This window comes from Plectropomus leopardus, chromosome 17 (assembly GCF_008729295.1).
Source record: "Plectropomus leopardus isolate mb chromosome 17, YSFRI_Pleo_2.0, whole genome shotgun sequence".
Taxonomy (NCBI): Eukaryota; Metazoa; Chordata; class Actinopteri; order Perciformes; family Serranidae; genus Plectropomus; species Plectropomus leopardus.
In genome coordinates this window covers 59,924-132,012 of record NC_056479.1, presented here as the reverse complement: position 1 = coordinate 132,012, position 72,089 = coordinate 59,924, and the positions used below count along the sequence as shown (strand labels likewise).

Here is a 72,089-nt window from a genome sequence, read left to right as displayed (position 1 = left end):
TGGAGGGGGTAAATTGAAATCGGCTGAGAAAAAGGGACCAAAGGCCTGACAGGAATTGACTCGTTTGGCTGAACGCAGGTAGGAGAATCAGAGGCATCCACTTCAACAATGCACTGGCTGGAGGAGTCTGGGTGCATTAACACTGGTACACTAATAAACTTATCCTTTAACTTGAGGAATGCAGCATCAGCTTCAGTTGACCACTGAAAAGGTGAGCTAGTAGAGGTGAGGCGAGTTAAAGGGGCAGTAATCTTGCTAGTCCGGAATAATTCTTCTGTAAAAGTTGGCAAAACCTGAGGAAGGGAGTCGGCCACTCAGCCAAAATGCCCTAACTGGGTGTTAAAAGCTGTCTTCCATTCATCTACTTCTCGAATGCTGATCAGGTGGTATGCATTGTCCCTATATTCCACACCACCTAATCAAGAAAAATCTTAAATTTGTGCACATCATGATACAAAAACAGAGCAGGTCCAATCTATTAATATTCACTGAATAGATTGCAATTATAACCAGATCACTTCTTCATTGCCCTGAATATTTTTCTGGCTGGACTCAGTGATATGATCTTTCAGTTGGCTAAAACAGGACTTGGCTATGCTGCAGTTAGCCAATGATTAACATTTGTACTAATGTTGTCTAATGTTAATTAGCTTGCACACATAGAAGTCATCACAAAGATTCAGCTTGAGAGGCTATAACATTTGCTATCACTGACTGTCACCACAGCTGTTTCTTTTATACCTTCACTAGGATAATGTTTACTTTAATGGTCTAGATTAATGCAGGTGGCTTAACACTGTTACTGCTGGCTTGTTGACATCACACTGCTTTTTGAAGATATTTACCAGTAACATTGATTGACCTAACGCAGGCTGTAACTGTATGGCCAATTATCGTGACTGAACTCCACCTCAGTAGCTATCTGAAATATACCCTTGACATTCAAACCACTAGAGTATGCTGCAAAGGCAAAAAAATGGGTGTGCTATAACACAAATCTGGCAATGTTTTGTCCAGTCATTACAAAAGTTGCAGCATACTTTTCATAACAATATTGAACCATGTGTGTTATTTTTACATTGCTCAAAGGGGGCACCATCTAACATTTGGTTATTTTTATTTTTTTGTTGTTGTTGAAAAAACAAAATAAAAGATGATAAAGTAAAACCTTTTTTATTTTAACCTCAGGTTTTCTGTGGATGATTATTGGATCAAGCTTATTAGAAGTCATCAAAACCTATATTTCATTGCATTTTGAAGATAATTACCCATGAGAAGTGTGAACCAACATAGAAACAGACCTTACTTCATAACCGTTGAGTCAGTCATCATGAAACATAGTACCTGAAACATATCTTGAAAGTTTAATTCAGAATGACCACTATGGCTTTGCAAATGCAAAAGGTGCATATGGCATAACACAAATCTGACTATTCATTTAGAAACTGTTTGTCCAATCATTACTGAACTTACAGGATATGTTAAATAATAATGTTCAACTATTGAACCATATATGTAAAATTATTTTGATATTGGTTAATAGGGGTTCCACCAGTTCCAAACAAGTGCAAGAGCCTTGTGCAAAATTTGACCATAAATCCATGAGTTTGTCCAAACACCACCAGACTCAATGGTTATTTGTAATTAAGCCACTGATGCATCCAATATGCTTCTGCAACTGACCAAAAGGGGCATCAGTGTTGCCAAAGAAGTCTTTGGCAGAGATTTGGACATAAATGAATAAGCACCTGTCTGATCGTCTTAACATCTGTTGGTTTTCTTTAATCCAGGTGTAAAAATAAAAAGCATGCATTTTGTATAAATCAGACAGAAATATATTATTATTTTTTTAGTTTTTCCCCTAAAGCCCTGCTGCTGCTCTCCAGCAAAAGTTTAAACCTGAGTGGATAAGATCTAAAGAGATGAAAGAATCACAGTTTAGCCTAGAAATAGTAGACTGTTTAGGTTATTATAAACCTAAAACATACACACAACACTGTACACTTGACATCTTTTTGTATTTGTTTAAAATGAGCAGTGTTTCTTGAACTTATCATGTGATCAACTGAGTATTTAGTTCAAGACTTCAGAAAGACAATCATCCCTGGTTGTAGGTTACACAGAAGATCATTTATTTAATAGAGATTTTTCTGTAACCAGTTTTCTCTGTCCATTAATTACATTTCTGCAGACTTAAGGAAATATATCAGGAACTCAATTCGTAATCCAAAAGGGTTCATTTAGTCTCCACAGAAATGTATTTATTATTTTCTTATCAGAAAATATGATGATAAGTAAAATAATTTGGAAACTTTAGACCTTCAAAACACATCATGAACCCTGACCTCAGTCGGCTGACATGTTCAGGTAAAATGAGACAGTCATGTTTGTTTGTTTTTAAATAGTTAAATCAATTTAGCAGCTCAGTCATTAATTAATTAAACAATAATGTAAGCTGTTGCTGTTCATCAAAAAAGATTCACCAATTTTTGCCACTCTTTTCCCAATCTCTTACTGCATGTATCCTTGGTGCCATATTGCCTATAGTGAACATGCCTGTATGGCTTATTCTTGTCTTTTTTAGCTGACATGGACTCACAGCATTGTATTAAATTTATTTTAAGTGACAGAAATACTAAAAATGTCTGAAATGTGACAGACAGGCACACAATAGCAAAAGCCATAATTTTATGCACCTGTTCAGCTGCTTCAAACATGCTGGTTGTACTTGAGAAAACTGTCCCAGTCTATGTTGTTTTTTTTTTTAATTAAATAAAAGTTAAACAGTTAAACAATTAATGTCATGCAATGCCATGCAATCACTTCTGCTTTCTACCCTTATTATTTTAACTGAAAGACTTTCATGACCAATATGAGATAATCAACATGCCACATGGTTCTCCTTGTAAGTTCTGTAACCAGCTGATTTTCTGGCCGAACTGTTGACAGTTTTTTGAGTAGACTAAATGGAAGAGATATTTCAAGGGGAGGGGCTGTTTGTTTTTATTTTGAAAGTTTTGACCGGAAGACGTGTTTTATGAGCTCTAGTGACTACTGGTCCGTTTCGCTGCCACTTGGACCGAATCATGCCGAACAACAGCGCCGCCAACAGCAGTTTACTCCTCGCCCAGAAGGCAGTGAGGCAGCTTCGGCTCGAGGCCAGTGTCCGTCGGATAAAGGTAAACTCTCAGCTCATCACTTCAATTCTCTATCCGTCAAACGTCTCCTGTGCGCGTGACTGAAGCGCATGAGCTTTAATGTGCTATCCATCATAGTTAATTAACAAACTTTTACTCCAAATAACTACCTAACTAAGTATATATAAAGTTAGTATATATATATATTTATATATATATATATATATATATATATATATATATATATATATATATATATATATAGTTAGTATATACGTATATATATGTAGTTAGTTAGTTGGTGTAAAGTTGAACTGCATGGTTCTGTTAAATGAAGTGCCTTGTGTGATTGCTGCAAACTACTCTTATTAGCCATCCTCTCTGTGAATACATTTTTACATTCCTGTTCATGTTAGAATAGATGTGGAAGCCAGTGTGTAACTTTCTGGTGTGCAGTGTAGCTCGTGAAGTGAAACGGCAGCACAGAGACTTTTCTCTGCAAGTGCAGCGCAGTGTCAGCTTTGTTGATTGTGCTGCTTTGTGACTGGTGGGATTGTGTGACTATTTTTTTCAGAACAGAAATCATACTGCTTTTAAGTGTATGTCTAATCACCCAGCAGGAAGCATAATATATAAAGCACAGAAGAATGTCACTCTGTCTTACAAAGTCTTGTAATTAGTTAGGTCCAAACAGTAGTGCTTTTACACCACAACCAAATGTCAGACTTGAATTTGTGAAATTGTTAAAATGGTGGGCTTGTATAGCCCACACTAAAGTTTCAGTTGATTACACTGATGATAGGCTATGGCCAAAATACATGGAGCATGGATGTGGAGCTTGTCGTGGGTGGTGAGAGCTGGAGTTTTGTTTGTTTGTTTGTTTGTTTTGTTTTGTTTTGTTTTTTTAAAACCTCTACACAGTCTCCATCTTGTACCATGTGGTTGTGCCAGTTTCACTACCTGATAATCATTTAGCAGATTGTACTCATTTTTTATACAGATAATTTTTACCTGTTGGAGGGCTGCGGAGCCGCATGTAGAGAAAAAAGTTGACCAGCTGTGTAAAACTAGAGAAAAGAAAAAAAAAAACTTGTTTTGTCATAAATATAGTCTATTTATTTTTAATAATGGGGGGAAAAGCACTAAAATCTCTTATGAGGAGTTGTCCTGTGTGGTGATCCAGTTTGATATCATCAATTTTATACAAAAATATAAACAGAAAATAGATGAAGCACTAAAATCCTGTATGAAGAGGTGTGTCCTTTGTGTCCAATATAGTAATACATTTTGGTAGGAAATCTGAGTCACTGAAAGAAATCACATCAAAGTTACTGGAAACTTGGTTGGGAAAACAGAGCACACACACTAGACTACTCCCCCTCCTAAATATTTAAAAGAATTAGTAGTGAAGTGAGGGAACAAGCTACACACACTTTATATCTCACTATAGGCAAGGACTAACTATGGAGTTAACTATGGGGTACCAATTGTAAAGTTGTGCACTCTGAAAGAAACAGCAACATTTCTCTGCATTTAGCTCTAAAAGATATTTAAAAAGAGGTGTGATTTTGAAGGTGTGAAGTCACCTTTTAATCACATTTAGAGAAATATTTGTAAACTTCATCAGATTTATTCTTTTCTTTTCTTAAAAAAATATTTTTAAGATAATGTCACTGTTAAATAAAAATGTTCAAAATTAAATCTAAATGTTTAATGTTATATCTAAATGTTAAGTTAAATAAAAATCTGCAATATTAATCCGAAATGTTAAATATTAAATCTAAATATTAAATATTAAATCTCAATCTTATATCTTAAATCTAAATGTTATATGTTAAATCTGAGTCTTAAATCTTCATGTAATGATTCTAAATATTTAGCTAATATGCAAATTCACAATGCCACTTGGCAGAAGTATTAAAATAAGCGCTTGATGTATTGATGTTCTGTTTACATGGTGGATTTACGTTTTGAGATGAAAAATCCTAAGTGGGAAACAAGTTTTTTTCACCACAGTTCATCTCTGCCTCACTCCCAACTTATGTGAGAAACTTTTGCCGTAAGGAGGGCAGCCTGCACGCCGAGGTACTCAGCTTACGTCTGCTGCCCTCCCAGCTGAAAGCACTCACAGTATGGGCTGCAGGAGACATAGCAGAGCAAAGCCTGGCTCGCTGTGGCTCGCAGAGAGAACAGTAGGTCTGCTCGATTATGGCAAAAATAATAATCCTGATTATTTTGATTGATATTGAAATCACAATTATTTAACGATTATTTAAAATGATTATTCACTGGCGTTTAGAACATCTTGCAGTTATTTTTAACACTGGATGTCCTTTAACTTTAAATATAGTGAGTATTGTTAAATTAGGACACTTTGAAATTGAAAATTTTCATTCTGGAACAATTTACAGAATTTTCCACTTGTCTGAGCTCCAAACATGACGATCGCTTTATAAATATGAACCCCTTTACCACAATATGCAAAACAAAAAAATAATCAGAATAAAACACAGAATCAGTTATCCCATCTCAAACACAGTATGTCCTGAGACATAGGTCCTGACTTTTTTTTTACAGGCATTACAGGCAAAATGGGAAACCTTCATTGCTAAAATGGGACAACTTATATTATGATATAAAAGCCAGAGATATTGAAGACAAGAAGTAATTAAAAATGTATTGTGTTCAAATAACACATATAATAACCCTTTACAACAGCTTTCACCCTTCTTTGCAATGTACTTTTAGGTAAATTCCATGCTTGAGCCAGCACTTGTAGCTTTGGTACTCGCCCTGCCTCTGATTGTTCCAGATACTCCAAAACTGTCCCTTTCATCCTGTCTTTAGTCCACTGGTTGTACGTCTTCTCTTGCCTTATCCTTGCTGTTGCTTCTCATTTCCTGTCTTTACTTGTCCCCTTTCCTTTGTCTGCCATTGCCTATGAAATGTAAATACATTTTGGTGTTTTTAAACAATTTATATTCGTATTTGTTTACTTATTTAGCTAGTTATTTAAAACATTTCTATATGTAATATTTATTAATAATGCTATACATTACAGTTCTGCACTCTAAGAAATACTGCCTTTCTCCTTTGTGGGGTAGAATAGCTAACTAGAGCTTTTTGAATTAGGCTTGCTAAAACATGACTGTGCTAGCCCTTCTTCGCTTAGTTCCAGCAAGCTAGCTGACATATTTAGAAAAAATATATTTGATAAAATTTATGAAAATAATGATCTGTATATAGGGTGTTTTAAGTGTTTTATGATACTCAAAAAACAGTTTTGCATCTTGGCAATAAAATCGTGTCCCATTTTAACAGTAGACAACTGGCAAAATGGGACACTATCAAAATAAGCATTTTACAAAAAGGGGAAAAGATTTTGGAATTGATTCATTGTAATTTTGATACAGAATTATATACCATTGCAAAACACTGTATATTGGAATGAAAAAGTCAATTGCCATTGTGTTTCTTGTATCAGGTTTCACTGCATGCGAAGCCATGCCTACAAATATGATGCAGTGTTTCCTCTACACTCATTCAGGAGTGGCGGTCCGCCACTCCTAAATCCTACCTGCCGCTCCTTCAAATGTCGTTTTTTTTTTTTTTAAATTGCAAATACACCACCGCCGCATCACAGCACAGTCCTGCACTGCGTTGGGTGTCGCGAGTGCTGAGGCAGATAACTATCTTGCTCTGTATCTACTCTTTGGGGTAGATACCACCGCCCCCTCCCACCCCCAACAGAACTAACTGGTGCCTACGTTAATTAGCTACTGGCATCCAGGCATCAGGTCGGAGTGTCGGCTTGAAAATAGCGTGCAATTTACCGGAGAAAAGGTAGACTTATTAGCTTAAGAAAACTTATAATAGATTTTATTAGTTAAATAAACATTCACAAAATATTGATGGCCAGCTAAGGTTACGTAGCTTAAGTTAATTGGGCCGGTGCCAACTCAACTCAGTGTCGCTAACGTGAGTAAACTAATTAATAGCATTAAGCGATATACACGCTATGATGTAACTGCTGACTGCATTTTCAGATGAGCTTGTTCAAATATTTTTCAAAGAAGAGAAAGACACCTGATGAGGATGGCGCTAGTCAGGTATCATTAGCCTTTTTACTGACTCAAATTATGATGGTTAGGTAAAAAATTATGTTCACACTTGTAATCAAATGTGACGTGAGTGTAAATTATCTAACGTTAATGTTTTATGTAATCGTATAAGACAAGTAACAGACAGGGAGGAGCAGTGCAACAAAGTGAAGGAGAGCAGAGTACAGGAGGGGGAGTGCTGAGTGAAGGAGCAGGAGAGCAAAGTGATGGTGCAGGAGAGAGAGGAGAAAAAAAAACATAAAGGGAAACACAGGCTATCAGGCTGGGACCCTAAATGGGTTGAAAAAAAATAAATAAAAAAATAAAAATTATTGTTTCTATTTGTAGGTGAAGACTGACTTGAGAAACAGGCTGCAGGGGATCACCTTGCAGCATGTATGCTGCTGAGCATCAACGGGAATTTCCGTACAACAGAGCCTTAGAGCTGTTCTACAAAAAACCAAGAAAAATCCATTGTTCTGAGCCCGGGTGCAAACTTTGCCACTGATTACAGCCCCATCAAGAAATTATTATTTATTGTTTTTATTATTTTATTGTTGAATTTTTGTTATTATTTTTTATTTTTACATTCAGCCTTTAAAAAGCGTCATTTGTTTACGCCGCCACGGCTCCCCCGGAGAGCCTGCCCCCGCTGCTGAAAAAAATCTTAGAGGAAACACTGTGATGTGATATCCGGGTGACCTTTTTTTTCTGATCATATACCTGTCAAGCAATGCATAGATACTGGTATTTGGTTATTTTGTGTTTTCCTTGAAAATATAAATCATTGCAAAGCTTAACTTGTCCATTTTGCCAGTGTCCCTTTCTGACAATACTCGCCCCTACAAGTGAACTGAAAAACAATGAAAGCTCTGTGGTTCAGCCATGACTGTGTAACACATCTCACACATTACTGTTGTTTGATCATTCACATAATAATAAAACCTAACCCAACTATTAAAATTTAACAATACATAACAGCTACTGTATTGTAGTGGACTGTCTTGGTGTGGTCTTCACATTTTCCCTCTGGGGAACTGCAGAGCTCAACTTTCCCTGTACAAGTGGGGGACATGTCAACTGACCAAATCGCTGGTAGTAGAGGTGTTTTCTATGGTGCTTGAGATCGCATCGGGGTATCAATACCCTCGCTATTCAAATGAGTGAGCTTAGTCTGCATGTTCTGAATGTCCCAGAGTGGACCTTTGTGTGGTTTGTAGTTACTGAAGTGGCTTAAACTTTGTTGAAACCCGTGTCGTTTACTAGCCCAGTATTTGAAATAGCTGTTTGTCTCATAGCAGGTTGTGTTGACAAGTTGTTTGCTCAGTGTCCTGAATTGCCAAGGCTGAGGTAATCCTCCCCTGGATGCCACAATGTCTTCTGGTGGTTAGTTCAATAAAGAGTGAATAGAACAGCAATTGCAACATCTTGTGGCAGATTTGGTTAGCTGAGACTTGAGGAGTGATTATTCAAACTGTGCATGCATATAACCATATGGTGATGAACTTTCACTTAACTGAATTTTAACACTGCAAACTTTGCAAAGTAAGTTTCGGATTTTAACCTCACCACTCACTCACTTATATTAGTGTATTAATCCTATGCTAATTCACTTTCCTCTTTCTTAGTCTAAGTCTTAAAGTTATAAGACTTTTGACTTTGTATTATTATCCTACATCATATACCCTGTGTACATTCTCAAACACAGTTGCCAGTTAAGTCAAGTGTATATACCTCATTCACTTTTCTTAAATTCCGAGTTTGATTTATGATTGATCTTTAAACAATTAATTTATCAATTTAAAGTAATTGGTCAATTTAACAACTGACTAATTGATCTGTGTTTCCTCCATTGAATCCCACATAAAACTAGAAAATGCATTTCCTGCGGAACATACGTGTGGATGCTAATAGCTGAAATCAGTTTGAGAGTATGTTTGAAAATGCAGAAATCTATTGCTGAAAATGCATAAATGTATTAAAATTATATATATATATATATATATATATATATATGTATATGATAGATTAACTGCTTTAAAGTGAAGAATTAGCTTCTTCATTTTTGAACTGCAAGAGTGTCATAGAAAGAAGTTGATGTCAGCTGAAAAGATTAAAATAATCAATGTTTAATATTTTAGGCATCAAATGTAGAAAATAAAATGAGAGGCATAAATGTCCTTGAAGAGCACAACATTTTGACATTTGGATGGTTTCTGTAGCCCAAAGTATGCAGAAGTAGGGGTAGTAAAAGTATAAGAAGCAGTAATAGCTGTAGTGGAAGAAGATATATTTACAGTAGAAATAATAGTGTGGTAATAGTAAAAGAAGTATAAGAGAAGTATAAGAATAGTATAACAAGCAGTACAAAACGAACAGTGTAAGCTGTAATGGTATACTATAAATACCTACGTTGTTATGTAAAAATTGATGTATGAAGACCTTAAACTGTGGGCAGCAGATGACTTTGAGAATTTATTGTAAAAGTGCAGAGAAAGAGATATTAGTGATGTCACGTGCTCTATCCTCCAACATTCCATCTCCATTTGACGCCATTATAAACGCAGAAATCGTCTGAAAAGAGCATAAAACTTAAATCGACAAAACTCAAAAAACGTAATAGATACAAAAGATAAATATCATTAGAGTTAAAGGCGTTGTGACCCGCTATAAGGTTAAATGGAGTCTCTGGCTGAAAGTATGCGGAAGCAGTAGACTTTGAAAGTGGAGTAGGTTGAAGAGAATTTGAAAAATTTCCCCATTCATTAAATGGGGAAAAAACGTTTTAAAAAAGCTTAATATTGTAATAAGTATAAAGAGTAGAAATGAGAAAAGTCATTCCAATAATGTCCTGAATGAGCTAAACATTGTGATAGTTGAATGGTTTAAATAGCACAAAGTAGGCAGGAGGAGTAGCGGTCCAAAAAACGTACGGAAGGTGAAATAAGAATAAGAAATAGAAAATTTCAGCAGAAATTTTGGAGGGTGCCTTCCGCTGAGGGAAGCTTTTCCTGCGTATTAAGCTTAGTAACACACTAATGTGTGTGAGGGAGGAGGGGGGTGGCAACACTTTGACACAGGGCCACAAGGCACAAGGGTCAGTTAATTGCTTTTAATCAGTAAGTGATGTCTTTAATAGGCCACATGGCCCACAATTAAGGGCCCCCTCCACCTGAGGGGCCACCAGGGCCAATTGAGTGGGCCATTGATTACTAACTGGCATTGATTACTAACTGGCATCTCCAATTGGCCACAAGGTCCAATTGAGGGCCCTCTCCACCTTAGGGACCTAAAGGGCCCTTTGGAGGGCCCACAGGTGGACCATTAAATAGTAATTGGCATCTTCAATTGGCCACCAGGGCCAATTAAGGGCCCTCTCCAGCTGAGGGGCCACAAGGGCCAATGATGGCAATAAAAAGGGTCAGTTAACCATTAATCACTAGTGGACAAGTGGACCAGGCATCACTTTACATTGGAAAAGTCACGCACACCAGGATGGCTTTGTGTGTGTGTAAGTGTCGTTGCCATGGTAATTAATGCCCCAACTGCACCCCTCCTCTCCCCCCTCTTCTTAGTTCAGCTCCATGGAGGCAGTTGAATTTAATGGAAATGTCCCTGTCAAAATGGTCCATTTTACAGCCATACCTTTCACCAAATAGTGAAAATATGATGTTGGATAGAGAGAAGAGGTTGTCACAAAGCCGCCGCAGCCACATCATTTTTGTCAGCTCCTCCACGCTCTAATCGAGCTTAAAATTTTGGCGGAAGAATAAGAATAATAAAAATAAGTATGACGAATAACAGATAGCGACGGCTGACTCTACTGTGGGACAGTCTGGGGGTACTAATATACGTGTTTAGTGTGTACTAATGCAGCTGCCGGACTTCAGGGTATGTGTGGTGACTAATAGTAATAGGTTCCTTAATAAGTCAAATAAGTATGACGAATAACAGATGGCGATGGCGGACAGTCTGGGGGTACTAGTATACGTGTTTAGTTTGTACTAATGCATTCGGGGTATGTGTTGCGACGAATAGTAATAGGTTCCAGGTACCCTAATAAGAATAAGAATGAGAATAAGTCAAATAGGTATGACAAATAACAGATAGCGACAGCTGACTACTGCAGTGGGATAGTCTGGGGGTACTTGTATATGCGTTTTGTGTGCACTAATGCATCAGGGCAATGCTTCGGGATACAATGCTTCAGGGTATGCGTTGCAACGAATAGTAATAGGTTTCATGAACCCTTTGAGGATCCCCCCTTTCATTAGCCAGTCATGATACTATCACCGGTTACCATTGAGCCTGTTTACCTGTGGAATGTTCTATTTTTATTTCTGTTTTTACAAGCATCCCAACTTTTTTGGAATCAGGGTTGTACGTATTTATGAATATATATATACACACACACACACACACACACACACACATATATACTGTACATATATATATATATAAATATATCGTGTCTTCAGCTTAGTTGATAGAGGTTAGTAGAAAGAGGAACCTTGGGTCTCTAGAAGAGTTAATAGCAAGTGAGCATAATCCACAACATTTTTTAGAATACTCAGGTCTTCTTTGTTTTATGGAAAGTGTGATGGTGGCTGGTGTGGGCGCTCATCTCTAAATATAAATATATTATTTGTAAAGACACTTGAAAGAGGAGTGATCACGAACTCTATTTTCCATTAACCAAATGATGTGATATGTGGAAAACAGGTTTCTCAGGCTGCTGCAGAACTGAAGACCTTCTGTTTGCAAAATGCCCACAAAGACCCTCTCCTCACTGGGGTGCCCTCCAGTGATAACCCATTCAGGCCACCCAAGTCATGTGCCCTCCTCTGATCCTCTGATATGTGAGTGTGGTTCTCTTTGATTTGCTTGAATTGATCAGTTATTTTAGATTATTATTGTCCATCATGCAACAGCTAAACAATGGGCCTGCTGTATTTGAGAGCACAAGACACATCCCTTCAAGCTACGTGTTTTTTTTTGTCTCTTTAGGGCTGTTGAAAGAGTGCAAAACACTCAAACAGATGCCTGGTTATTTCCTATGTGGATTCCTGTCATGTGCTTCACTGCCTCTGAAGATGAAGAAGCCAAGAGCACTCACACACAACTGGGCCTGTTGTGTTAGCCCCAGTGGGTGTCATTGGATATATCCTGAATCCTAAATAGATCCTGGAGTTGATGACGAGGGAATCTTTTGAAAGTCACATTGGCGGATATCAGATTCCTATCAGATCTATTTCAGTTTATGAACACTGTCCATAGCAGATATAAAAAAAATGAATATCATGTTTATTTCTTTTATATGTGTGATTGTAGTACATATTCAGTCTATGCTAAATGTAAGAGAAAAATAAATTGGATATTTTAGTCCACCTTTCAAAGGATTTTATAAACCTGTGGCTTATTATTTTTGAAATATTTATTTCCTGTCATTTATTTAAGAGAAACATAAGCCTTTAAATAATCATTCATTGTGTACTTGATAGTCAGACATAATTTACAAAACTGAAAGAAAACTTCTGAAGGAAAAAGGAAGTATTGAAACCTGATGAGCTGATGTAAGTTGATGGGTACTTGCTGATCTGGTTGCTCACAGTGTGAGGTGTGTTCCAGAAAGGAGGTTCAACAAACTCTGAGTCTAACCCTGAACTCTGAGTTGATTTACTCCTAGATGGGAAACTCTGAGTATTCAGTTCCAGAACAGCTGATCTGAATTAGTTCAATCAAATCTGAGTATGTTCACCCTGAGTTCAGCGCGTGCACGACCTCAATAAAAAGCCATCATCAATGGAGCCCCGATTTGTCGATTCACCATGGCAACCGCTGACAAAAAGAAACCAAGCTACTTTATCCCATTGGAACTAGTGGTCCTCATGCTGCCTATGACAAATATGAGCCCATATTTAGAAACAAAAGTAACACAGTTGCAGCAGCTAAGGAGAGAAAAGTACCATGGGAGAAAATCACTGCCCATGTCATTTGTGTAAAGGCGTAAGTTTGAATGCACATGTCCATTGACTTAACATTAACCGCATTTCATTAGCATATAGATGAAAGAGTGATGGATTGAATACATTTTGATTTTCATTTAGGGGCAATCCCACGGGGAAAATGCACTTGAAAGCAACTGAAAATGAAATATAAAAACATCATTAATAAAAGTAATGCATTGTAGCCCGACCTCACTTTGGTTTTATTTACATATGACGTTAAAAATGTATTCAGTTGCTATTTCAACATGTAGTCATTTAAACACCCAACAGAATGCTATTTTAACACATATATATATCCTCTTGACTAATATCATGCTGAGTAAATTAACATTTGATACTGATATGAAGCACACCGTGAAAACAATACTAACTTTCCGCATGGGACTGTGAATTACTATGACGATTGTGTTTTAGATTATGATGCATATGTGGGGATGGTACTTTTATTTAGCTAACTGATATTTTATTATTGATTTTGTTTACTATCTTTTATTGTATGGTAGTATTTTAGCTTTTTGGATGCTTTTTAAATTTAATTTATAGTTGGAGTTTTGTTTTATTTTATTGTTTTTAATATACTAATTTAGTATTTTATTTTTTAATTTCTCTTTATTTTATCCATATTGGAGTCATTAATTTGTAGACTAAAATCTTGGTGTTGTGTATATGAAAATTCAATAACATACTAAATATAAAAAAATTGACATTTTAGTTGTTCCCAGCCAACAGAAAGGCAGTTTGTGAGACAGAATATGTATGGCCAGAGAATGTTATTTAGATGAATGATTGAGTGTAATACAAAACTGTGCCATTACAACAAATATTCATCAGGGAATGAGAGCACATCCAATCTAGGTCTGAAAATCCTCTCCCGTCATAAGGCACTGCGTAATAATTCTGCTTCTATATCAATTGGCTTGCAAAAATGATAAGCCATGTCTGACAGCTTGCTTCAGATGGGAGGAGACAGGTAGAAACTCTGGTTATGTTCACAGTCAGTTATCATGGTGATTGACTCAGAGTTTGACTTAACTCTCTTTCTGGAACAGATAACAAAGAGTTTCCCTCATCTCAGGGCTAACATACTCAGTGTTTTCATATAACCTGCTTTCTGGAATACCTCCTGGCCCAGTTCAAAAACTTCATCATGTGCACTGTTATTTTTCACCATTAAATGTAACCATGTGTCTGTTTTTGTCATCAACCTGTGAAGCCATATCTGGCATGGAATTTGCATCTTAGTTTTAACAATAGTAACTATTGCAAACCTGAAAAACACAACACATTTTTTTCAGGTAAAATACAGACACATGTGATGTCACAAAAAGGTATCACCATGACCTTGTATGACCTGTTTTTGAACAGGTGAATCCATCTGTATAGAGTTTACCTTGCCAAGTACAACTGACAAATCTTTAGGGTGATCTCGTTCTGTAAGCGGAATGAAGCATGAATAAATGTGCAATAACTTAAGATATGCAAAGGTGTTGTCTTACAATCACAAGCTGAAATGTGGACAGTAGGGACAAGGGAAAGGGAGTGAGAAAAATGATAAAGAATCTAGCAAATGTTTCACAAAAAATACTGTGTCATTTATTGTGATATCAGCCTCCCAATTATTGACCCTAATACGTCATGACTATGCTTACATCAGTAGCACATTGCTTTCTATGCTACTGTGTATATCATTTCAACACATTAAATTACCGTTACAAATTAATAATGTCCCGTTGTGGTTATCTCCTGATGTTTTTAATGCCGTTCTTCTTTTAACATTGGGAATCGATTTTTATTTATCTATCTATCCATCTATATATATACATATGTATATATACACACGCATATGTATATATAGCTAATGAAATGTAAACGTTTGTTAGCCACTCTGTTTACACACATTGCTATTTGTGCAGCGCACGGTGGCGCTGTGGCAACAGTTCATTGACGTTGATGGCCAGGCCTGCCTCCAGCAGAGAGCAGTGCGTGGATGTGAGCGCCACCGACCTGTCTCTACTTCCAGATCGAAGATGGCGGTCTCGGTGTTCCCCGGCGTGCGGCTCCTCTCTATCGGAGACGCGAACGGAGACATACAGCGGCACTCAGAGCAGCAGCCCCTGCGGCTAGAAGTGAAAACCACTCAAGATGCTGCCCTCATCAATCTCTCCAATGGTGAGTTGACCTTATGTGCAGCTGCTAACCTCGGATGTTCGGCCTGTCTTAACTGCTAGTGCTAATGCTATGCATTGCTAATGCTTATACAGCTAATCTGGCCATTAGTAACGTTAGCCACCAAGAAGCTAACTCGTCTTTGAAGCCCACGTCGCCTCCTCCTGCCTATCACTAAGGAACCGTTAAAACTCCTAAATGTTCGTCGTCCGATGGGGTCGCTCTGCTCCAACACGAGTTCGGCGACCTCGATAAAGATACGGTGCGCAATTCTCTCTCTCTCTCTCGCTCTCTCTCTCTCTCTCTCTCTCTCTCTCACACACACACACTCACTCACACACACACACACACACACACACACATCATAGCTGAGTGAGTCCCATCAATAAGCAGGGCAGCTAACTTGTGTGTAGTTGAATGCTAACAGTCAAACAATGCCACTAGCCCTGGTTTCAACAGGGATGCGCTAATGTAGGCTAACGGGTACATTACATCCGAACCGCTCGCACCTAACGGCTTTTGCCTTTGATGTTTCACGAAGTTTATTTCATCACCGGTATTTTACCGGTTTTACCACTGCCTGATTCTCCCCAAGAGACACGGGTAATGTAATTTAGCATTTATAGCTTGTAAATTAGCTTATCTGGACCAGAGGGCATAATTTCTGACCCGTCGTCTTGCACCCTCGGTTGTCCGGGGAGAGAGGAGGGCTGTCGCCGCTATAGTGTTAGCGCTGCATTTAGCCGGTAACCCGTTCTGTAACAGAGCGGCAAACACAAACACTTATCAAGCCGTTACTGCATTATTAAGCGGTCGTTGCATTTTGGGTGGCGTAGTGAGTCCGGGCCCTTATTACTTATGCATTCATCTTTGTTCTCAATGGAACAATAGCTGAGTACTCCCCTCCTGTGTGGAGCAGCCCCCGAGACGCTCCGCTCCTCCGTAGCTCTTGTTATTCAGCGGGATAGCGGGATGTCCCGCTGAAGAAAAGCAGCCGCGCGTCACGGCGCAGGCCTCCTCACCAACCAGCTTGCGTGGTACTGTGAGGATCGCCCCCTACATACCAATTTCAGCACACATTCAAAGATGGAGTTTAATTGACTCCTGTGAGAAGTTAGACCCCAAAAAATCAAAGTAACGCGATGAAGAGTAGCAACTGAGAGTATATGCCATGCAGTTTGTTAACAGGAAAAGCATCATAAATGTATGAATTCACATCAAAAAGTGTATGATCAGAAATCAGACAAACTAACCAAAGGTGAACTGTATCCCTTTTAGGCTAGTGAAAATGTTTCTTTTTCTAAATTGATTAATGCTGACCTATCTTTATTAACAACATTCAATATGAAAAATACCATATTAAAATCCCATGTGTAAAATTTATAAGCTAATATCTAGCCACCCAGTTGTGTGTTCTGTTGTTTCAGCTGTAACAGAGAACCTGTTCAGACCTGTTGGTATTAACATTTGTTTCAGTGATCCAGACACCAGTGGCAGCCGAGTTACTGCGCTGTTCACACCTCTGTCTATCATGTATTTTCCAGCTGACCACTTGTGTTCAAATTAATCACTGCTTACCTCACTTGCCTTAAAAGGTTAACAGGCCCAGCATGCCGGTATGACATCATCACTAGCATGCTTGCTATTCACATTAGCAGTTGGTTTGGTACACTGGAGATAATGCTTTCAGTTGAAAACCACACCTCTCCTTCCATTAGGCAGTTATGTATGGTGATGCAAAACGGTCCAACATATAGCCCTTTGTCACTAAAACAACCACTATGGCTAACATTATTGTTAAGGATGCACTGATCCGACTTTTTCAGTCCCGATACCTGGGCTTTGCGTATCAGTCAATACCTGTTTATTGAATAAACTATATACCCGCCATATGTTGAAGAGACTAAAGGCATCAGGGTTGACATAAACATTACTTTCCTAACTTTGTAAAACAAAATTTAACAAATTAACACATGTGCGAAATTGTTATTTATTTGTTTCTTATTAAAATAAGAACAATTGCAATGATTCCAGCAGCAACTTGGAATACTATTACATTTTTTAAGAAAGGAATCTACAGTTAATGAAAATAAAATGTAGGAACTGAAACTAAGAATAAATAAGCAGCTGAAATAACTTGGTCAAACAAACAGTAATCAAACATATTTGTAAATACTTAGTGCAAACAGAAACTCAAAATTAAATATATCAGAGATATCTGAGAATAACCAATTTGGTCAAAAAAGAGAAACAGTAATGAAACAGTGATCAGACACCGATAAAAAATCAAATCAAATACCATAAACACGTAAACAGCTATGCAGTCTCACACCACTCGTGGCCTGTGGTTGCCCTGAATGCTCACTTAAGCAGCAATGGCAGGTTCTTTCTCATGAAAACAAAAAATTCTGCTCTCTCTGCTGTTAGTCTGTTTCTATTCTTATCCATGATGTTGGAGATTGTGCTGAACACACAGAGGGGGCACACAGGTATTTTGTAGCAGCAAGACCTGCTAACTGATGTTTGTTGACTCCCCAGTGCTGGCATGGGTTGTCTGAGGTAGTGGTTGTTTTCTCAGTAAAAAATCCATGCAGTTCGACAGCAGAGCTTGAGCTGTTTGCTGCACCAGGATCCTCACACTCTTCCAGAATTTGGTCAAATTCTTTTTATAAAGCTTCCCTTGCTTGGTGATGCCGCTGCTTTTTCCACCCTTTGCTGGTGGCTTTGAAGCCTCCGATGCTCCAGCTCCGTAAGTCTTCCTTCTCAAGTTCCTTCTTCAGTGCATCTTTTGCACAATTTGCAGAGTCTGCACTGAAACAGAACTAAAACACAAGTTAAACATAAAAAACATAAAACATAGGTTAAAATACACGTCATTGTGACACTAAAACTTGAAACTTGTAAAAAGTAATAAAGAAGTGAAAAAAGTATGTATAAAGATTAAAGAATGGATACAATTTTTATGTTCTACTTATATTGGCTATAAATATACATCATGGCATCTTATTACATTGAAATTTGCAAAGTACTGTTAATATTACTGTAGATAGACAGAAAGATCATAAAATATAATGTAATAAGTTTACAATCTTACTTGTCTTTGCATCTAGGATCCAGCAAGTCTGATAGGTGTTCATCTTCCACAGTGCCAAAGCTTTTGTTTACAGCTTCTAGCAGGGTCTTTTTCATTGTTTTAATGCCAGCATCTGCCTCGTCTTCCTTAGCCTGGATGCATTTGAGGACAGTGACAGCTGGAATGACATCAGCGGTGGAGGCAGTGGATGAGCTTACTTATTTTGTTAGCTTTTTAAATGGTAGCTGGATATCTTTTAGCCGTAAATATGCAAGTATTGAATGTTTCAAATGTCCCTCAATCTGTCTAACACTTGCAATAGCATCACTCGCACTCTGCTGTGATGCTGTTGACTTCGATAAGATACCTACTCAAAGTATCTCGATACGGATACTGAAACAAGACCACAGTAAAAGCCTAAAACACCAGGAAAAGTAATGAAATGATATGTAAGATGACAGTCCTGACATGACAAAAATAAAGGGCTTTAAAAGGGGAAGGCAGAGGATAGGTGTTTACACTACCTTTGAGTCACTTTAATATCATTTAGTAACATTATTATTGTAAAAATTAACTTTTAAAGGAAATCAGTTTTTTCTTGTCTTGTAAAGTCAACAAAGTTATAATTAAACTCCACACGAGCGAAAAATTATGTAATTACTGAGGGGATTAATTGAATTAATTATGGGCACCTGATCAATAAAGATTAACTTAGCTGCTCTATTCACTCTTTTTGCTTTTTTTTTTTTGAGTCTTTTAACACTGTGTTGTATTTGTTTACAGCTGGAAGGTAGGGCTGCCTCAGCTGGGTTGTTGCAGAGTTTGCTGGCCGGTTTTTGTGTGCCTTGTGGGATACGAGAGATATATAAATTATGATAATGTTACTTTCAGTAGTTCAGTAATTCAGTTTGATAGTCTATAAAAACAATACACACAAATGGCAGTAAGTGTAAGTCTGTTACTTTAGCTGTGTCCCAATTCAGGGTCTGCATCCTTTGGAGGTTGCATTCAACGGTTCTTTCTTATGCAGCCCACAAATGCTGCCTTCTTTTCCCTCTTCACATCACTACTGTCCCTCACAAACTTCCATTTCCCAAGATTCCTTACGTGCCCGCGATCTTCAAAAATAATTGTCAGAATGGTGGCACAGAGAGGAGATCGGAGTGTTGATTTAACTTCATGTGGGTTTTTACTCATTTGAAAATCAAACACCAAATATGTTAAACTTAGAGGGACATTAAAATCTCATAATTTACTTCACTATACGTGACGTTAGTAATGCTAACACGTAGCCACCTAGCATACTAGCTATGGGAATGTAGAGCCAGCTCGGGGCTGTGCCTTGCTGTGCTGCCCGCAGCAGAGGAGAGCTCCGCTTCTCCAAGATAAATCAGCTTCCGAAGCAGACAGAGGCGCTTCTCCTCCTCCTCCAGCTTTAGTCAAGACGAGGGAAGACGAGCATCTGAAACTTTAGCAGTCATGGCTCTCACTCTTACTGTTGTAACAGCACAGTTCGGAACAGCACACACCCACACACACCATCCTCCTGCAGGGATTGAAAAGAGCTCGGAACAGTGCGCACTCATATGCTCAGCCTCACTTTCACGAGCAGACAAACACAGCTCATGCTGTCATTCATAAAGTAATGGTATTAATAAAATGTGGTATTGTATCGTTTTGAACAGCTGGATACCGCTGTACTTTCCTAGTATCAGTACACCGTGCAACACTACTGCTGTAACAACAGTCCCATGTTGATTACGAGCTGCAGAATATGAGCAAAGCAGCCTAAGCTGCACACTCCTATGTTGTGCATGGCCTTTTTCATATTGCCAGCATTGTCAATCAGAGCGTGCACTTTGTTTAACAGAGTATGCCACCGATCAAGATTTCCTTAATGACAGTCAAGATCGAGTTGCTGGTGTGTGATCCATGTTAGTTTTTAGCTAGGAGCATCGCGCTATGAGACTTACAACTCCTGTCCAAACAGTGGATGGTTAAACTTAAAAGTGATGTAAGGCACATATCGGAGCTCCAGATATTCGTTATGAAGCTCATTGTTTTAACATCTTCTAACTCTGCTGATATATGTACGCACACTTTTTTGGCAGAGTCGTCTCAGAAAAATATTTTGGTGATGGTAATTTGTACCCTGGTTCCAGGTGTTCAAGTAGGCGACGGAAGCCTTAATCTCTAGGAACGACATGGGTTGTGCATATCTTCTGCCAATGCTTTGGTCAGGAACATCAACTGGTGTATATACCTAATGTGTTTTTGATGTGCAAAACAATGAATTCCAGAATTTTCTCTGTCATTTTTGTCACTTTCACGCTGTCGGTTCGAAGTTTCTCACATTTTTGCAGTGCATCCGCCAAAGTTAACTGCTTTGTCGTATTTTCTCCTACAACTGCAGGAGCTCAGCCTGCTCAAGGTGTTGGATTAAGTTTGTTGTGTTGTATTTTTCAGTGATACCACCAACCCCCGAAACATTTCCTTTGCAGATATTGCAAGTAGTCATCACACTTCTTGGCATAGCAGGCGAAAAATACCTCCATATAGCTGACTTTTTGGCTCACTCATGTTGTTACACACATCTTTTCCTTTTTTTTCAGCACCTGTGCAAACAAGTTAGAGCAGCGCTGCAGTGTGTCCCAGCAGCGTTTCTCAGCAGCATGTCAGGCGCGGCACATCTAGAGATACAGTTACAGATTTTTTTCCGATTTTGATTATTGATTAATCAGTCGGTTATTTTTTCGATTAATCGAAGAATTGGATTTTAAAAGAAATAGAAATAGAAATAATTAACAACAGTGCAAAAAGTGCAAACATAAAAAGGGGTTTGCTAGAACACCCCTGAGCTGTCAAAATAATAATAAATAATAAATAACTACAAAATCAAATATAAACCAATTCAAAAACAAAATTTTGACAGCTTTTACAATATATCGTTACATTTCCTTATGTTGACAAAAAACGACGTATGTTCAGTTTGACTTCAGCCTCGCCGAACTGCAGCGTGTTTCATGCAGCGTTGTTGCAACGTTGCTGCTGCGTCACGAGCTGTAGATATTAGTTCTGTATTTCCACATTTACAAACCCCAATTCCAATGAAGTTGGGATGTTGTGTAAAACATAAATAAAAACAGAATCAAAATAAAATGCCTTGTATCAGCAACTGATGGGATTCTATCCACAGAGGTCTTTTGTTTTGAAAGGGAAGTTGGCGTAAATAAGCCATCTTTGTATTTCCTCATCTCTGTGACAGAGAGAGACTTTTAAAATGCTGTGAAAAGTGTTGTCAATGTATTCATCTAAACACCATCTTCACTGTCTATTTCTGATGACAAACACGCGTCGCATTAAAATCGGCGAGCCACCGTTTCTCAAGATGTGCTGCAGCTGACACACAGCGGAGACGCTTCTGACAAGCGCTGCTAAAGAAACGGTGAATAATAATGGTGCCACACAACGAATCGATAATTTTATTTGTTGCCAACATGTTTAATAATAAATTATAATTGATTTTATCGATTCGGCGTTACTGCCCTAATAATTATATTGACTCTATACCACCTTTTACTGCATTAAAAGTCTCTCTCCGCCACAGAGGATCTGGATCACATGGATCTTCCTAATTATCCGATACCAGATACAGCTATTTTGTAAATATCAGGACTGATAACCGATCCTAATATCAGATCGGTGCATCCCTAATTGTTGTAGTAGTCCTTGTTGGGAATGCAACAGGATGCTTTAGTGTTTATACCACACAAGATATGTGGTCAACTACTAATCATACTGGTGCTCTGTAGCACGCAAGAGAGAGAGTGGGCACTGTCTTAGGGGTGTGCCAATACATTGATTCTTAGATGCATTGTGATCTACTACTGTTATACTGTCACTGAGCGTGAGGTTCACTCTTCAGGGTTGAGATCCAGCGTGTGGAGGCATTTCGGAAAGAGCATTGACAAAAGCTGCTCCGCGTGTAAGGTGTGTAAAACAAGAATCAAGTACAGTACAGTATTATGATATACTTATTTAAAGCTGCTTTTGGTTGTGGACAGCAGAATGTTTGATTGTTGTGGGATGCTGTGCTGCTGAATAATTTGTTCAGAAGTCTTCATTATTACTGAATAAAGTATCCTTTATGTTATATCAGATTGAATAATCTGAACAAGCTAATAGTTGTTTTTGTATTAAACCTACTGAACTCTGTGCAGAAACAGAGTTCAGTAGGTTAACTTAAAAATTCTAAAATTCTCAGCAAACAGCTGAGAATTTTAGTTAAAATAGGTTATTTGTAAAGGATTTTGTTTGGAAGTCTTTATTTATTATTTCTAATTAAGCAGAATAAGCTATTTGTTTTGTATTAAACTTGCCAGTCTTGAAATCTGTGAAAACTTCAGTTAAAAGAAGTCTTATTTCTAAAAATACTTTATGTATGTTTATGGAATTCTTTATAAATACGACAGGGTCAGATTTAGTCATTTGGGGGTCTGATGCCCCAGCCTAACTGCCTTGCTTTGATTTCACCCATTCTGTAACTAGAAATGATGGTGGGCTGTTAGCAGCTGTAGAAGAAGTTATGCAAGGAGAAACACACTCACACCCACTGCATGACAAACAGTAATCACTCACAAAACATACCTGGCTGCTCTGGTGTAATATAAAGTACAGTGTGTCACTCAAGGTTTAAGTCGCAATCAATATGTGCAGTTTGATATTCACTCTGTTTTTTAACGCTCGTCTGTGTATAGATGATACATTTTTATTTACTTTGTGAATGTTTAGTTAACACCTAAAAGAAAAAAGACATCTTTTGTTATCAAAACATTTGACCTATTTTTAAGAACCGTAATGAAAAATGAATTGGATTCCAGAATTGGAACCAAAGCCGAAATTGGAATCGATAAAATTCAAACGATACCCAACTTTAGTCGTAATAGTGCCTTAACAAGGTCTGTATAAAATGTAAAGTCGGAAAGACATGACCATGGATTAGGCATTGTGACATTTTGATAACGTATTATGTTTGTGGCCACACCACAGGAGATTAAAAAAGCAGCATTACAGAAACACATGTTACCAGGTGTAAACCATAGGCTGTATATAAAGATGGATAACATGACAGTTCTCCCAAAGTGAAATATTTGAATCGTGATTGCCTCCTGGTGTCTGTCTGCAGTATAGTTAGTAAAAACCACCCCTCAATGTCAATGGGACATAGGCAAAACTAAAAACGTATACTATAAACCAGATAGGGCTGGCTGGTAAATTGATTTTATCGATTCATTCGAATGTGTGGTTCAGGATGATATATTAATATGTATATCTCGATTTTCTCTTCCGCTTCTCCCTTGGGACCTTTGTAGTCACAGTGGGCTGCGCCCTCCCCCTGTATTTACCTCCTAGAGTTATGCATATAAACAACAACGTGACAGCAAGTGTTAATGATGACGAAGAATACTTTCCAAAAAAGACTCTATCTCGTCAGTCATTGGGAACTGAATCGGTTTTGCTGTGTCAAATCTCGAACAAACCACAGTCCACTGTAGAGTTTGTTAAAAGGTTGTTTCAACAAAATCAGCAACACAACCAATTTATTTCAACATGTCAAACAGAGGCATGTAGCCGAGTGGGAGAAATGTGTCTCACAACAAGATGCACAAGACCGCGTCAGCCCACACACACTCGGTAAAAGCAGTTGATATTAGTGGAATAATTTCCCATTTTGTTCCGTATGACAGGAGAGCAGCCCGCTACAATGTTGTTACTGATGCAGTTGCGCTGCATAACGGCCAACCAGGGAGTTTGTATGTTCTCTCCATGTTTACAGTTTCCTCCGGGTGGTCCAGTTTCCTCCACTGCCATCATAAACATGTGCATTAGGTTAATACACCTGTCGGTGCTCCTGAACAAGGCTTCAGCAGAAGTTGTGACATAGGTCCCCAAGAGCTGCATACTGCTCCACGAGGGTTGGTTACATGCAGAGAACGATTTTGCTGTACAATATACATGTGTTGATAAAGAATTCTTCGTCTTACAAGATATGATATCAATGAATTAATCTAAATATTTTTTGTAAAATTACTGCAGCCTTCACTGCAAATGTAAACAACTGCCACTACCCTGAAACTGCATAGTGCACTTTTAAAGACAAGTTTGCAGCTTACACTTAAATCTCAAGAGAGAAATTCAGTTTACTTGATCAACAGAAGTGAAATACAGTTTGACTTTTATTGCTAAAATAAAAGCAAAATTTGTCACTGAAAGTAGTTCTCATCACCGTAATGTTTAGAACCGCTCTAATCTTTAATAAAGTGACAAAGTGAACTGAACTGGACTAACCCTAACCCAACACTGGTGTGTCAGGGCCAACAGCTTCATTGCTGTCTCCATCATACACCTATGGGCAAACAGATTTCTTTGTAAAGAGAAGTAGGGGCATGGCAGTATGCTGATTGCAGATAGCGGGGACGAGACTGTCAGCTTGAATGATTCTGTTTCACCAACATACGCATGTGGTAAGAACAAAATCAGCTGGTGCGTATGCTCATGAAACTGACGATAGTTTTATGAGCCCACATATTTCATGCACAGTGACAACTTTTTTATCCCACATATTAGAGACTGAGACCCATTGTTGACCAAGTCACTTGGTCAACAATGTAAGCAGGTTTAACTATTGGAGGAGAACTGAGGTACATGGCTGGCTTCTCTCCCAGAAGATGCATCTCCCTTAATCTTCAGCGCTGCTCTTAATCTCTTAATAAATGATGGATTATCCCAGGCTGCTTAATGACTGTTCATGGGGTCTGCTGCAAGACCAGTTTTTTTCATCCTGGAGAAATGTTTATATTTTATTGGAAGTACAGAAGGAATTCAGTGAGGCTTTCTTTCGTCATTGAAAAATACTTTCTCTCCAGTTTTATTAAGGAATGCCCCAATCACTTTTTTTTTGCTACTGAAACCAATTACAGATAGTCTATGAGCCATATCAAAAGATATGTGGGCAATTTTTGTTTGTTTGTTTTTTATAGCAGCTGGTAGAGTTGCTTTACATCGGCCAGTTGGACAGCTTTGCAGTGGGATTTCCACCAGGTGGCAGCATAATCTATGCTCTGAATGCTGTTTGACTGTCCAGTGTAGAGTATAAATGCAGAATCATATAAAATTCATCTTGTTGGTTTCTTAATCTGTCAAAAACAGATTCCCTTTAATGGAAACAAAGTCAAAAGAAGTCCCCATGAGCAATGCAACAAGTACCAGGGCCTATTTAATATCAGGTTTCGGTGCTTATCCCCAGTGACAACCCCTCGTACTTTGTAATACAGCTTGTATGCAGCTAGTTGTTGGCAGGAATGTCTAATCAGCAATTCAATTTAGCAAGAGTTAGCAGTTTACAAAGCTAGCATACAAACTCTCTCGCTTTCTTTCTCTCTCTCTGATGCACTGTCTGTCTGATCATTATCGTGGAAGCCCGGGCTATTATCAGAGTTTTATGGTATACTACAGGCTACTCAAGTCACATTATAGGTATTGATTGAAGTAATTATTGGTATTAAGGGCACTGGTATTGGTGCTGGTAACATAATCTTTCCTTGTGCCATACAGTGAGTGTAGCCTAGACAACTATTGCAACAGCGTGCTGTTTGAACAGTACAGTACCCTACTCTGTCAGTACCAGGACTATAAGGAGGACAATGTTCTCTGAAGAGCCATGTTTCCTATGACTTTTTTCAAATTGAGTTGATGTGTGACAGCGGTGCAGTGAGAGTGTGTGTAAAGCTCTGCAAGGCGCACCAATTGACATGGGAAACTCTGTGTTCTGCCAAGTGGCAGAGAACACAGAACACAACCTCATGCGTTGTCCAATTGGGCAAAAGTAAAAATATATATGGAATGCTGAATGTAACATTATATGAAAATAAACTGCATACTGTATTGCTGAAGCAGAGTGTTTCCAGCCGAGTCTGACTGACCATTAAGTGTTGAACAACACAGATGACAAATATAGTAGATACTGGACACTCTTCAAGTGAATTTGGAGAAGAAGCTAACATTAGCTGTCATCTCACTCTAGCTGGGATGTAATGGTTAAAAAGGGGAAAAAGTTACTGATTTAACTTCATTTATTAGTGTGTTTTCTCTACACGTTAGAGTTAGGTCCATTTCACACAGCGCATGCCAGGAGAGCATTAGCAGCACCATGCGCGGTGTATATGGTGTTTTGATGATTATATTGACTCTATACCACTTTATACCGCAGTTTAAAAGTCTCTGTCACAGAGATGAGGAAATACAAAGACGGCTGTTTTACTGCAACTTCCCTGCTTCCCTTTCAAAACGAAAGCCCTCTGACAGCGTCTCTGTGGACAGAATCCCAGGATTTGATTCAAGGCATTTTCTTTTGAAACATTTACAGGACGAGCTTGTCGCCTGTGCAGGAGCTTGCACGACTTTATAAACAAATGGAAATTGTGCTTATAAATATAAAAATACAGCACTAATAGCAGCGGACAGCGATGTGGCAACAACACTGCATGTGTGAACACCACAAGCATGAAACACACTGCTGCTTGGCGAGGCTGACGTCTAGTGCTCCTAACGTGCGCTGTGTGAATAGGGCCATATGTTTGCTGCCCTCTTTTTTTTCGTGAGTTTTTCCTTGGGTGATGTGAGGGTCTCAGGGATGTCGTACACGGCAAAGCCCTCTGAGGCAAACCATGTTTTATGATAATGGGCTCTATATAAAATTGACTTGACTTAACTAAGGAGGTAGAAGCAAACTTGCCAACCCTCCCAATTTTCCTGGGAGACTCCCGTTTTTCCCTGCCCTTTCCCATTGTCCTCCCGGCGTCACATTTCTACAGTATTTTTCCCAATTTAGAGCTCCTAAATCATCCTTGTAATCTCCACTAGTAACTAGGTTTCACGTCTGCCCCAATATACAAAAGAGGGAAATTTGAGGAAACGTCCAACAGCAGCTACTACGAGAGTAAATACTGAAAATGCACGAAAATAGTTTTAGCAGTTAGTTATAGCAGTTTTTTTGGTTTTATGAAACGTGCCTGAATACAGACTGTGCGCCAGGTGTGTGTGCATTTGGATACTAGAACGTGGCTCTGGCTGTACATTCCTACCTGAACCAAAGTACCTGAGTCGAAGAGATTCATTTTATTATTTTCAACAAGTGACAAAAAAGGAGGCCTAATAAAAACAAATAACACACTTGGGTGATCACACAGCTAAATGAGAGATTCATCACAGCAGACTGAGAGCAGCGCAGTGACATCATGCAGCTCTCTTTGTTATCAGGGGCAGATTTATTGATTTGGGGTCCTGGTGCCCCAGCCTAAAAGCTCGCTTTCTCTGGGGTCAGCTTGGCTGTCCTCTGACAAATGATAAATGATTATTCTCTAATGTATTCTGGAGTCTCTAAATGTAAGTATTGTAGACTAGTGCAGGTGATGTAGAATTAGAGGAAATTTGTTTTAAAGTACTTTTTTTGGGGGGTGACGAGCCGCCATAGTCTAATTTGTCCCGCTGTAGTCTCAGTGGAGCTGGACTGTTAATTAAGAACTGTATTAAAACACTGTTGGGTTATTTGTAGTGGCAGACACGTGCAACAGAATGTCAGGCGCGTTAAAAGTGAAACTTAACCGTTCATTCGGCTTGGCCTAAAACTCACTTTCACTTTGAAAAATCTGCAAATACCTCCTCTCATCTATTGAACTGATCAGTTGTGAACATATTATCAGATCAGTTATCCACAGCAGGAGTGACATTCAGCTGTGAAGGAGAAAAAAAAACTGCCTGCTGCGCTGCATTCACAGACCTGTAAAAACATTGGATATTAGAAAGAGAGCACAGAGTGACACAGCATATCAATCTCTCTCTCTCTCTTTATATTTATATATATATATATATATATATAATGTCGGTGTATATAGGTATATATACATAATTTCATATATATTATTTAAAAAACAAACAAGTTAAATCATTTAAAAACTTCAATACTGGGTGAACAAAAATTTCAAAAACAATTAAATTGCGGATCCCCTGTGCCATCGGACTGAAGCCATCCATGCCGCTAAGTCATCACTGGCGTCGCATCTCTTTAGGTGTGTGCCAAAACAGATGCTTTTACTCCAAAATTGCCTTGGAAGAGCATGTCGAAAAACCATGGAGTGTGGCTCTGTGCGCAGCGACAAAAGCATTGACATTGATTGAAGCATTGATATATTTTAACTTTAATGGGTGCCCAAAAACCATGCCAATGAACTTACACACTGATGGCACAAGCACAGAGCACCAAATTTGATTAATTTATCGGTGAAAGTAAGGTCAAGTTCACATTTATTTATATAGACCATTTATAAACTGTGTATGTGTATATACATATGCCACATTTATATAGCACATTTAAAAACAACCAAGGTTTACCAAAGTGCTGTACAAAAGTACTGGACAAAATAAATAGTCATTAAAAATATTCCGAAGTACAACATAGAAACAGACATAAAAACAAACATACCAAACAAATAATCAGATACAAATACTAGGGATGAACAGCTCAATATGTAGGGCTGCACCTAAGGAATATTCTTTTATCGATTAATCTATTGATTATTTTTTCTACATTTAGCAATCCATCAGCAAAATAAATAAAACAATGTAAAATTCATATCACTTTTAGGAGGAGTAACAAAACAGTTGCTCTATGTTACAGTAACAAACCTCAAACCTAGCAGTCCAGCAAAACATCTTACAGTAAAATAAGTGCATTTTTGCAACATCGCTGTTGTGTGGGTTAGGGTTTGGAGTAATATGAGGTGGTACATAAATCCACAGTTTGAGCCACCACAACAGCTTGTTCATCTTTTGTTTTAAGGCAAGATTTTAGGACAATTAGAAGGAGCTCATTTGATGACCTCAGTGATTGAGCTGGTGTATAGACATGGATGGATGAGCTCAACAAGATACTGAGGGGCCAGACCATTTAGTATTTTAAAGACAAACAATAAAATCTTAAAAGCAATCCTGAAACGGACAAGTAGCCAGTGCAGGAAGGCTAAGACTGGTGTGATATGATCATGCATTTGGCACAGTTTTTATTTTAAAATTTAAGTGGCTCTATGCAAGCATGTCTCATGTTGTCCTAACTATTTCTTTGTAGGAGAGGAGGCAAGTGTGTTCAAGTGTTCGGTTTCCAGGGAGACAGAGTGCAGCCGCGTGGGGAAGCAGTCATTTATCATCACACTTGGCTGCAACAGCGTCCTGCTGCAGTTTTCCTCACCTGCAGGTACACGCAAACACCCCAACCCATTCCCATCAAGAGACTGCATACACATGTGCAGTACCATGGAAACTGTCAATGCTTTTCTCTGTCCTTATGAAACGACTTCACAAACAATATAGTAATCAAAATAATAATGCTGTATATAACACACAAACACCATATTAATGTGCAAAAAAATGTGCTCAGAAGATGTTCTTTTTTAAACTAATTGTACTTGTTAAATACTTGTTACTTGTTAAATATGTGAAAGGACTGGGAATTGTAGTACTGAATAGAGTGTTAAATTTGACCATTTCTGCATCCAGAATTTTTTTCAGGCTGGATGACACACTGGAGCCCTCCTAAACATAAACCCTCCCTACGATATAAAAGCTGTTGTTTCTTTTATTATTATTATTTTGACTTTTTTTTTTTAAACGTTCTTGAAAAAAATCTCCCTCTATTTAAGTTTAATTCTAGCAGGAATGTCCCTATTCAAAACAATATTGCATTGAATCAAATCAGAAATCAAATTCAACTGTGGCCTTTTGAATCAGAATCAAATTGAATCAGGAAATCCGTGGTGAAACCCAGCCTCAAAAACTCTGTGGTTTACAACTCCAATTACTGCTGTTGCAGTGTGATGGCCAGCTTTAAACCCAGATTGACAGTGACTTAAAGAGCTGTGGACAAAGTACGGAGCTGTTTCTATACAAAAGATTGCTGCATGTCACCCCCTCTCTCTCACCCTTTCATGCTGTTGATCTGTCCTATCTAATAAAGGCAAAAATGCCCCCCAAAAAAAGATAAGGGTTTAACTGATATGCCTTCCAGAAGCTTTTCATGGCCTTGGAATCACACAAAGCATTATAACCTTTAGAATGGTTAATTGAATTAAATGAGAAATATATCTTTCCTGGAAAAAAGATCCCCTCTTCTTCTGAGATAGAGACATTACCATGAGTCGTAGTTTCTCATCTATGCCATTAAGTTGACAAAATGGAGAGTTGATTTGTAGGGCTGAACCTAACAATTATTTTTTTTATCAATTAATCTATTGATTATTTTTTTAATTGATCTAACTATTATTTTTTTATTACTCAATAAATATAACAACAAACTCACTGAAAATAACATTTTAAAAATGCCCTGTAGTCATACACTGCAGGGCATTATTCTCCAACAAAAAATAGCCCAGTCTTAACTGGTAATCTGTGTTTTACAGTCTGATATGAAGTCTCTTGAAAATAAAATTAATGCAAGAGCTTGTTCCACTCATGTTAAAGGAATGTAGTGCAATCTACATTTAGCAATCCAGTTGCAAAATCAATAAAACAATGTAAAATTCAAGTCACCTAACAAAACAGTTACTCTTTGTTACAGTAAAAAACCTCAAATCTAGCAGTCCAACAAACATCTTACAGTAAAATTAGTGCAATTTGAATAATGCTATAACTTTTCACAGAAATAATTATAACTAGTCAATTCTTTCTGCATCAAAATAGACCAGCCTTAACTGGGCCTTGATGCATATAGCAGCCTGCTGATATGAGTGCTGTATTTTTATAAGCACATATTCCACTCATTTATGAAGTTATAGAAGCTCCTGCACAACTGACAACCCCATCTTGTAAATGTTTCAAATTAAAATGCATTGTATCGGCAACTGATGGCATTCTGTCCACAGAGACACAGTCAGATAGCTTTTGTTTTGAAAGGGAAGCAAGGAAGTTAAGGTAAAACATCATTGTATTTCCTCATCTCTGTGACAGAGAGATAGACTTTAAACTACGGTATAAAGTGGTAGAGTCAACAAACGCGAGCCACTGTTTCTCTAGATGTTCTGTGGCTGCGCTCTAACTTGATACACGAGCACCAAAACAAAACAAAACCACAAAAAAAAAAAACACGCCCGGCGCTGCTCACGCTCTCATTATGCGCACTGTGTGAAACGGTGCGAGGCGTCGACGCACGTTACGTGAATCGACATATTGATGTAATCAATTAGGTCGACGCATTGCCTCAGCCCTATTGATTTGATAAAATGATCATTCAAAGCATTACAAATCTCATTCAAAACTTTTGGAGGGAGAGAGCAGTAAGTAATACCTTTTACAAGATTGAAAAAAGTTGTTACCACTTTCAGATTTTTAAAATAGTATGTCAGTTTAGTCCCCCATGAAAGTGCATTTATTAATGAAAGTTTGCTAGTTCACATCACCAGCAGTGGGTCTAGCCAGTGCACAAGCTTTGTTACCGTATAAAATCTCACCTAAGTCATGATTAAACCAAGGGTTACATCTATTTTTAAGCCTAAGCCTTCTCATTAACTTGCTAAGGAGTTAAAACAGACAGAAAGCATCACAGTTCTACTTCAGCATCTGGGGTGAGATTTGTGAAAGAGAGATTGCGGACATATACGAGGTCCTGTAAAAATGCTTGCTCAACAAAGTTTTTAAAAGACCTCTTGCAGCTACATCAAGGTTCTGATTTTTCCATTCTAGCATTTCTGATTAAGTTCACTGGTAAGTGGACGCTTAATCCACTGGTAACACACAGCTATGTGGGTAATGTGGTCTTTTGGTAAAAGTTAGATCAAGGAGACAGAAATGACTGAGGATGTTTATTCTGGGACAAGTAGGTTCTGTAATCATTTGCCAGAGGACAGTCATGCTGACTCAGTTTAATGCTGATGACTATTAGCTAAAACTGATTTGGGACAGAGGTAGAGACTGATACAGGTGCCCTTTAATTGTTTGTATCATACAAAGCCACAAAACATTCTGTTTCTCTCTCTGTCTCAGTCTGAACTTTATGCCTGCACTCTATGATAATATTGTGGGTGTTGGTAGAAGTCCTGTGTGTATAGTGGAGGCGTGGCTCATAATAATGGCAGTGGAGTTTTGCGTCAAGCACGATCACGGCATCGGCGCAACCAGGACCCACAACACAGGTGTAGCTTCAGACAGGACCACAGTAGTGGCAAAACCAAGACCAGGATCAAGGCAAGCTGGGGGTACAGTAGCAGTGCAGCCACAGCATGAGCACAAATAAAGGCATGGCCACAGCACCAGCACAGCTATCACCATGAGCAGCCAAGGTTGTAGCCAGGATCCGGGCAAACTAGGAAACAAGGGAGCAGGAATGCTCCGGAGAGGCAACGGAGTTAGCATAATGCAATAAGCATAATGCAGTAAACAGATATGGGCGTTTTCAGATGGAGGGAGTAAGCAGGATAAACAGTAAAAAGTGAAGTCAGATCAGTAACCGAGACGATAACAACAATTAAACAACAACGAGTAAGCACTAAGAGTAAGCGAGTTTCTCTGAGGTAAAGACTTTTCCCCTGGATTTACTAACTGGCTCTGTTGGTGATGAAGATGTTCCCCGGTACAAATCCAGTCTTTGTTGTTGTTTGGCCACTGATTGGCTGTTGGAGGAGCAGATATGAGAGGCTGCAAAGCTGGGGGTCACTGCCTTGCAGATCAGTGCTCACTGTGCTTCAGATAGACAACAAAGATGCTGCCAGCTGGTATTCAGCAGTCCAGAGGCAGCTGGTTGCTGTTTAAGAAATGGTGAAGTAACATTATACTGGAAACACCAGTGTATCAAAAAAATGTCATTCCTGTTGACAAGTTACACAGTACATACAACGTATAGTTAACAGTTTACACTTAAATATATGCATATAGATAAATAAAAAGCATTAATAAATTCACTCTATAAATTAAACCAAAACCAACTTAGTAATTTAATATTAAATGACAATTACAAGACTACTAACAGCAAAATAATTTTTGATTTAGCATCTCTAATTGCCTTAGTAACTCAGGAGAGACTCATCAGACAGACAATTCTCTATTATTATAAGTTTTGGAGTGACTTAGACTGTCACTTCAATGAGAGCAGCTGGTCCACCTGAACAGTCCATCTTAACTTTGGAGTCTAACTTGGCTTGCTAACTTCGGTGCTAAGCTCCTTCATTTAGCCTTCACTTAGCCATGGGAGCTTGGCTTGGGTCTTGAGGAGCAGTACTGTATGGTTTTTGCTGACCATTTAAATAAAGAAGAAATACAATAAAATAAATAGCTAAATAAGCATCACTGCTGTGCAGTATCAGTCAATTGCTGACTATTTTAATACTGCCAGTCAATTAGGGGCAGGTTGTAAAACAAGAAGCAGCTTCTCAGAATTTGCACCTTCCAGGGAGCTCCTCTTGTTCTCATAAATGTTCCCTATTGTGCTAAAAACCCTCTCATTGGGGACAGAGGAGGGTGGAGGAGTATTCTGTTTGACTTAAAGTGGAACTACAGAGTAGAACATTCCCCCAAAATGTCAGAAAGCAGCAACATGTCCTCTTGTCTGTCTGACACACACACACACACACACACACACACACACACACACACACACACAGGTGCAGGAGGACAGAGAGAGGAGAGACGGTGGCCTGACAGCCGCTTCTATGGTTACTGAAAGCAGCAAACATGGTAATAAATGACAGTGTATTTCCTCCTTGTTCCATGATGATCTTAATAAGCTAAATGTGTCTCTTGTTGCTTTTTAAATACAACGCCATCGAAAGGGCCCAAAAAGCCGCTAAATAGCAATGAAGTTGGCACATCAGTAGTCCTCTCATCCCGTCACCGGGAGACCTTAGATTGTCTTGTTCATCTGCAAAATAATAGGGCCATTGTTTATTAACTTAACAGTAATATTTCAATGTGGCTTACCTTGAAAACACCCTTGACTGACTGCTCCACTGTCTGCTCCGCTGTGACGCTTTCTGCTTACATGTGCTTAAGAGTGCTGAGAGTAGTGTGAACAATGGAGTCAAAGTGCACTGTGCAGGACAAACTATACAATGAGACCATTTCTAAACCACCCCAACCCCAAGCATAGTTTTCTGCCTTATATGGTCTGTAAAAAAACAGTTTTTTTTAATCTGTGTATATTGGTAGAAATATACGCCGATACCGGTATGCTCCAATATGTCCGTGAAAGGCTCATATCAGCCGATAATACTGTATCTGTAAACCGATATATCGGTCGGGCTCTAGTGTCCACACCTGGCAGGCTCACAAAAGGGCATCACATCAATCAAAAGAATGTGTCATACCTAGTAATAAATACAACCTCACTTTGTGTCCATCCATCTTTGAGTCTCTGATCGTGACAGTGCAGTTAAGCAGCCATCAAGTGCATATTTAAGGCACAGTGTCTTGTTTTGAAACAAGTTGGCTGGAAATGTTAAAAAGTAAGTGGCAGACCTGACAGTGTCCGGTCTCTGATGAAGTACAGCTGTTCTCACTCTGCCTGATTGAACAGATGTCATATACCAATATCTTTAAGAGAGTCACAGAAAACCTGTCATGCATCACCACAGTAGGGCTGACCTCTGAACAGCTCATGACCTTGTTGAACATGATTTTTTAAAATGACTCATACAAGCAGAGCATGAAACACATGACCGAAGAGAATTCTCTAAACCAGCTTTTCCCTGTTCCCTCCTCAAGTACCACTTGTCCTGCATGGTCTAGATGTCTCCCTCCTGCAACACAGCTGATCCAAATGATCAACATGTTAAGAACTCATGAAGTTGCTCCCTGATCATTTCATTCAGCTATGTTGCAGCAGGGACAGATCTCAAACAAGCAGGTCTAGTTGTACTCAAAGGCTGCATTTACACTACATGGTTCAAGTCACCCAATTCCGATTTTTCCTCCCATGTGTCCCAGTTCAGATACGTGTCATGACTGTGTAAGTAGAAAAAAAGCACATGGAATTGGATATCCTCAGATCCGAATCAGGCCTTGCCAATGCGACTGCAGTGTAAGCAGACAGATCAGATATACCCTGTCATTGCCAGTTGCACGTCATTAAAAAAAAGACACAGTGTCTGCCACAACAACACACCTGCAAAAAATTAAAACCTAAACAGTGAAAGCTTGGGGCTGCATAGACTGTCAAATAGGGAAAACAATGGCTGACATCGGCCAGTGGAGTAATACCGAGGTTACCTGCCTTTTGAGTCCATGGGGGGAAGAGTAAGTCTCGGCAAATCAGTTTAAGAGCAAATCTCCACCACAATGGGAGAGCAGGTTTACAAACCAAGTTGGCTGGTTGCACTATTGAACCAAAACAGGACACAATTTGTCCCATATTTCTTAACAAACCGTACTCTAACTCATAGACTATGTTTCACATGCTTGTTAAGACATGAGAATGATAAAACCAAAAGAGTTTCACGTGATATAGCGGAAAAATATTAAATCAGTCAGAAGCTGCAGGAGAGACTAACACTGAATGAAAGGCCTTCCCCAAGGTTGAGGCAGGCCTGCCCCAAGGTTGCTATGGTTACAGAGACTCAGATGCACAGTTTTTAAAAATGTCAGCAAGTCTGCCCATGAAAAGAAAGATGCTGTCTGTAAACAGAACAGAAATACAAACCGATCATACCGGGGTCAGTCCCATCGGAAGAAAAGAGTACAAGGTAAACTAATGTGAGTGAACAAGAGCAATGGGGGCGTGCGCTATGACCTGCTGACTGCTGCTGGATCAAGCTTTGTGAAGGTGCACACACATGCATGAGCCTTGTGTCCACTCCCTCAGTAAGCCATAAATTGATGTAGAAACACCCTTAAGTCAGTTTGAATGCCGATATTTGTGCCTGCTTCACCGCTCATTAGACCTGTCGATGAGAAATAGACGTATGGCAAAGACCAAGTTCAGTTTTACAAATTGTCTCACACCAGTGAGGATCTTCAACAGAACAGCTGTCATTGCGCGCAACCATTACGCGCAAACTTGGCTATTTATAACGCCCATACCAGTAGTTCATCACATGTACCTTTAAACCACCCTCAGGGGGATACCACAATCATCATTATAAAACGTCAGACAGATTAATGGCTTGATTTGATTTGAATTGATTAATTAACAGCTCTCACATTTAAACAGACATGAAAAATTGATGCACAATTCAAGATAAAATCAAAAGATCCTTAACATGGAAATAATGGCTCAAATGTGAGCTAAATTAAAACAATGATAATTACATTCATTACACATATCCCCAATTATCATTTAGGTTAGTCTAAGTAAGTTTATGATGGCGCCTCCAAGTTTATACGTGGTACAAGGTAGATTTATTGTCATTTTTCTTTAACATGGTTTAAGAAGAAATTAAATTAAAGTTGATCCTAAATCCTGCTACATCTTTTTGGCATAGAAGGAGGAGTTGAGGAGTCTCACAGCCTGGGGAAAGAAGCTGCTCTGTAGTCTGGCGGCTCTGCAGTGAATACTTCTGTATCTTTTTCCAGATGACAGCAGGGTGAATAGACTGTGGTTGGGGTGGCTCCTGTCTTTCAGTATCTTTTGGGCTCTGGGCAGACACCTCACTTTACTGAGGTCATTGATACTCTGTAAATGGGAACCAGTGATGTTCTGGGCAGTTTTAATCACCCGCTGTAGAGCCTTCCTGTCCTATGCTGTGTGCGAACCATGCCAGTTGGTGATGTTTCCAGTCAGTGTTCTTTCTATTGCTCCTCTGTAGAAGTTAACCAAGATCTTGCTGTGGAATTTAGCCTTCCTAAGTTTCCGACAAGTCAGTGACAGTGAGTGCAAGCACATCAGATATGGGTCACTTGAAAGTAGGTATAATAAAACATCGGATATAGGCACTAAGTCGGAATGGGGCATTGAGACCTGCAGTGTAAATGCAACCAAAGAGAGCTTTGGGAAACAGTGCCTAAAGGAAGTGAAGTATCCTTTTCCTACACCACTTCACTGCTATGTGTGTGTATTGCTGTGTAATGTAGTGCCCAGTGTAAAGTCTGAAATATAACTGTTCATGTTTGTGTGTTTATGTGCCACCTCAGACTTTCAGTCATTTTATAACCTCCTGAAGAACAGTCGTGGACATGTCAGTGAGCGCTCAGTCTTCAGTGAAAGGACAGAGGACTCCTCTGCTGTACAGTACTTCCAGGTGAGAGGAACGCACGCACGCACGCACGCACACACACACACACACACACACACACACACACACACACACACACACACACACACACACACACACATACACATACATACATATACTTTACCCCAGCTCTCAAACAAACAAAGCTTGTGATGGAAGTTTATAAAGTAGACCTCAGGCTCTTTCCTGACTTATTTTTTTAATTAATGACAAAATGTTGTCCTTAAATAATTCCTCTCATGATGATGTTGTTCCTGGCAGCCTATTTCAAGCTTCACATTTGTTATTAGAATGACAAATGAAAAGTTGGCTCCTGGTACCTTTTGCATTATGTATATTGTAAAAGTGTAATTCAGCACTTTAGGCCCATTAAACATTAGAAATGTACAATTACAGTCCAGCTCAAGAAGTACACACTAGTTCTCTGAAAATGAAACCCTATGTTCTCATTTCAAAGGAAAAAAACTCTGATGCTGGTCTCATGAAGACATTCCCTGTCCATGCAAACCATTTGGGGCTGCATGATCAATCATTAAAAGATTGCAGTCTTTAGGCATGTCCCAATCTCATTCTAAAGGGCACCTATTTTATGAAGGTATTGGAACGAAACAACTGAGCAACTGTGATGGTTGAGTTTGTAGCTGTGTGTGTATCTGTAGAGTTTATGTCACAGGGAGTCCCAGCCACTCTGCTTTCCTCCACTACTTCCTGCCTGTCCCCTTGTCTAATATGATTGAGAATGAGTATCATGCAGGCTGTAACATTTAAATATTATACTAGCCACCATTAACATAGTATCAGTATAATGTATTTCCCTTAAAAGTGCATAACATCAAGATGAACACATAATATTGAACATCTCCTTATCTAAACAGAATTTTACTACTGAACATTACCTGACATGTCATGCCATTTATTCATAATGTAACGTTATCTGAAACGTAAAACTTGACAACCCAACTTTAACGTTATGCATTGTTAACATTAATGTTAATGTTTGGGTCCCAGACAATCACCCTCTTTTTCACAGCCTAATGTTAATGTTGGCAGGCATGTTTAAACATAAAAGCATCAAACCTAGCATTGCTTAGGTACCTTTCTCTGTCCTCTTTCTCTCTCTTTCTGTCAGGCTTTCCTGTTGTCTGTTTCTGTCTTGCTGCTCTTGCTTGCGCCACAGTAAAACTACACAGTGAAATGATGCCACTTCCTGTGGCCCTTTTTTCAAAATAAAGCTCATTGCATCATTGTGTAACATTTCATGACATTTGAATTATCATTTAAACCTCTGGTTATGATAATGTATATGCATGTCCCTTTAGTCTTGTCTCAAGGCAATGTCTGTCCCATTAGGCGCCAGTGTTTGTTGCTGCCATGTCTCAGTAACCTGGATGACCTGTATTATGTTGAGTGTTTATTTTTGTCATCTGCACATCTTTATTATTGTATTATGCTTCAGTAATAGATAAGCAATGTTGGATTTTTGCTTGCAGACCTACCCTACACCAGAAAATGCAAAACACGAGACTGTGACTGAGCTGAAATGAAATGAGATTTCAAAACTTTGGTATATAAACTAACTTTGGTAAATACTGCGTTTTTCTTTATGGTGTGTTGTGTTTAGAGGTGGGTAGGGCTCAGCTGCTGCTTTAAGTTCAGCTGAGTAGAGAGACAGACAGTTGAATGAAGCAAAGTTGCCAGAGTGTGCTCTATATTGCTCTGCATGAAAGTAAAAACACGTGTGACAGCTGACTTAAAACAAAGGATCAGATCGTTCTTTAAGCTAAATATTCCCGATCCTGAGCAGTCAAAAATTGCTTGATTGCCCCCCAATCTGATGTTTGAGATCAGATGTGGACATCCGTAATATAGATTACAGAAAACCTCATCAATATGTTCATATTTTCTTGTCTGCAGTTTTATGGCTACCTCTCCCAGCAACAGAACATGATGCAGGACTACGTTCGGACAGGGACTTACCAACGAGCTATTCTCCAGAACCACACTGACTTCAAAGATAAGGTAACTACGTACTGCCGTATACATCACAGATTAATCATTGTATTAGATTTCCTCTAAAGCCATCATCTGTTGCTAGATTCGAACCTGCTCAGTTTCCTGCACGTGTTAAAAAGTGAACAGATGATCTCACCATTTCTGACTTTGACTTCAAATGTACCAACATCAGCTGATGCTGCTAAACCTTACTGAATCTGAGTCTGTCCTAAACAATTGACCCTTTACTAAACTCCTCATAGCTACTGTCAGACAGCACATGGTCTGTCTTTTTCAGCCTTTCTAACACTAAAAATGAGCTTACCATCCTGAGCTTAGCATCTGGTGAAACAGAAACTCAGAAGACAATAAATGTCAGTGGAATATTCAACCTAAAACTAACTTCAGAGTGGGGAGGCAGCTGCCTCTGGTTTGACCGCAGTGGTTTGGAATGGGCCCTGTTTCAGTCAGCAGGTTCAGTGAAAACTTGGTAGGTTAACCCTGAGATGAGGGCAACTTTGAGTTTTCAGTTCATTAAATAGAGGGAACTTGAACTCTGAATGAGTAACTGCAGTAACTGTCTCTGTGAAAATCACCTGCTTGCTGGCAGTTTTTTTCAATAGTATCTATCTGCAGGCTTTCAGGACCGTTGTTTCAGGACTGTCGACCAATATAGGACCCTTCATTTTTTGCATCAGCACTACCTAGTGAATTGGATAAACGCAATATACAGGAGGATACTTTAAAGCCTTTTTCCACCAAAATATTACTTAACAAGTACCACCAAAATATTACTTACCACATACTATACCCATTGTATGTAAGCTATATTCCAGTCATGGTTACACATTTACAAATTGAATCAATGTTAATAAGAGTGAATCGAGTTTAAAAATGTCTTTCTGCTGTATGCTGGTAACTTAAGAAGGATCATGACACACTTTTATCTTTGGAAATGTATGTACTGGATAGAATTAACATAATTAACATTATAGTTACTAAATCAACAATTAATGTGATTGGGTTACGGTTAGTTACACAATGCCGTGTGGCTAGATGTTGTTCATTTTGCTGTTCAATTCCCCAATATTTGTGTGTGACATTTTAAACAAACTTTATTCCTATTCAGTACTTACACTCTGTTTACAGTCCATCTTCGACATGTGTCAAGTGAATATAGAGCCCATATTCTAAAGCCAAACAATGAACATGTACGAAAAACGAGCGTCCTAGATCTGCGGTCCTGAAACGATGGAGAACCGCTGTCTGCATGCCTGCGGATAGACCCTTCTTGGTTTTCTCTTAAAAACCCTGAGTTTGTCTCTGTGTCCTCCCTCTGACAGACACACACACACACACACACACACACACACACACACTGCTTCATTTCCCCATTGATTCAGTCCAGATCAAACAGCATTTACAGAGGTTTTCTGTATGTCCTAATCGAAATCCTGTTTGGATATTAGTTTGTTACTCAGGATTATTTAAAGTTACAGCTTTTATGTGCTAACAGTCATTTCTCCCTCACATTCAAATATCACACCTAAAAAATATCATACCTAAAAATTCCGCTGTGTCTAGTCTTGATGATTACCGCCCTGTGGCTCTTACCCCCATCCTGATGAAGTGCTTTGAGAAAATGGTTCTCCAGCACATCAAAGACAACATCCCTGCCAGCCTGGACCCTTACCAGTATGCTTCCAGAACCAACAAATCCACAGAGGGTGCCATATCTACTGCTCTTTACTTAGTCTTCACGCAATAAAAACAGCCACATCAGGATGCTGTTTGTTGACTTCAGCTCAGCATTCAACACAATCTCTCCCACGAAGCTGATTGGAAAACTTAACACTCTGGGCTTTAGTACAACACTCTGTAACTGGATACTGGACTTCCTCACATGCAGACCCCAGAGAGTTCGAATTGGCAGTCACACCTCCTCTACAATAGTGCTCAACACCGAAGCTCCCCAGTGCTGTGTGCTCAGCCCCCTCCTGTTCACACTGTACACCCATGACTGCACTCCTAGACATCAAGAGAACTCTGCTGTGAAGTATGCGGATGACACCACCATCATCGGATGTATTACAAACAACGATGAGAGTTCATACTGGGAGGAAATCAACAATCTTGTTGAGTGGTGCACAGAGAAGAACCTACTGCTCACCGTTAGTAAAAACCAAGGAGCTGTTTGTTGATTTTAGAAAGAAGCAGGCAAAGACACACCCTGTCTACATCGGTGGAGCTGAGGTGGAGCAGGTGAACAGCTATAGGTTCCTTGGAATTACTGTCACTGAGAACCTATCTTGTTCATCACCACCCAGGTTTAAAAAGCACAGAAAAGGCTCTACTACCTATGGAAACTTAGGAGGGCTAAATTCCAGAGTAAGATCTTGGTTAACTTCTACAGAGGAGCAATAAAAAGCATACTGACTGGAAACATTACGAACTGGCATGGTTCATGCATGGCCCAGGACAGGAAGGCTCTATAGCGGGTGATTAAAACTGCGCAGAACATCACTGGTTCCCATTTACAGTGCATTAGCGACCTCGGTGAAGTGAGGTGTCTGCACAGAGCCCAAAGGATACTGAAAGACGGCAGCCACCCCAGCCACAGTCTGTTCACTGTGCCGCCATCCGGAAAAAGATACAGAAGTATCCACTGCAGAAGCAACAGACTACAGAGCAGCTTCTTTCCCCAGGCGAGACTCCTCAACTCCTTCTTCCATGCCAAAAAGATGTAGCAGGATTTAGGGTAAACTTTAATTTAATTTCTTCTTAAACTATGTTTAAGAAAAATGACAATAAATCTACCTAGCACCTTGTAATAAATCTGATGAGCAGGATGATAGTGCTGATGCAGATGTGAAATTGAGTATTTTTGAATAGACTGTTAATAGTCTGAACATGTTTTATAAAATAGCCTAGGCTGGTTTATACCCTGGGGTTTATTTTGGGCTAGGCCAGACTATTGCCCCCTAGTCCAGACTATACCCCCCCTCACAAATCATTTTGCTCTTGACATGCAGTGATTTCGGCAAGCATGGTGTAGACATCTCTCTATTTTATTCTAATATATTGATTACAATATGTTACGTTTAGATATGTTGCGCTTGCTTTGGGAGCAGAGAAGAGACACATGGATGATGTTGTAATGCTTAGTTGGGAAGCAGAGGCCACTTGCCAGTGTGATTTTCAGACTGCTTGAACACTTGTTAGCATTTGGTAGACTTCGATCTTAGCACTGCAATTAGGTTAAGCAGTCTAGATTGCTTCAGAGTCCCGAGAGCTTGTAGTTATTTGAGTTCAAAGTTCTTTGTGCACAGAAGATTGTTTTTTTATAACAAAGTTATTACAGTTTAAAGTTTACAGTTTATAAGGTTACATGAAATAAAATTAAAACTGAATACTATATTCTTGATTATTTTCGTGTATCTGAATGTGGGGAGTATAATCTGGCTAAGGGGCCAAGATATAGCCTAACCTAAATAATACCCCGGGGTATAAACTGGACTAGCCCAGAATATACCCAGGGTATAAAACATTCTAGCCCATTCTAACCCTGGATCTGAGTGTTGGGGGTATAATCTGGCCCATGGGGGCATGAAATAGCCTAGCCTAAATTTATATTATTAGGGTGCCTGCTCTGCGTAGCAGTGCAAGGAACCTATTACTATTCGTTGCAACACCCCCATATCTAATCGATTTATATTAAAATCACTGCAAAGCTGTGCAGGCACATGCATTAGTACACACTAAACACGTATATTAGTACCCCCAGACTGTCCTACTGCACCACAAGTGGCCCTGCAGGTGGAGAGGGCCCTTAATTGGCCCTTGTGGCCAATTCAAGATGCCACTTAGTAATCAGTGGTCCACTTATGGGTCCTCCAAAGGAGGGGCCACAAGTGGGCCATTGATTGGCCCCTGTGGCTCGTCAGGTGGAGGGAGCCCTTAACTGGCCCTTGTGGCAACTTAGAGGTGCCAGTAAGTAACTAATGACCATTAATCGGCCCTTGTGACCCTGTGTGCAAGTATGGCCATCCTCCTCCACGTCGTGACATACGTTAGTGGGACCTCAGCGGCAGGCACCCTCCAAAATTTTTGCCGAAGTTTTCTAGTTTTATTTATTTATTGGTAATTTGACAGGGACAATGCAGTGAACATAGTAATAAGTTGGAGAACAATTTACTGATGTGTTGCGTATAGGACTTCTGGCCGAGGCTAATTTGCAAACCCTGTCCCTGGTTGGGCTTTTCTATCTAAGAATATAACAAAACATAACATCCTAAAACATGCATCAAATTAGGCACATAATAAATAGTTACATTAGCATATTTTTTCTTTGCTTGCATTTAAAGATGTTTAAACTTCTCAATCAGTTCTGTAAGTGTTTTCATCAAGGTGTTGCAACAGATATTTACATCATTAGAATGTAGAACGTCATTCCAGTCAATAATATTAAATTAATTTACAAATTGTGGTAATTTATTTATTTTATTTTTCAAAGATTATCTTTTTGGGCTTTTATTGCCTTTACTTGACAGGACAGTGTCAGTGTGAAAGGGGGAAACAGAGAGGGGGAGACATGCAGCAAAGGGCAGAGGCCGGACTCAAACCTGCGGCTGCTGGGGCAAGGATACAGCCACTGTACATGGTGACCTATCCACTATCCACTATCCACTAAGCCACGAGGCGCCACAAATTCTGGTATTTTATTATTGGAAATCGCTGTATACTCTTGTTTATGCTCATTCATAAATATTGGATGACGCTTTTTTGTTAGTTTTCTGACAACCAAGGTCAGGTTATGGTCAGACAGGTCAGTTAACAAGTTATATGTCCTTGTGACTCATTCAGGTTTGTTTGTGGCAATCAAATTAATCAAAGTTTTACTCACTCAGGTAATTCTTGTTGGTCCTTTTACCATCTAGTGAAAGTTATGTTTCGACAGTATCGTTCTCAGCTTTTGTTTGCATCTTTAATCTAACCGATTTATATTAAAATCTCAAAGAAAGATTGTTTCAGAGCAAAAATTTGTCAGTTTAAACAAGTCATCTACTTCAACTTCAAACAATTTTATTTATCCCAACAGGGTACTTCAGTTTCACAAGCTACCCAGACCAGACACAAACTGACAGACAACAACATGCAGCACTCAGCAGCAGTAGCAGTACATCAGAGAAATCAGCACATGGGCAAGATACACACTGACATCATACTGACCCACATGAATAATAGAGAATAATCTAGGTCATGATAAAATGAGATGTCATGTGATGGTGGATTATACAGGATTACAATATTAACTAGAAAATTTCAGCAGAAATTTTGGAGGGTGCCTGCCGCTGAGGTGCCACTAATGCATATCATGAGGTGGAGGGGGTGAGCATACTTGTACACAGGGCCACAAGGGCCAATTAATGGTCATTAATTAGTTACTGGCAACTCTAAGTCGCCACAAGGGCCAATTAAGGGCCCTCGCCACCTGAGGGGACACAAGGGCAAGTATGGCAATATAAAGGGTCAGTTAACCCTTAATTAATAGTGGACCAGGCATCACTTTACATTGGAAAAGTCGGAGGGCCCACAAGTGGACCACTGATCACTAACTGTCATTTTCAATTGGCCACAAGGTCCAATTATGGGCACCCTCCACCTGAGGGGCCACAAGGGCCAATCAATGGCCCACTTGGACCATTGATTACTTACTGGCATCTTCGATTGGCCACAAGGGCCAATTAAGGGCCCTCTCCACCTAAGGGGCCACAAGGGCCAATTAAGGGTTCCCATCCACCACTTTACATTGTGTCCGTCCGTAAGTGTATGTTGCCATGGTAATTAATGGCCCAACTGCACCCCTCCTCCCCCCCTCTCCTCTTAGCTCAGCTCAGCGTCAGTCAAAATATGACGTCGGTGAGAGAGAGGTCGTTGCAAATACAGCCATATCATTTTTGTCTGAAAAAATATCTGCTACATATCCCAAATCCCTGTGTAAGTTTGCGGCAGCCAATTTCCAGAAATCTGTCATCTCAATTTGTATTGGGTTAGTAGGGTTAGTAAATGGGGAATTTTTTGTCTCTCCCTTCCTTTTGACGTCCCGTTAGTGAGCTGTGTTGGGTTGTTGGCTTTCAAACCTGATTTAATCCGACCACTACAAGTTTTCCTACGTTGTGTGAACAAATTGTGTACATTCACTGCTCGCTCTGGGAGTAGTAGCAGTTTGTTTGGAAAATTTTTAGGTTATTTTTCAGCTTCTCCACACTCTAACCGACAGAGTGGCTTTTATCTTTGACGAGAAATCTGCTGATAAGAAACCATTGTAAAATCTGAAAAACCTCACAATACATTTACTGTGATATCGGAAAAAAACGTAAAAGTGATAAAAAAATTTCCAGGGGTAGTTTGGGGTATGTGTTGCGATGAATAGTAATTCCTGCTATGCAGTGCAGGCACCCGAAAAATTAATCTTGGGTGATAATACCAAGCATTCAAGGTCCAGATTAATTTCCTTACATTTAAAAGTGCAAGCTGGGTGCAGTGTTACAATTAAGCCAGGTTTCACTCATAGCTAAAAAATCTAGGTTGGAGTCTCTCAATAGGTATTGGATTTGATCTCCTTTTGGTATAATACTCCGAATGTTTAAGTGTCCTCTCAGGATACCCTTAGGTTTTGACATTGAGTCCCATATCACCTTTGCATGGTTTGCAGTCTGGAAAAATCTCAATTCCTGTTGTTTTTGAGTTGCGTAGATTCCTTTTTTACAGTTTGATTTAGAGAGCCCGTTCTCTGTGTATATAACTGGTTCTGATGGCATGGAAAGTTTGAGAGAGTGTAGTTGTTAAGACTCACCAGACAGTTCATGTCCCTCTGGGTAGAACTCCATCTTGACAGGCTTAATAATGAGTCCGTTACTCCAATCGATCCATGCACCTACTCAACATGCGCGGCCCCAGCTGAGTCAACTACACCAGCAGAGGTCGCCGCTCAGTACTCGCAGGACACCTCGCGACCCCCTGGGCCTAAGCCCACCCTGACTGGTAGCATGAGGTCTTATTGGTCAGCCACAGCACCAGGCGCGTTCGATGCAGTCAGCCTGGAGTGGCCCAGAGGCGAGTCCTTCCCTCCGTTCAGACCACACGTGGCCCAAAGCGCACGGCTCCTGCCAAAGCCACCACGCTGGCAAAGTGTGCCACCCTGGACTCACCAGACACCTCACGTCCCTCTGAGTGGAAACCCATTCCGACAAGTTTCAAGATCTCGTTGGTTGGCCACAACAGTGAGTGCGTCCCTCTGATCGATCCACGTACAGCCCCAAAGTGCACGTCTCCTGCTGAGACCGTGGCTCCATCAAAGAATTCCACTCCAACAAGACCCGCTCCTAGCCGCCTACCTGCCAGTTGTTAGCAGATGGCCTGGGGTTTAGTTGTACATCTCTGGATAATAAAATCAGGATCAGTAGTATATGATGAGCGTGCCGCTTGCTTCTCCTCTGAGTGTTCTGTTTGTTTGGTGAGCTGTAGGGGACTCCATTTAACTTCAAAACTGAATAGATTACAAGGTATCCATGTCCAAGGGAATTAAATCTGGGCCTTGCATCCATAGATGTAAAATAGGCAGTTGTTTTCAGTCTTTGTTTTTCTGTAAAGTCAGTAGGCCTGTTAAAGCATTGTCCGATTGGCACCAACAAATGCCAACAGCAGACCAGCAGCAAGCAAACAACTCCATTATCTCTGTGCTTTTAACCCAAATACCTCTTTGTTTTGGTCTCGTCCTTATACAGGTGAAGGTTTGTTTAAAAACAGAGTCTAATGCAACAATTATTAGCAGAGAAAGGGAGGAAAAAAGGATAATAGTGGAGCCCAACAAACAACGCAAGCCTTCAGCTGCCGTCTTGGCTTTCCTTTACTCTGATATTTACTAATGTCCAGGGGTACCCTCAAAATAATACCTAGGGATGTAAAACAGGCTAGCCCACTTTAACTTCGGGTATAGTCTGGCCAAGGGGTATAATTTGGGCTTTTACACTGGGTGCTGGAAAATGTATTCATTACCTGTCGTAAGAGTGAATGACACTCATGTTCATGTTCATAAGCTTCATAATAATGTGTTCAGTTCACTGTTCACTAAAACATATTTGACAGTTTTTCTGTTGACATTGAACCAACTAACTAATAAGTGAACTGGAGATATAGGCTGCGTTTTCAACCAGCTCTAACATTAGTTTATTTAGCTAGAGACAGTTGGTAAAATCTGACAGTTGACAGAGACAAAGTTGACTGTGTATATTTTGTGTATGTCCTGTGTCAGTGCAAGCTCAGAAGCTGCACGAAATGGGGAGCTGCCTCGGTATACCTCTGTCTGAAATCCAAATGTGTCACCATTATCACTGGAAACAAGCCAAGAACAGAAAGCTCATCAGATTTTGGCAACAGTGTCTAAACCTCTGTGGAGCTCACTGATTGCTCAGTTATTTAAGGACTCATGTCCTGGTGTGTTTATTCTGTCAGTCACTGTTTACTTGCTTCTTTTATGTTAAGGTGGTGCTGGATGTTGGCTGTGGCTCGGGGATCCTCTCTTTCTTTGCTGCTCAAGCTGGAGCCAGAAAGGTCTATGCTGTGGAGGCCAGCACCATGGCACAGCACGCAGAGGTACTCACACACACTCAAACATCAGCTCTCTAACTCTGATGTGTTTTCAGTGACCACTCCATTCTGCCCAATCCAAGGCAGGATTTCTAGTCCTGGAATAAAGGTGTGCTTTGCCTTCCAGGTGCTGGTGAACAGTAACCGTCTCGGGGAGCGTGTGGTTGTCATCCCGGGGAAGGTGGAGGAGGTGACGCTGCCTGAGCAGGTTGACATTATCATCTCAGAACCGATGGGCTACATGTTGTTCAATGAGCGCATGCTGGAGAGTTACCTACATGCCAAGAAGTTCCTCAAACCCAACGGTGAGGAGCTGTGAGCCTAGGAGAAGGGCCTGGGATGGAGGCTGAAAGGCTGCATGAGTGTTTCAGATAGCATTTCATTGGTTAACAAGGTACCCACTGTGCCTTGAAATCCATGAAGGTTTGTGAATTTAAGGGGGGGGGGGTCAAGACCTTGAAAGTTTTTGAAAATAGACATGATTCATTTTGTGCAAGAATAGATATTCTCTCTCTATTGCTCAACTTAGACAATCTATTGTTGTGCTGAACGAGCACTCAGTCTGCCATTACTGTAACACCTCCATCCCTGTCTCAAAACATGCTGTATTGGGTCTTTGAATCTGAGGGAATATGGCCTGGAAAGCCCTGAATAGACCTTGAGTTTGATGTCATAGAAGATCTGTGAACCTTGGGTGAACATAGTAAGGCAGTTGTGAGTATCTGTCAGTGTTTCAGTTAAAAAATCCAAATGACATTGTGTTTTGTAAATTGCTGCCAGTCTGGCAGTCTTGTTTTGTGACTGGCTCCTTCCGTGTTTGTGTGTTCCAGGAAAAATGTTCCCGACTATTGGTGATGTCCACCTGGCCCCCTTCACAGATGAGCAGCTCTACATGGAGCAGTTCACCAAGGCCAACTTCTGGTGAGAAGGGAAACGGGCTGGGAATGGAGGGTATGGTTGGGCTGGTGTGCAATTTTTCAAATTGGTTGGTATTAAGCCAAACGCCAAATTTTTACAAGGTTTTCCACGATTCAACAGTCTGTCCTATGGGGAACAAAATGACACTGTGTCCCAATAGGAAGCAAGCGTCTAACTATCACAAAGATTGTGCAACACCAGAGCTCTCTCTCCACACTGAATCCATTATATATGCATGTTACTTTTTAAATCAGAAAACATATGTTTTACATTGTGATATTTACTGTAAAAGGACAAACAGTATAACCAACAGCAAGTAATGTCAGCCTTGCTTGTTTTTAACGATGGTCATTTACCTCACCAGAAACTTTCAGCTTCGTGGCGATCTCCCTTTAGCCAGCTCACACTGTGTTTAGGTTTTTGTAGTAAAAAGGTGTAAATGTAAATAATTCCTTATTTCAAGTTCATGAATCAAGCAGTCCTTGTCAACTGCAGTGCTTTCAAACGAGCATCAGAGATAAATAGAACCACAGACGACTAAAGTTCAGCACACAAACCTGCAGCCAGTTACAGTTTTAGACCTTTTAAGAGATTAACTTTTCTATGTCTACCATGGCTATCTTGGCTCGGAGTAAATTACATACGACCTTTTCAGCCAAAATAGACAGTGAAAGGTGGTCTCTTAATAATAATATTCACTACATCACCTTACTACAGTTTCAGTGTCTTTATTTGTCATGTAAATAAGGGAATACAGATTTTTCTCTTGTACTCAACCTTTTCTATTTCAAAATTAAAGTCCTCTGACAGAGTTTCTGTCAACAGAATCCCTTCAGTTGACACAAGGCATTTTACAATGAAACATTTGCAGGACCTTCGTGTTGACAATGCAGTAGCTGCATGGCTTCATAAATGAGTGAAGTATGTGCTTTTAATTGTGGAATTACAGTAGTTAGACCAGCAGGCAGCTCTGCAGCAGCAGCACAACAACAAACATTGCCAGTGTGAACACACAGTGCTCACGCATACAGAATGACCAGGGCACATGATGCCCACTGCATGCAAAACATTATCAAAACAGCCTCTCCAGTATGAAGTTGATAGAAAGAAGAGAGTGTATATTTTTGACAGTATTTGAAATCACACTGTAAGGATTTCTAGTTACCCTAGTATACCATTATACCGTGATACCGAACGCGAAGGGGATAAAAAAGCACAGACATGGTGATTCACACAGGACTAAATTACGGATATGGCAGATTGACAAGGGATTAAGACGATCACAAACAATGTCAGCAGTTACCACAAATTGCTAGAGGTCCCCTGATAATCTCAGTCCTGTGGAGATTTGGCTTCATATGTTGACACAGAAAACACAAAGTTACATTTAAACTGCTTTAGTAAGTAATGTTGTCTTTAGTTGGTTGAATGGTTCTGTACTGTTCCTGCTCAGAGTAGTCAGTTCCATGTTGTACTTTTTACACAGAGGTAAGAGCTCTGTCTTAAGATGGATTCTAATGGAAAGGGAAATATTTTTTCATTTTTTCTTTTTTTTCTTGTTTGTTTGTTTGTTTTTACACCTAACACAAGAGAAGATTTTGCGTGTATTCTTTCCTTTAAATTTGCATCAAATTACATAAAGGGTTAATTTGTCCTCTCTTGAACCTGAATGGTCCAATATGTTTTGTCATCTTCTGACATTGTGCAATGAATACATGTAGTTTTACTTGCAACCTTTTTATTGGGATATAAAGTGAAATGTGGCCCTCAGGTACCAGCCCTCCTTCCACGGTGTGGACCTCTCTGCCCTGCGAGGAGCAGCAGTGGACGAGTATTTCCGCCAGCCAATTGTGGTATGTTCTCCAGCGCACTCGAACATGTGCACACAGCTCGACACTGGCTGCGGGATATTTTTAAATTTATGTTGTTGTGCTTTCTTCCACAGGACACATTTGACATCCGTATTCTGATGGCCAAGTCAGTCAAATACACAGTCAACTTCCTGGAGGCCAAAGAAGAGGATCTCTACAGGTTGTGTGTCTGCATGCGTGCATGTGAGCGTGCTTGCTTGCTGTAAAAAGGTATAATAACTTTATGAGTAATGAATATGTGTTTGTCTTTTGGCTCCCAGGATAGAGATTCCCTTTAAGTTCCACATGATGCACTCAGGCCTGGTGCACGGCCTGGCTTTCTGGTTTGACGTGGCATTCATGGGATCTGTGTAAGTAGGGCCACTCACAGATACCTCCATTTGGTTTTGGCCTGCACATAAGGCGTGGCAATATGGCTTTTAAATAATATCACAATATTTTTGAAGCTATATCATAATACATAATAAATATTTTGAAACGTCTTATCTTCTGTGAACTACTAAAATACAAAACTAGTGACATACAAATAATTACAAATAAAGTAGCCACTGCCATAAAATCAAGTTACATCAACTACTGTTATAATAAAGTATCATAAAAACTGATAAAAAAAGTAAAGTATAAAGTTTAAAAAAAGTATTTTTAAAATTAATAAATGGAATCCATAATGCTTTTATTTTGAAGGACCCATTGACATTAGTGTTAGCAGAAAGTTAAACTGTAATGGCGGGATGAGGATTCATCCACAGTGAGCTGGAAACAAACTAACAGCTTTCCAGTTCAAATATTTCCAAGTCACACTGGTGCTCTGTGGTTGCTAAATGAGACTAAATAGTTGCATTCGGAGCTCTGCGGTTAGACACACACCTCACCTGCTCATACTATTGCTGCTACCACTCATTGATTTAGGCTGTGATTGCAGAACAGTTAAACATGATGATTTATTCTCTGTAAACTGGAAATAGCTCTTCGGTTTATGAATTAATAGTATTTGCAAGTCCTAGTGGCGCTTCATAGTCGCAAAATGCAACTTAATAGTCATGGTCTGGAGCTCAGCAATAGCCCTTCTTTTTGTTTGTGTGTCTGTGAGAGGCAGAGAACAGCAGGAGGAGCGATGCATCCAGTACATTCCATTTATTGCCCACCCCCACCTGCACAATATGAGAAAAATCGATTATATGCAATAACACTACGGTGAAGATATGACTTGTGATTAATAAACCATTGAAATGCGCATTTTAGCCATGCACTTCCTATCTCTCTCTGCTTTAATAGATACAATGCTAATGTAGACACCAATTTAAGACATGAAATAAATTCTAAAATGTCAAAGAATATACATAGTGGCCAAAATGTATTTGTATTGGGTATGATTTTAGTATCATTATATAATGCTTTAGTAAAACAGGCACACAATCAGCAGAAAGGTACCTGGGGACCTGATTTACAACACTGGCTATGGTTACATGTACACCAATATTCCCTTGTTGACAATATTCTGGATTCGATGTGGGTGTTCCTTTGAAATATTCAGAAAATTAGCATTTTCCAATCAGGACATGAGGGATGTGCCGGTATCTTTCGGATTTTAGTCGCATTATTTGGGTATGTTTTAGAGCTTAGAACGGGCCCAAAAAATCAGGCCTGACCCTATTTGAACCCAAACAGATTCTGGCCACAACAGTGAGTGTGCCCAAGCCCAATACATGGCAGCAGTTTTGGGCAGGAGCCCGAGTAAAATAGTCTCCTGGCTAATTCTGGCATTTTTAAACCCTGTGTATTTATTAATTTGCACTGTCCCATTTTTATATAAACTAAACTGAAACCAGAATTTTTAATGTAAAGGTATATTACATTTTATCTATTATAAAAAGAAAATATTTCTCTCAATAGTAAAACATGAATTACAACCCACGCATTGGCATGTCATTAAAACTCCTGCCAAAGTACCATTTAAGCATGAGACAGTTTACATCAGTTTCATAAAGAAATTTAATACATGTTAATTTGCAAAACTGTGGGGTAGAGATGGATGCAAAAGGAAATGTGCCTTATGTTCCAGTGCTCTGTCTGTGCCCAGACTGCATTCTGACAGTGTGGTGCTATAAATTACTAAAGGTATATATATCCCAGCAGTGCTCCTTATGAACTTTAAAGCTCCAAAAATAAAAAATACCTTTGTGATGACAGATGTTTTAATGGTGGTAGGTCGCCACCAATAAATGAATGTGTGGGAAAACCTGCACCCTGGAGACCAAACTCCCTACACACACAGACAGCAGAGGACAGAACATTTACCTGCCGGTGTGAGAAATAGCCTTCTGATTTCTGATTTACTCACCAAGCAAAAAATCTACAACATTTGGTGTTTTGCCATTATTAATTTTGGACATGAATAACACATGAATGAATAAAATAGTTTTTTTCTTACTCATAGATAGATAGATAGGCCTTTACTGTCATTATAGGCTATATTATGAAATTTCACTAGAGCAGTCCAGATTGCAGCGTTAAAAAAATATAGAGGAAATCTAAATATATTCACATAAACAAGTACACTCACGCACAAGCCTAAGAACACCTCACCCATACTCATGACTACATACACATTCATACCCTTAAAGCTTTAAAATATGTATGCATTTCTGTTAGTGTTGCAATTTGTTGATGGTGTATGTTCTTGTGATGATGATGAAAACTTAAACTTTTAACTTTTTTATTTAAGATGTTTATTGTCCCACAAAGTTGTTTTGACCTTTCACAACTGCTCTGCAGGATGACAGTGTGGCTGTCCACAGCACCCACAGAGCCTCTCACTCACTGGTACCAGGTACGCTGTCTGCTGCAGTCTCCCCTCTTCACCAAGGCTGGGGATACGCTGTCCGGCACTGCCATGCTGGTGGCCAATAAGAGGTATGCTGCTTCAATACTCTGGGCTTAAGCATGGTGGTCCACAGTCAAATGCTGCATATTATGGTCTTTGGTCATTCAGAACATTAAGGGCAAATTGCAGAGAAAATTAAAAATAAAGATCTAACTAATGATAAAAAAAAGTGGAAATAAAGAAGTCATGGGCATAAAAGAACAATAGCGACAAACGTGTGCATTCATGTTCAAAGCATATTTATTTTTGTAGATGGTATGGGTACATACAAAAGCTGTAGTTAAGATCAAGGCATGGACAAGTTATAGGATGTTTCGAGTTTGTGGCTTACTGTCTTATACCAGGTTCAGGCTACATGATATCAGCCTGATTACAGCCTGACACAGCTGTCTTAAGATGTCTGCTTGGATTGTGAGTGATAATGAGTGTCATGTGCGTAGTAGATTGTTTTATCTTGTGTAGTGTCATAGTAGAAAACCACAGATGCTGCATATGGAAGTCCTCACAATATCCTGACAGAATGTCTGACGTGTTTGTTTTTTTTTCTTTTTTATTTTGATTGATTTTTTTCATAGCATCTCGACTCTTTTTGTCACAGCCATTACTTTTTCCAGTAGGACTACACAGCAATCTGCTGCTGTAGAGAGCTAATTGGCAACAACACCTCAGTCTTTTTGACATTTCCTTGAGGGACTAAATTTACTTGCCTGGTGAGACCATCATGATGATGTGAGCTCAATATTTTGTTTCTCTGTGTCTCAGTCTGGACTCTCTGCCATCCCAAACGATTTCAATGAGTGGGCGTTACTCGCTTTGACAGACAAACTCCTTCAGCCAATCCTGACGTTAGCACTAGTGTCTGAACTTCTATGACACAAATTTGATTTCAGTCAGATAGTGACGTCTAAAAAATACAACTTCTATATGTTTACCCTTTGTATGTAACCAGTAACTCGTCGACAACAATCCCCATGAGGCTTTTATAATACACTGGTGTTGACAGTATAATGTTACTTCACCATTTTTCATTCAGCAATCAGCTGCCTCTGGACTGCTGAATACCAGCTGGCAACATCTTTGTTGTCTGTCTGAAGCTTTGTGAACACTGATCTGCAAGGCAGTGACCCTGCTCTTCCATCAGTGGCCAAACAACTATAAACACTGGATTTGTACTGGGAAACATCTTCTTCATCACCAACAGGTCCAATTACCTCAGAGAAAGTCGCTTTGTGCTTACTCTTGTTGTTGATTAATTATTATTGACTCTGTCACTGATTTAACTTTATTTATCGTTGTGTTTACTCTGCTAATGCTAAAGTTAGCACTTGTTGCTGTGTGTGCTGCCATTACTGCTCTGAAAGCAGCGGCCTGCATGCTACATCATGCACTATAAGGCAGTCCCCAATTGGCTGATGACATTATTTAGTTACAGAGCCCAGCTGATTGGCCCGGCTGGATTGCAGTGGATTGAGATTGTTTTTGTTGGCAGCAAGTCCCAAGAGACAGAGTGAGAGAAACAGAATGTTGAACATTTACCACAACTGATTAAATAAGAAAAATTCTGGCATGAAAAAAAGCTGCAGCACTACAACAACCCAGAGTAGTACCATTAGCATCAAGCTAGAGAAAAATGTCAGTGGAGAAGGATTGGATAGACAAACAAACCATAAATTTCACACCTAGTGTTTGGGCTTTTATCACAACCACAGAAGATACCAGCTTCATTTGAAACAGACTACATTAGACACAGGCCTTTATCTCTCATTACCTCTGTGTGTTTCCATTTTTATTTTCAACCTGCTCCTGTTTGCCCTTTTAAATTGAATGCATCACGTCGTCATTTCAAACTCGACACTTCCTGTACCCATTTAAAAGTAAAAACCCCCTATTGTTTTGGTGGAGAGAATCCCTTCATTTTCTAAAAAGGCATATATTTTGACATTTTGCAGAAACTTCTTGTAGAGAATTCAGTGACTTGCATAGTTTACGTGCTCTGGTTGCATGCGGCAAATCAATGAGCTTCCTGCCATCTGGTGGCGCTTATTTCATTACTACAAATACAGGCTGAGATCCACAGCGACTGTAAATAAAAATGATAATAATACTATGGTAACCACACCGGAGAAAGTCACAAGTCACAAGACTTAAATCAATCAATGAAATCAATCAAGCCACCATCTAGCTGTAAAAAATGTAAATAAGATAAAAAACTGAGCATTGATATTATTATTGTATTATAATTGTTTTCTTGTCCTAGTACTCTCCACATTGCTATCACTTTCATATGCGTTAGGCACAAAGCGACACACTTTGGCACTGCAGGGAAAAGCCCTGGACATGAGATGAGTCCAACCCAAACATGGAGAAGGTGTGTAACGCTACTTTGGTTAGAGCTGAGAGACATGTCTCAGGCAGTCTGTAAAACCTGGGTGCTCTTCCTCTGCCATCTCCAGTGGACACTAAAGTGACTGTGTGGGTCACAGTTAGGGCTGCAGGATGATGGCAAAAATAACAGTCATGATTAGCTGATAATTAAAGTAACTAACCAATGATTACTCATTGGCTTTTACAACATCACGCAGTCATTTAGCATTAATTCTGATGGTATTCAGTACTGTGCAATGTCTTGGGCCACTGTAAACTTTTTTTAAGGTTATAATGATAATATAATACATATTTATTTCTTAGTAGTCTTTTTACAAAATACAGCCAGAACATACAGATACATATTTCTGTATGTATACATACAGAAATATGTATACACACACACACACACACACACACACACACACACACACACACACACACACACACACACACACATATATATATAATATATATATATATATATATATATATATATATATATATAAGAAACGCAAATATTTCAGAGTTTAACAACTTCAATAGGCAAAAGTTGCAAGTATATGGTAATCTCGGTTTCCACTGAGCATGTCTTGGAACTGTCTTGGGCAGACAATATAAGATTTTATATCTCATGTTTTCTCTCTATTTGGCGATTGGGTTGGTGACAGCACAGTGATAGCAGGTGACTTTAACTGCGACTTTTCTTGTGTGATGGATAAATCTCCACCAGTGCAAAACCCACTGTCAAAAAGGGCGAAAGCTGTTTCAGATACCATCTGTGAACTCTGTCTAATTGATACCTGGCGGTTTTTGAATCCAAATGTCAATGAATTTACATTTCACTCAGGGGCACATAAAACAAACAGCCGAATCGACCTTGTTCACACCCCTAAAATCTCACTAGCTAACGTTAAGAGCTGTAGTATTGGCAATATTATTATATCAGCTCATGTGTCTAGTAATGTACTTAATGTTAATGTTACTCAAGTAACTTGAATCTTGGGTCTCAAAGTTGGTACCTTGGAAATACAGCACCTTTCTGAATCATGATCCCTCATTTTAAAAAATTCCTAAAAGAAGATCTGAACTATTTTTTAAAGTAAACAAGACTCCAGATGTCTCCCCTGGTCCACTGTGGCATACCATGAAAGCTTATACTCGAGGTCTGATTATATTTTATACAGCTGGGCTTAAAAAAAACAAAGTTGAACAGAGCAAAAGAAACTTGAGCTAGAACTTCATGAACTCCAGGCTAAATACAATTTATCTCCATCAGAGGAATTTAGAAATGAAATACAAATGAATAAGACCGCCTTAGAGACTTTACTAACAAAGAAGGCTGAAAAATCAATGTTTTTCATGAGACAAAGGATGCACCAATTAGCTAATAAACCTATTCGCTATTTAGCTATCCTTTCGAAACAGAACTTACAATCAGAATATTTCATATTTTAGAGATTCGACCAGCACACTTAACTATAATAATAAAGAAATTAACAGTATTTTTTCCAATTACTGCCTAACAATAAAGCCCTGGGCCCTGACAGATTTAGTGCAGAATTTTATAAAACGTTGGTCAGCCCTCTATTTGAAATGCTGCAGTTCTCGTTTGAAGCTTGCACTCTCCCTCCATATTTAATGGAGGCTAATATTTCCTTGGTATTAAAAAAGGGTAAACCGCCTGAGAAGCGCTCTTCGTACAGGCGTATCTCTGTTTTTAATCTAGACTTGAAGTTGCTAGTGAAGGTCCTGGCTTCACGTTTAAAACATGTTGTCCACTCTGTTATTGCTAATGATCAAACTGGTTTTATACTTGGGAGATATTCTTCACATAATGAAAGATGACTACTTTACATAATTCAACACTCCTCAATGTACAGCCCAGAATCTTTGGTAATTTCTCTCGATGCAGAGAAAGCTTTGATAGGCTGGAATGGTACTATCTATTCTCTACACTTCACAAATTTGGTCAGGGGGAAGTATTTATGAAATGGATTCAGATCTTATATACTTCACCTCTTTCAGCTGTAGTTACTAATGGGCTCAGGTCCAATAATTTTGGTATTGAACAAGAAAACCAGGCAGGGTTGCCCCTTAAGTCCATTATTATTTGCCCTATCTATGAAGCCCCTAGCTGCAACCATTAGACAAGACACTCCTATTAGAGGACTCCTTTTAAATGATCAACAGCATAAAATCACTATGTATGCGGATGATGTTGTTTGATATTTTTGGACTCACAAAGACATTCTATTCCTAAACTGCCTGAGTTGAATTTGTCGTGAAGCCATGCCTCTTTGTAACTCACAAACAGTAGATCCAAACATCTCACAACCTTTTCAGGTATTTCGGGTATGTGCCGCAACGAATAGTAATAGGTTCCTTGCACTGCTACGCAGTGCAGGCACCATAATAAGTATGACGTGTAACACATAGCTACGGCTGACTGCAGTTCAAGTGGCCCCTACAGTGGGACAGTTTGGGAGTACTACTATACGCGTTTAGTGTGTACTAATGCAGTGCAGGCACCCTAATAAGTATGATGAATAACAGACGAATATGACGAATAACAGATAGCAACGGCTGACTACTGTGGGACAGTCTGGGGGTACTAGTATACGCATTTAGTGTGTACTATGTGTTGCAACGAATAGTAATAAGTTCCTTGCACTGCTACGCAATGCAGGCACCCTAATTACACATCGTAGCCATTACCTTATTGAAGTCCCTCTGTAGCTAATAGGATTGAAGTCCCTCCAGGTTCTGTGTGGATTCAGTGCTACACTGAAAGCCTCCCTAAAAATCTCAGCGTTTTTGTGTAATACAGTCAGCTTCATAAGGAATTTAATAATAGACTAATGATGATCTTTCCCACTACACATGAGGCCATTCATTCATCATTCCACAGGAAACACTTCATTGTTCTGCTTTGGTTCCATTTCAAGAATCCAAATGTTTAGTATTTTTTTGTCCTGTGTCATTTTTCCTTTGTCATTTTTTTTAAATATTAAAAAGTGAGATATGTTGTATTACTTACTGAGCTTTAGAGGTGGATTTTGTTCCCCGTGGATTTCTGTGTCCTCCTGTCTCCATGCTTTGTGCTTAGCTTAGCGACTGTTTGCTGCCTTATACTTACTGTGTAGGTTATCACCTCATCTAATACTTGACATTAAAGAGAATAAGTGTCTTTCCCAAATAGCCAAACTACTCCTTTAAGGTCAGAGGGCTCCCTACTGTATCACCAAATCAGACTCTTGCTGGTAAAGCCTCTGACATGGATGAAAACAAAAAGTACAAATCAAATATAAATGACACAAAATATAAGCATAATTATAATATATTCTGTGATTTGTATCTATTGTCAAATCATACATTGCTGATCTCCTTCTCAACAGACAAAGCTACGACATCAGTATTGTTGCCCAGGTGGACCAGACAGGATCAAAGTCCAGCAACCTCCTGGACTTGAAGAACCCCTTTTTCAGGTGAGTTGATCTCTTTATCCTAGTAACACGGCTGGATGTGGATTGCACCATTAAACCTGTGAGACAGGGAGCACTGTCTGTCTCTCGCTTGTTAAACGTGTGTGTATGTATGTGCAGGTATACAGGCACCACCCCTAATCCCCCTCCTGGCTCACACTACACCTCCCCGTCCGAGAACATGTGGAACACGGGGACAGCCTACAGCATGAGTCAGGGGATGGCTGTATCAGGTGAACACACAGAAACACTGCTAGATTAAACCAGTCCTGTGTTTCTACACATTATTAATAAAATTATGTACATGTTGCATTGCAGAGTATTTATTTACAGGTTGGGAATATCAATTCATTTTTATATTGGTTCTGTGCACATTTTACACTGGCAACTAACAACAGTAATAACCAAAAAGGACAGGCAGTTTTCGTAGGAACTTGGTCCATTGGCAGAGAAATACATATATATAAAACACAAATATTGTTCGTGCCGGGCCTGCTGGTCTGAGTATTTGTGCAACTGCTACATCTCTAGGGTTTACAGAGAATATCATGACCCCTCTGGTATCAACAAATGCCTTGTTGATGATAGCAAGGCAAGAGTAACTCAAATAACCACTCGTTACAACCGAGGTATGCAGAATAGCTTTTCTGAATGCACAACACTTGGAACCTTGAAGCAGATAGACCACAGCAGCAGAAGAGAGTGGGTGCCTCTGCTGTCAGCTAAGAATAGGAAAGTGAGGCTCACCAAAATTAGACAATGGATCATTGGAAAATTGTTGCCTGGTCTGATGAGTCAAGTGGAGAAATAGCTGATTTATCGATAGTGGAATCAGTTACCAGCCAAATGAGTTGTTGTGTAACAGCATATTGGATATGTATCAGCAAAAATCCAATATCATCCATCTCTAGTTGTAACCGATAATCATTTTATCCCATGTAGCATCATGGTAGACAACAACCGACACAGGAGCCTTGGACTCCTCCCGACATCCTGACAGAAAGTCTAGCATGTTCATTTTTTTTTCTTTCTGTCACAGCTGTCTCTTTGACCAAAAGAACCACAGAGCAATCTGCTGCCATGGACAACTGTATGGCAAAAACACCCCAGCATTTTTCATAATTTCTCCATGGACTAAATTTACCAGCACAGAGTAAAAGAAAAAAAGCTGGCTTCAAATAGCAGATGCACTGAGCAAAGAGCTAGCAAAGAAAGTTAATTACAAGCTACATTTATTGTAATTTTTCCTAAATGTGGGTTAAGAAGAAATTAAATAAATGTTTACCCTAAATCCTGCTACATCTTTTCACGTCAAAGGAGTAGTTGACGAGTCTCACAGCCAAGGGAAAGAAGCTGCCAATACAAATTCTATGGGGTCTGCATGTGAGGAAGTCCAGTATCCAGTTGCAGAGTGTTGTAATCAAGCCCAAAGTGTTACGTTTTCTAATCAGCCTTATGGGAGGAAAGTGTTGAATGCTGAGCTGAAGTCAACAAACAGCATCCTGATGTAGCTGTTCTCATTCTTCAGGTGAGTGAGGACTGAGTGAAGAGCAGTAGATATGGCATCCTGTGTGGATCTGTTGGTTTTAATTCTTCACAATGGAGAAGTTGTACAGACAAACATTCCATAAACTCAACAAATAGTGTCAGGGCATTTACTTACCACAACAACAGAGGGTACCAGCTTCATTTGAAACCAACACAGGCCTTTATTTTTCATTCCCTTGGAATGTTTCTATTTTTATTTTTAATCCGCTCCTGTTTCCCCTATTATATGTACTGCATCACTCAGTAATTTCAAACTCAACACTTTCTGTATCCATTTTAAATTTAAAGCCCCTTATCAGTTTAGTGGAGAGAATCCATTTTTTTTAAGGCTATATTTGTAAAACTTTTTTAGGAATTTGTGGAGGACTTAGCTAAAGGAGCAGCAGTGACATCATCAGCACCTTTCTGAAAGTTCAGAGATTTTCAACCAGAGGTGCTGAGAGCGGCTGCACAAAAAAGGTGGAGCACTCTGAAAAAAGACACAGGATGCAGCATTTTCTCTTGACAGCTGCATACACCAGCTCCTTGTAGGGAATAGGACTGCACAATTCTTGCTAAAATGTGAATCACAAGAATTTTACCAAGAATTGAGATCACAGTTCTCTCACACAATTCTTATCTTTTCAAAAAAAAGCATAATGGCACTCTGAGATGCTCAAGTGAGAAAGTACTGTACATCTGATGTGCTTGCTGTCCAGACAGGGTAAACAGACCACATTATCATGACATACATTATGTCAAAGTGCTGGACTTAAAAATCTCTTCTTACAACAATAAAAAACAACCTCAAGTCTGTTTTAAATAGTGCTGAATATAAAAAATAGAACGTAAAGCTACTGCTTTAGAATGAATCACACACACACACTGACTATTATGTGTTGTGCTTGTCTTGAGTTAAGTGGCTGTAAAACCAGATGTTTCATTTCCTACAAATAATCCACAATAAAAGTCCCACATTCTTTTGTTATTTAATAGCTTTTATTGTGAGGCAGCCAAAACAGGAAATATTGGCTTATCTTTTGGAGTGACTTGCAGACGGTATTGATTTGAAGCGAATATGAAACAGTAGAACAAAGTAGAAAGTACAAACAGCAAAAAAAATGCTGTGTGATTGCAGGCCCATAGCAATTTTATTTCTAAAAAGCCACTAGCAACAAATGTTATGCCTCAATCAGACCACTAGGGAAAAGTGACAAATGTATTTATATATAGCATATAATATATAATTTTAATGCGTGGTGCTCAGACTAATCACAGTGACCAGCCCTTGTGTGGCAGACAGGAGGACGTCACACCACAGGACTGGGAGTTAGTATAACACACATTTTACATTTTCTGTAAACAGATACTAATACATACATAGTTTGTTATAAACAGTTCCTACACAACAGAACAATATTAAAAAGTATGGAATTTGATTTTAGTAATTCCAATTTTGTTTTTCATGGACTTCAGCATTCAGGGCCCTGTTCTTTCCTATGAAAGTTGCTCAGTGATGCATAAAGCCAAAAACACTCAAATGTAGTGTATAAAATGACCAAGATGATCAGTGTTGCTTCTGTGTCATTGGGCCCATAGAGACATGAAATGCATAATCTGTTTTACTCAACCTTTCCTGTTTCTGTTTAAAAATTAAAGCCCAGTTCCAAGAATTCCATCAGTTGAACACAAGGCTTTTATTGTGAAATACTTGCAGGACTGTTGTTGACAATACAGTGGCTTGCAGGGCTTCATAAATGAGTGGAGTATGTGCTTTTAATTGTGGAAATACAGAAGTTAGGGCAGCAGGCAGCCCTGCAGCAGCATTGCAGCAATTTCACAATGCGGTACTTTCTGGCAGTTTGTGTAATAGGCACTATGCTAAGACTGTGCACTTTTTTTTGTGTTGTTTCACCTGAGTTGTCAAATTCTGTGAAACTGACACCCCAGTGTTATGAATAAATGCATAGTTACAGCCTTTGCCTTTTCAGGAGTTTTTTCCTCTTTAGTCACGGATATTATGATCTATTGTAATAAATTGTCATACAACTAGGGCTGGGCAATAAAATATTAATAATATCAATCGCAAAATAACTTTTCCTTGATTAAAATATGAGACGTAGTCGATAGAATGTCGATAGAACACATTTCAGCCATGTTTTGACAGACAACACAAACAGCCAATCATAATAAGAATAGCGCCACACCAAAACAAATGCAGTGAATGACTTTGACTCTAAAACAGCTGAGTGTTGGACAAACAAGTCGTATGTGCTTCCACAGCGTTTCATTATGGCCAATCAAACAGCTGATGGTCTGACAGCAGTTTCAGGTTTAATCAGACTTTGGAGAAATTATTTAGAAACAGCAGGGCGCATCACTCCGTGGCTCATCCAGAGGCTCCTGCTGAGCTCTCATTATTATTACAGATGTAATGTTTTGGGGGCCTGGGGCCACAAGCACATGACCTTATTTTCACCCTTTCTCTCACTGGGCATGTTGGCAGGCTGTTGGCAGCTCCAGGAGAAGATGGCCTACTCAAAAGTTTTTAATTCCTGAGTAAAATTGTTAACAGCACATAGGTTTCACAGAAGTTGAAGTCAGAGTCCTGCAGTCAAGAGAGGTTGGCCTTTTATCACCACAATGTGCTTGAATAGATAATAAATCATATGTTTATCACATTAAAACACTATGGTCAAATGAAACTGTGTCAGTGAACTATGATGTCTTCATATCTCACTTAAGAGTAAGAGGGAATCTTTAAGCTTGACAGAAATATTGATTTGATGTATATTGTGATATATATCAACTGATATGAAAAAGATTATCGTGATAAGACTTTTTTTCAATATCGCCCAGCCCTACATACAGTATATCGAGAATAGTGATATTGAGATAGAATCACTATCGTGGGTCAAGAATGGTGATAGTATCGGAAGTTACCCTTTGATTCCTACCCCTACCGTAAGCAGGTGAGATGTGGGACAGACATCCATGAAAAAAGTACCATTTTATATTTAGCCAGCCAGTTTTTTCCAGTGGACCATAAAGCATTTTCCCCATGGATCGCTTCTGTGAAAGAGAGGTCTTTAAACTGTTGGCAGGACACCTCCAACAACAAGTAATCTGATTTTTTTGAGCCATGCTGGGTTTTATTTGTAAAGCTGAGAAAAGCAATTTAAAAATCTGTGACATCATCACAATGTACAGTCTATGAGGTGAGCGGAAGAAACACTTTGCATTCAGTAGGCAGTATGCAGCAGTAGTAAACCCATAAGCTAGCAAGCCTTTTTTTTTTGTTTTGTTTTGTTTTGTTTTTGGTGCATGCGTCAGGCGAGCAGCTACATTTTAATAAATAGGTGTCATCTATGGTCCAGTATCAAGGTATTATTAAAATCTATGCACTGGTTACAGGGCCACCAAGTCCCTAATTTTGGTGGCCAAATGACATTTTTAATGACCCACAAGTCACATGTTGTCACAGGCCTTGCACCAAGAAGAGCTATAAGTAATGAGACTCTGATAAAAACAGTGTTGACTGGTTTGTTTTGTGTCTGTCTCTTCCAGGGATGCCTGCAGCTTATGACCTCAGCACAGTTATTGGCAGCGGCCCATCAGTGTCTCACAACAACCTCATCCCCCTGGGTACGAATCACACTATCCCTGACTCCTCAACACCTCATGGTACTTAATGTAGTGGAGAGCTACAGAGACATTGTGTAGCCCAGCATGAGAGCAGCTGAGGTTTGATGTTGTGCTCTGTAGTGGCCACTGCAGCACTCTATGACTTAGTATCTTCCCCACCACAAGGCTCCAACAAGTTAGTTTAACTGAATGAAAGCATTGTCATGTGAAGTGTAAGTGCTGGTGAAGGGGCAGGAGATGAGAATCAGACGAGTAAATGTAAGATGTGTAATCCCTTTGTGTCACTGTGTTGTACATACTTCTCCCTTTGAACCATTAATGATATTTCAACAGCTTTAATCTCATCTGCAGACTACAGTTAAAGTACTTTCACCTCTCACCTTTCTCTTCCACTGATATTTCAGCTCCTTGCAATTAGTTTACATGCATAGTCGTTTTTTTTCTTTTATTCCTAAAAAGACAATATATCTACTAAGCTGTTTCCTTGTCCACTGATTACAGAGTGCCAGTGATATTCCACTGACATTCCCATTTACATATAGCCCGGTGTACTCTGATTAACGTGTCCTAACATATCGTTTATCATGTCACAATATGGAGAAGTAGAATAGCTGGAGTTGCTTGTCATTTTGCTTTTTCACATCAAAGTAGGATTTTTATACCAGTTTCCAACTGGTGGCAGACTTGTTGGACTGTCTTTCCTTTCTTTACCTTCTTGAAAGGTCAGTGCTGCAATATTTGTGCATATCCAAAAACCTATTGATATCCAAGTCTTTCATAAAATTTAAAAGCAGATGTGTTTCTCCTTCTGACCAAAAATGGGGACTTTTCTTTTGGGAATGCAAACTGTTGGTGAGTTTGTTTGAGTACATCATATCCCTGACCAAAGCACAGCCCTGCCCATAATATTGGGGCGACTGTGGCTCCGAGGTAGAGCGGGCGGTCCTCTTAATCAGAAGGTCAGTGGTTCAATCCCCAGCTCCTCCAGGCAACATGTCCAAGTATCCTTGGGCAAGATACTGAACCCCACATTGCTCTTGATGCTGCATCATTGGAATGTGAGAGTGTCTCACCTTGCATGGCCTCAGCCACCGTGTGAATGTGTAAACGGGTGAGTGTAGGAGTGTGACAGCGCCTTGAGTGGCCAAACAGACTAGAAAAGCGCTTTACAAGTGCAGACCATTTACCATAATTGAGAGTCATACTCTTATACGCCGTATACATGCCCAAATAATGCTCCTAAATCCCAAATAGTCCCGGCATATCTCACGTCACGTGCAAAATAATTTTGCAAATGTAAAATGAATCTTCAAATACACAGATATATATGTGTGTTTGTGTATGTGTGTATACACTGACAATGAAAACACTGATATAATTTACCTGTCAATGAAAAGCATTTGTGATTATCTGACATTTACAACTTTCAGGTATTTGTGAATTTACTTTCAATTAGTGAATCAAAAAGGCATTTGTGTATCCGCTTTTAAAACACATGGAATTTTTAGAAAAACTTTTAAAAGTAAATGTATTATCCTAGTATGTGTATAACTTTTCTATGTAATGTAGCACACATCTCCATACACATTTCTACTTTATTATGAAATCTACAAAGATGCTTATCTGCAACTTGTATCAGATTTTAGCTTGGCCATGGCTTATCACCAAAATGAACGCAATAATCAAAATAAAACTCAAGATGGTCACCTCAGAGGAATATTATTCTCATACACTTCATGTAAATTTGGTAACATCAAGTTTTCTATTTTGTCACAAAGCTGAGCCATATCAACAAACATATGAGCTAGGCAAAGTCAGCTCCTGGCTAAAAATGCTGTGTATGCTCCGCATAATGCAGGACACCTGATCAGCCCTTGGTTGCACTGAAAGTTAAATACAAGAATGGTGACATACATACACAAACAGAAAGGAAAATATGAAAATGTAGAATAAATAGATAAACACTAATACTCACTTTGTCACGTTAATATAATAAAAAATTATAGAGAGACTGCATGCTTTAGAATGTGGAAACAACATCATTAGCAGGCAACCATGTCCTATCCTATAATGTCTGAATGATAAAAGTGGATTTTTGTTTGGAAAGTTTATGCCAAAACTAGATGGCCGATGCAACAAATGGTTTGTGGTATGAGGGGCTCTTCCTATGTTTTGTAGTTACAACAGGCAGCAACAGGCTCAAATCTGTTGTAGTTCTGTACATGCCATTAACTGTGCTTTCCTCTCTGATTGGCGACAGTGAACACTGGAATTGTAAACCACACTCACTCCAGGATGGGCTCCATCATGAGCACAGGAATAGTCCAAGGTAGGTGCACCTGTCACTCTATAAAAACAGAAACAGAAACATTAAATTTGTATCATGGAAACATTTTCAGTGGGATTGTTAAATGTAATGCTTTGTTTGCCCCTCCAGGCGCAACTACAGGCCAGTCGGGGCCCAGCAGCAGCGGTACTTACTATCCTGTCACCAACCAGTTTACCATGGGCGGTGCTGCCATTTCCATGGCCTCACCCATGGTCATTCCCAGCAACACCATGCATTACGGCAGTTAAGACGAAGACTTCTCAACGACCTCTTCGACCTTCCCGCCCCTGCATGACAAGAGATTCCCCCACCTCTCCCCTAGTGGAGCCCCACAGTCCGCCCCCCCCTTCAACCTTGTCTGATGCACCACCTGCAGCCAAAACCAACATACCACAACCAGTGCTGTGCTGGCACTACCTTCTCCTGTTGGTCGTCCTCATCCGACTCCTTTCAGTCCATTACTAGATGAACGGTCCAGCGCCCTCGTATCCGTCCACATTCTTGTCCACAGACAAAACCTCCTTCTCCCCCTTTTTGATCCATTGGGACTTGAATACACTCGGTAGTTATTATTGATCCTCCCTCCACATATATCTCAGTCCTTCTACTTCCCCTCCTGTCTCATTATTTTGTGTCAATATGACTCCCAAAGTGTTTCTCCCCTGAGACTCCACTTGCTGCAAGATACCAGCAACAGTCCATCTGCTGTTCTCCACACTTCCATACCTGATCCATGCTGAAGCTCTTCATTTGTACAGTAGGACACTGTTCTCATCATCAGTACTTGTGTGTGGGCTCTTTTCATATCTGATCCAGCCGTTAAAGCCCCACCCAACTTCTCTCAAAAGACTGAATCTGCCAAACCAATCACAAAACAATGCTGAGACTGAGTACCATTAGTCTGTCTACTCATGCAGATAGTTTTGATTTTAGGCAGAGGCAGATATATCAGAAATCTGAAGCCGTCGACATGCATGGGCACCCTGAAGAAGATGGAAGATATGCTTTATTTGTAATTTCGACAAACTGATCCCCTAGTTGTGCTCATTATCTGTTGTGTGCTTCTGCTTCAAAGCAGCGGTGATGATGCAAACATCTGTTTTGGGGAGAATGGCACACTGGTTACCCTCCATGTTGATAAAACAGACAATTTAAGCATCCTGTTTATCTTAGATTATATCTCAGTATACACAACTCTGATTGGTGGTCCATCATATCAGATGATGAAGGCCAACTATTATGTCATGATTATGCCACTGTCATGTGATGTGATGCACGCTAACATGCGAACACTTATTTTGAAAGCCGCATAAATTGATATTTAGAGCTGAGGGCAACTGCAGAATGGGTTCATCCCTATGAATTACGCCTTTTTACATCACACATATTCATTTGATTTATTATTAAAATACAAATATTTGTTAGTGAAGCACTAAGTGTGCTTGTACATCTTAATCATATTTGCGGTGTGCTTAGCCTAGCCTGGCTCAATGCTAGATGCAGGGAAAGACCACCATTCTGTTTTTATCTGAAATACAATAGACACCTGTCTCAGTGAAACTTTATATATTGTTCATTTAATATGTCAAAGTTGAAATCAAGCATTTTCAAAGCAGTTTTCTCACTAACAACATGCAGCATTTGCTCACAGTGGAGCTGCTTTTCAAGAAAACAACATGGCAGGTGACTATTCTCTGATGTTGGGCAACTAGATTTTGCCTCTACTGGACTAACTGAAACTGAATTAATGGGAGTCTTCAACTCACTGTGGTTTTAATGGCAGACAAGTATATTCACTAATCTGCAGAACAGTTCAGAGCTGTTGACAGGTTAGAATTCCATCACTTGTTAAGAAGGGTTGTGTGACCTACGAAGCGTGTTTCTAGATGTTCTGAATGGCTACCTCAGCTCTAGCTCCTCACAGCTCCAGCAGTGCAGAGTTTTTATAGTGAAACAACTCTTACAGTCACCCTTCAAAAGCAGTGTTGTTGTTGTAGTTGTTATAGTTGTTGCCTGTAGTTGTCAACATGGAAGATGACCAATGGGACAGTCTGCCAAAAGGTATGTCTTAGTTCGAGCTAGAACTGTAAACCTGCTGTTCCCATTGCCCCCCATCTTTCCCCAACATCCAGTTGATATCTGAGAGGACATATCAGCAATTTGCTGCCTGGCACCTGTTTGTTTAGCCAGATTGCTCCAGCACAGCTGGAGGAGGAAGAAGGAAGCAACAAGGACCAATGACCCAGGTGGCCCTCCACAACCCCCAACTACCACGAAGAGACTTCAGTGTGGAGGCTTTAGAGACAGGGCCAGTCCACCCCCCACCCCCCTCATCATCATTTACCATGTATGACCTCCAACATATCACACCCCAACCCCCTTGTCCCTCTTCATCAAAGACAGAAAGACTGACACATGAATGCATTGCTTTCAGTGTCACAACTATTGGGCTTGGATCATTTGGAATTAATGAGTTAGCAAGTTTTGAGAAAGCTGAGGAAAATGTCTCTTTGTAGGATTAACCTTTTTGTTATCTTTGTTTTGTCTTTTCTTTCACAAAAAACAAAGAAGAATGAAAAAAAACAGCAAATTAAATGTGGTGGAGATGTTCCAAAACCATCTTGGAGTCAGTTGTTGTACTACTTTGATTTGTGAAATAGACTGTGGACACAGCCGATGTTTACCATGTGGTAGCTAGCCTTGAGCCATCATGCCCTTTTTGTCATTGAGTCATTGCTCTGTGTAGTCAAATAGTGGCATCCACTGTATGAGGAACACCGTGTCATGTTGTGTCATTTCAGTGTGTTGACCAACTTAACTCGACATAGATTCTTGTGTTTCAGAAATGGCCAGAGAAACTGTATCTCATGTTGTCGGAGGAGTCAGTATCATTTGTTCTGTCAGAGCCGGCAGCACCAGCACCTTTCATTAGAATTCACTCAGTATGCACGAACCAGTAATATCCATGTCAGATAGATGGGACTAGTAAAACAGGGCTCCCACAGTCATAAAATTCCTGGAAAAGTTATTCGAAAATATTAGAAAAAAAATGTTTTCCAGGTCTGGAAATAGTTTGGAATAAATAGAATGTTTTGGAAAAGTTTTGAATAAACATTGTTTTTGGCTTTTGTTAAACATGTTTAAGCCATAGCAGGCCTCTGTGTTGGATTATTGATGTACTTGGACGAGGGAAGCTTCCTGATGGGACATGACAGCCATCACCCTTGATTTATTAGGTTCAGGCAAGGTCCTAAAACAATTAATCAGAAATTTCTATAAGCAAAACATTTTTTTATGAGAAATAAAAGCATATAAACTCAAAATAATACGGTCACATGTCAGATTGCATTGCGATTTATCTATAGGAAGCTAAACTTTTTAATCATCAAAAAGAGGGGCAGCCTTCATGTTTTTGAGATGAGCCTGTGTGGCATTCAAGCAGCTATTTTGCTTATCAAATGCATCAGAATTTAATTTCAATAATGTGGCTGTATTTCGGTATGTAGGCCAATATCCAACCTAGTCTTGGAAATTTAGGTAAAATTGTATGGAAAAGTTTTGTAAATTCAATGGTAAAAGTCTATGGAAATCCTGGTAATAGAATCAGAAGCAGTGATAACAGTATGTATACTATTTTCACTGCACATTTTCATGGATGACATTGGATGATACAAATGAAATTTTAAAACTTTCCAATGAGAGAAAATGCATAAATGTACATGCTGGTCAACAAAACGTCACATATCAAAAAATGTTGAAAAAAGAGCCACTTTACATTGTCAGCTTCATAAAATAAATTTGTTGTTACATCACATTGAAGGCTATCCACAAAGATTACTGTGACAACTTCATTCCACATGGCAAAATTCTATGACTTTTCCAAAATGGTCAGTGATTTAATTCTAATTCCATGACTTTTCCAGGCCTGGATAATGTCATTTTTAAAATTCCATGACATTTCCAGGTTTTCCATGACCATTGGAGCCTGAGTATAGAATAGGACTAAAACAATATTAGTTTAAATATACACAGTACTGAGAGTAATTTCAACACTTTACCTCAATGTCAGACAGTGATTTCCTACAGGAAAATGAAGTTGGTATATCTCTCTTTTCAAAGTTAGACTCCATAGAGAAAAAACAATATCTTCTTTCTCAAAATGAACTGTCTGAAGGAAATCTTAAGTGGCAAAATACTCTCAGTATAGCATACACTGAGAACACTTCTGCATCTGACATGCTCGAGTAAAGACGCTTGGGAAGAGCGCCCCGACCAACATATCTTAAATTGCCTGCTATAATAACAAAACTTCACCCAGAAAAGCAATGAGTAAAAAGCGGAGACTACGATAATGAGTGTCGGGAAGAAGAGCATACACTGAAACTGATAATGCTTTTATTAGGTGGGAAATTTTTCAGGTGGCTAAAATCTGTTTAGTTGCTGACCTCCATCCACAGCAGTACATCTACAGTATCGAACACACTATGGATAAGTACATCAAACAACCCAACTTCAAAAACCTGAACTATCACTTAAACACAGACAAATGAATCACTGTGTTTCATTTGCGTTGGGAGTGTTGTTGAAGTAAATTTGGGCAGGAAGTGATGCTAAATGTGATGGTCAGGCTCTGCCGGCTGATGCTGACAGAGCTGTGGATCAGGCACAGGTAGGAA

General features: G+C 39.4%; 1 protein-coding gene across 1 annotated transcript; it reads left to right on the top strand.

Moving 5' to 3' along the window:
* The first annotated feature begins 15,255 nt into the window (after window positions 1-15,255).
* On the top strand, window positions 15,256-70,562 carry carm1 (coactivator-associated arginine methyltransferase 1). The gene is made up of 16 exons (XM_042504478.1): window positions 15,256-15,414; window positions 29,667-29,792; window positions 37,649-37,755; window positions 39,664-39,768; window positions 48,286-48,396; window positions 48,518-48,695; window positions 49,221-49,311; window positions 51,080-51,161; window positions 51,254-51,339; window positions 51,440-51,529; window positions 53,955-54,092; window positions 59,826-59,915; window positions 60,033-60,145; window positions 65,007-65,084; window positions 67,345-67,413; window positions 67,522-70,562. Exons 1-16 carry the CDS (start codon window positions 15,273-15,275, stop codon window positions 67,659-67,661), a joined length of 1,746 nt encoding a protein of 581 aa, XP_042360412.1. The 5' UTR covers window positions 15,256-15,272; the 3' UTR covers window positions 67,662-70,562.
* The last annotated feature ends 1,527 nt before the right edge of the window (window positions 70,563-72,089 follow it).

Bases quoted from the DNA above. Each gene is read 5' to 3' on its own strand.
- carm1 (XM_042504478.1), top strand. From the start codon at position 15,273: ATGGCGGTCTCGGTGTTCCCCGGCGTGCGGCTCCTCTCTATCGGAGAC. The intron at 54,093-59,825 runs GTATGCTGCTTC...CCTTCTCAACAG, and splicing joins ATGCTGGTGGCCAATAAGAG to ACAAAGCTACGACATCAGTA. The intron at 59,916-60,032 runs GTGAGTTGATCT...ATGTATGTGCAG, and splicing joins TTGAAGAACCCCTTTTTCAG to GTATACAGGCACCACCCCTA.